General features: G+C 36.0%; 1 protein-coding gene across 1 annotated transcript; it reads left to right on the top strand.

Annotated features, from left to right (window-relative positions):
- Positions 1-41,597: 41,597 nt before the first annotated feature.
- Positions 41,598-46,100, top strand: LOC133830154 (DNA-(apurinic or apyrimidinic site) endonuclease). Its single transcript, XM_062260079.1, has 9 exons — positions 41,598-41,903; positions 42,579-42,671; positions 42,800-42,944; positions 43,162-43,363; positions 43,818-43,896; positions 44,144-44,205; positions 44,754-44,840; positions 44,986-45,089; positions 45,604-46,100. Exons 1-9 carry the CDS (start codon positions 41,673-41,675, stop codon positions 45,678-45,680), a joined length of 1,080 nt encoding a protein of 359 aa, XP_062116063.1. The 5' UTR covers positions 41,598-41,672; the 3' UTR covers positions 45,681-46,100.
- Positions 46,101-72,089: the final 25,989 nt, after the last annotated feature.

The following is a 72,089-nucleotide window of genomic DNA, read 5'->3' as shown; positions in this document are numbered from 1 at the left end:
TTAGTCATATCATCTGCCAACTCCTTTGATATTTACTTCAAACTGATTAACTGCCACGGACCTATCCAACTCAAGGCATGTGCCACCCCATTGGCTTTCCCTGGGTGATAAAGGATTTCACAGTCATAATCCTTTACTAACTCTAGCCAACGAATCTATCTGATGTTCATATATTTTTGGGTAAATAAATACTTTAAGCTCTTGTGGTCGGTGTATATCTCACACTTATCCCCATAAAGGTAGTGCTTCCATACCTTTAATGCAACAACCACAACTGCTAACTCCAAATCATGCGTAGGGTATCGCTGTTCATAATCCTTCAGTTGTCGTGATGCATAGGCAATCACCTTTCTAGCCTGCATAAAAACACATTCTAACCCATGCTTTGACACATTGCAATATACCACAAACTTTTCCTAATCTAATGGAAGACTCAGAACCAGAGCAGTGATAAATCGTCGCTTCAACTCTTGGAAGTTGTTCTCACATCTATCTAACCATACAAACTTCAGGTTCTTGTGTGTCAACTCCATTAGTGGTGTTGCAATCCTTGAGAACCTTTCTTGAAGAACAACCTTCAAACATAAAATCACAATGCTATGATTTTATATGAAACACAAAAATGACAAGGCTTGACACAAATGTAGATTTATTGTCCAAAAATCTCATTTCCTATTCTTCTCCTTGGAATTGCTTGAAGTTAATACAATGGAATGAGATTGAGATTCACAAGCCTTTATCCTTCATACAAGGCAAGCCTTATTGATGAAGATCTTGGAGAAAACTAGTAATCTTGAAAGCTAGAGAGAGAGAGAGAAATGTGACTAATCAAGTCACCAATTAACTCATATGAACCATTTAAATAGTATAGGAACCCCATTAGACTCAACCAATGAGATAATAGCTTTTCAATTTGAATTTTGGAGCCAAAAACACATCACTGTACGGCCTCATACGGACGACCTAGGCGACGCGTCGCTTGGCACCAAGCGATGTGTTGCCTGGAACCAGGCGATGTGTTGCCTGGTCTACCATTTCTTGGTCGTTGGCTCTGTTTTGACGCTCCAAAACTTGTCTCAAAACATCCCCAAATGCTCCAAATTTTTTTGGGTACTCTCATATACTCTAAAGAAACACTTTGGACAGAAAAAGATGATTTATAAATGCCTATACCGAAAGTCACCTCTCACATGTTGACTTTTGTGAAATCGTTATGGTTTTGCACCTCTTTGTGCCTAACCAATTTCACCATGCATTTAACCAATCACAACATTCCCCCACTTGGTTAAATACTTCATAAATTCTCTAGTCAAAAGATATTAGTGCATAAAGTAAAGTACCTTTTGGGTTTGAACTTTACCTTAGTGAAAACACTACAAATCTTAAATTGAAATGCTAAGGTATTCTTAAAAGATTGAACCTAACATTCCTACTGATAAAACCGGTAATGTCTCACACACCTCTATCTGATTACTTATGTATTTTCCACTATTCGTGCTTAGCGCTTTTAATGGCCTTATGCTTGATCCATTCATGAACCATCCGAAGAGAAAAATCCTACTCTCTTGAGAGGCGGCTCCACCTCTAGGTTCACATAGGTGAAATTCTTACAGCATCTTTGCTACCTTTAGATATGCTTGTTGCTCTTCAACTGAATTTCATTAAAAGCCTATGGCTTAACCCTCATGCACTATAGTAACCAACATTAACTCACTCTTGACGGGACTTTTAAGTAGTCAATGTTGAAACTATTCCCTTATCCATGCCTTGTTCTTACCTATTGAACTCTACACTCGATGTATACAAGTTTTGAGTTAGGTCATCATCATTGAGAAATATATTTATCAGAAAGTTTTAGTCCCATTACTCTATTTGTGGAACTAACCAAATCTCTCCCAAGAGGTTTGGTAAATTGATCAGCTAAGTTCTCACAAGATTTCACTTATGAAATTTATATGATACTCTTATCAATCAATTCCCCCACATAGTTATGTCTTAGAATTATATGTCTAGACTTCCCATTGTATATCTTGTTATAAGTGTTGGGGTTTTATGCCCTAATTAAAACCCAAATTCTTTGTAATATCATTTATTATCAATAAAAGAATATAAATCATTTTTTTACTTGGTCAATCACTTTGCTCACATGTTTTATTTTCATGATTATTTGTTTAATATAAACTTCTATTAAATTTCGAGCATATAGCTAATCGTATTTATAGTGACGTAATCATAGTGTAATATAAATATGATTATATGTTCAAAATAAGTTAGTCCTAAGATTAGTCAGTGCACAGGATTTACACTGACTTGCCAATCTACTATATGATCTACTTACACATTGTGGTGTTATGTTCTTTTCAGAACATTAGCAAAGTAGATAAGATCGGATGTATTTGTTACATCGGACAGGACCGATATTGACAATTGATAAGAGAAGTAAACATATTGTTATCATCTATTATAGTCATATCATATAGTTGACCATAGGTCAATTCAATCTCAATTCTGAGTGGTTAGTATTCTAACTGATTGTATTATTTGAGTTCTTTGACTTGTTCGTTACCAGCTTACCCTACAGACTAGCCTATACTTACATCTCGGGAACTCAGTAGTATAATTGAGTGGGAGTGTTAATCATAGATATGAACATCTATAGCTTCTGATGAAGAAATGAAATGATGGTTTCCTTTTAGTTTGGTTCAAGGTGTTAAATGATAGAGATCTCATTTCAATAATTAAATTAGTTTACTGAAATATCATTTACAAGGAACTAAGTGTTTTAAGGATAAAATACAATGAGGGGTAAAACGGTATTTTAGTCCTATCTCATTGTAGACCGTCTATAGAGGATTGAGTGACAATTATGGTTGTAACAATGGATAATTAATCGCGTATCTATATTTGTTATAGAGTGTTCTATGAATTCAAGAGTGCAATTCCGAGTCTATAATGGAGTCACGAGGAATTAATAAGTTAGTAAATTTATTTGTTAGATTTATGATAACTTATTGGAGCTTGATTTCATAAGCCCATGGTCTCCATTGTACCTTGGATAAAATCATCTAGATAGTCTCAATTAATTGATTTAATTATCAAAGTTGACCAGGTAAATTTTGGATAGTTTCACAGAGTTATGTAATTTTGAGAAGAAAAGAGAAATTAAGGCAGATTTATTAATTAAGATAAATTGGTATCTAAATTAATAAATAAGTTTAAATTAAGGTTCAAATTATAAATAATTAATTTGATAAAGGATTTAAATAATTATTTAATTAATTAAATCAATATAAAATAATACAAGCCTTGATTTTAAGTCCAATTGGCTTATAATCAAATGGGAAATTTCAAGGGCCTAAAGCCTATGATAAGTTCGACCTAGGGCTTCAAATTGACTATAATTTTATTGATTTTTTTAATTAAATTAAATGGCTTAATTGAGTCTATAAAAGGAGTGCTTAGAGAGAGTTGAAAACACAATTCTAAACACAAGTTCAAAAGTCAGATTTTTTGATAGTTTATAAATTATCTCTATACACAAGTCCTTTTCTAAGCCTCTTTGTTATTTTCTCTTATTCTCTCTGTATCTATCTCATGTGTTGAGAATTTCCCACTATAGTCTAGGTGATTCTAAAGATACATTGGAAGACTGTAAAGAAATTAGAAGAACGGTTTAGTTTCTTGATAATACTCTGCGACAGAAAGGATACAAGAGTTAGAGAAACTGAAGGGAAGACTCTTTCATTCTGCTGCGTATACTGTAAGTATTCTTATCTTTGTTTCTCTTTGAATTCAATTTTAGAACCATGTTCTAGGTTATCTCATATTAATTTGTTTAATATTAGATCTACATGAAAATAAATAAATATCATGTATAAGTTTTCCCAACAACTAGCCTCAGAGCCTTTGGTAATCTTTATTTTCATGAATGAACATGTTTGAAATTGGATTATTTGATATGTTTGAATAATTGGATGGTTTTCATGTTTTTATGAAGCATATTGATTTTATGTAATTATTAGCAATTTTTAGGTTATTTTGTTGTGTTTTCTATGCCATTAATTTTTATATATCTTTTATTTTGTATAAAACATGTTAAAAATTAATTAGAAAATGGTTTTGGTTTGAAAAATTGCACAAAAAAAAAAATTGGAAAATTTTTTGCCAGCTGCCCATGGGCACGCCCGCGCGTGCCCGCGAGCATCCCCACGCGCACCGTGTGCACAGACACGATGAACAATACCCGTGGTACTGTTCATCCAAAAAAAATTTTAATTTTTTTAAGAAATAAAAATTGTGACAATAAATTATTTATAATCAAAACAAAAAATATCGTATTTTTCTTATCATTTAAATTTTTTTTTAAAAATACGATATTTTTGTTAGTTGAGATTTAAATAATTAGATTTTTTTTTACAAAGATTCAAATTCAAATTTAAAAATAGACTAACAATTTAATTTTGAATATTTTAATATATTAAAATATTAGAATTAAGATATCAAATATTTAAGATATTTTCTTTTAAATTCTTGATATTTTTATTAAATTTTATTTGAAAATATAAATAAATGTTTATTTTATAGTTTTTAATATTTAAATTATTTGAAATTTGTTAGTTAGATATTTTCATAGATATTTGAATTTGTTTAACTGTTTTAAGATATTTTAGGGTTGTTATAACTATTTATATTTTATTTTTTTGAAATGGCTAAAATATTTGTAACAACAAAAGATATTTTTTTTAAAAAAACAGTTAAGATATTGATTTTAAAATTTAAAATTGGTTAAATTTTGAAAAATATTATTTTTTTCAGCCAATTAATAAAATATTTTTTTAATAAATGGGATTTAAATTAACTTTGGTTAATTGTTGATAAATCCTATTTAAATTAAATTAATATATTTTTTTCAAATAAACATAAAACCAAGTTGATTGTTGATAAATGAAATTTAAATTAACTATTGTTAATTGTTGATAAATTTCATATAAATTGACTTATTTTTTGTAAAAAATTAATTAATTTGAATTTTTTGATAAATTCTAGATAATTAATTGTGGTATTTTTGCAAATGAAATAAATTGTGGTATTTTTCATAAATTCATAGAATTGCTCATATAGTAACATGATTAGGCCCATCGAATTATAACATGTCTGTTTGCACTATATGTTGTATTTTTACAATTTGGCTTAGATGCATATAGTGGCATATATGTTTGTTAGATATATGGATTTTGCCAAAAAAAAATATTCATAAAATTATAGTTTTATTTGGGCCCATTAGAAAATGTAAAGTTTAAATTCCTCTCTTGTGGGTGATTCCACTTGTGAATGTCCATTTGTTTTGCATGACTATAGTGGGCCTAATCAATTAATAACAATTAATAAAACGAAGGTTTAAATTCATGTCTTTTGGACCTTATATGGAAGATAGGGAACATTTGTAGTGGGAACGACATACTGGACTCAGCCCTCCTCCATACAAGCCCAATTGTTAAGGCCCAATTTACCTGAGTTGGACTTAATTGTATAGGTTAATTATATTAGTTAAACTTAAATATTGATTAGCAATAAATTAATTCTAAATTAATTTGATTTGTTTCAATGTGACACTTTAGAATTAATAGGAAATTATAGGACTTTGGTTTTAAAAAATTTAAACTGTTTAATTTTTTTTTTTTTTTTGGAAAACCATTGTCATTAATTTTCTAAAAATAAATAATGAAAATACTTTTTTTTTTAAATTTAATAATGAGCTTATTTCAAGAATTTTATTCAATCTCCATCATTGGTTTAACATAGTCAATAGCTTAATGGGGCATCAAGGCGCTTTGATTTGTCCCCTTACGGAAGGTGTTCATTAGTTATATTGACAAGGTTAGATTTCGAAAGATAAATAATTATAGGTCAAATTCTACTAGACTCACCCCTACGGTGACTACTAGGACTAAATCTATAATTATCGAAACTGTGGGCCTAGCTCATAAAATAAAAGATTTTGATTTCTTATTTTGATTGAATAGTAGGTTGTTAATAGTGGTGCCCATTATTAAATGAGTTTACAACTCTATTTAACTAGTGGTATTTTTTACTCTCGCCAACTGGGACAAGGATATCATAGATTAGTTAAAAACCTAAAGAAATAGAGATATGATTGTTTTTTGTATTTTTTCTCATATCTTACATATTTTTTGTATATGTTGTCCCATTTCTTGAAATTTGTGTGAATAGAAGTTTTATTAAGCAAATGTGATTGATTTCTATTTTATTGATAATTTGTAGTTTTAAGTTAAGTAGTGTCTACTCCCATCCTTTCTCAACTTTCGATGGAGAAACTCACTGGAGAAACTTCCTTAATTGGAAGAAGAATATCAACATAGAGTTGATTGGTGAAAACTCTGAGTTCATCATGATTGAGGAATCCCATAAGCATTGTGTCCGCACGTTCATGATGGCACCATCAATGCACTGTAAATGCTTGGATATCACCGTCTCCGCACATACGTGATGACACTGTGAATGCTCGGATGGCACCGTGTCTGCACGTTCGTAGTCAACTCAACTATGGTCTGACGCATCTCATGAACGAGCTTCAGATTTTTGAGTCTATCATGGGTGGACCTAGTAAAGGAGGAGAAAATAACACTACTACTATTGCTGCTAATTCAGCTAAGGCTGAAGCTAACCAAGCTTCGTCTTCAAAAGCTGGAAACAAGAGGAAGAATGGACAAAACAACAACCCCAAGCTTGCAAAGGCTGCAAAGAAGAGTGCACACCATATGCACAAATGCCTAAGGGGAAGAACAAGAAAAACAAGAAAGGTAAAGATAAGTGCTTTCACTGCAAAAAGAAGGGGCATTGGAAGCAGGATTGCCCCAAGTTTCTAGCAGTGAAAAACAAAGGTAATGATTATAGTTCATTTATCTTAGAAGCATGTGTTTTAGAGAATGATAATTCTGTTTTGGATTATTGATTCTGGATCTACCAACCATGTTTGCAACTCTTTACAACTTCTTAAATTGTGGGAGGAAGTGGACGAGTGCACAACCATATGCACAAATGCCTAAGGGGAAGAACAAGAAAGGTAAAGATAAGTGCTTTCACTGCAAAAAGAAGGGGCATTGGAAGCAGGATTGCCCCAAGTTTCTAGCAGTGAAAAACAAAGGTAATGATTATAGTTCATTTATCTTAGAAGCATGTGTTTTAGAGAATGATAATTCTGTTTTGGATTATTGATTCTGGATCTACCAACCATGTTTTCAACTCTTTACAACTTCTTAAATTGTGGGAGGAAGTGGACGAAGGCGGCTTAGAGCTTAGATTTGGGAATAGAGCGTTCGTTGTGGTCCAAGCTAGAGGAGAGCTCGTCTGAAGTTCGGAAATAAATTTTTAATTTTAAAAGATGTATTTTTCATTTCGGATTTTAGTAGAAATTTAATTTCAGTTTCCGTGTTGCAACTAAAACGATTTGTTATGACTTTCACAAGTTTAAATATATCTATTTCTTTCCATGGATCACAATTGTATGATGCATGTTTGGAAAACAGGCTTTATATTCTACGACCTAACGAACCCCTCGCTCTTAACAATGATTTATTCAAAGTAGTTAAACCTAGGACCAATAAATGGCAAAAGACCGATAACGATAATATGACGTATTTATGGCACTTGAGACTAGGTCACATTGGCTATGATAGGATTCAAAGACTTACAAAGGACGAGCCTTTGAGGGAACTCACCTTAGGTGAATCACCTGTCTGTGAATCTTGTCTAAAAGGCAAACTAACCAAGCGTCCATTATTTGCAACGGGTGATAGGGCCAAAGAACCACTTGGACTTGTTCATTCAGATGTTTGTGGACCTTTGAATGTACAAGCCAGAGGTGGTTTTGAGTATTTTGTCACTTTCATTGACGATTACTCTAGATACTCATGTCCTTACCTAATGCATAGGAAATCAGAAACATTTTCAAAGTTTCAGGAATTCCTAGCAATGTCTCAGAATCAATTAGGTAAAACGTTAAAGATCTTGTGATCTGATAGGGGTGGAGAATATTTAGATATGCATTTCCAAGATCATTTAACTGAACTTGGGATTTTATCACAACTTACTACCCCAGGTACTCCACAACAAAATGGTGTAGCGGAATGCAGGAACAGAACTTTATTGGAAATGGTTAGATGCATGCTTAGTTACTTAACTCTACCAACTTCGTTCTGGGGACATGCAATTGAAACCATGAATGACATTCTCAACGTCGTGTCGTCTAAATCAATCCCCAAAACACCTTTAGAACGCTGGAATGGTCGTGAACCTAGTTTATGCCATTATAGAATCTGGGGGTATCCCGCTCACGTCCTGAGGAAAAAGGAGGGAAAGCTAGAACCGCGAACTGAAGTTTTCATGTTTGTTGGCTATCCTAAAGGTACTGAAGTTTAAGCCATTATAGAATCTAGGGGTGTCTCGCCCACGTCCTGAGGAAAAAGGAGGGAAAGCTAGAACTGCGAACTGAAGTTTGCAGGTTTGTTGGCTATCCTAAAGGTACTCGGGGTGGACTTTTCTATAGTCATTCAGAAAAGAAAGTGTTTACTTCTACGAATGCTACTTTTCTGGAAAATGACTATGTCCAAAACTTCAAACCTTGCAGCAAAATTGTCTTAGAGGAGATGGTTACAGAATTGACTCCAACCAATGTTCCATCATCATCAACGCGAGTTGAAGATGAAATTCACACTCTTCATGTCCAACCGACACAAGTCAATTTAAATGAAGAAAGTACCATTGTTCCTGAGCAAACAGTCAGAGAGCCTCGTCGTAGTGGGAGGGTTTCTATGAACCCAGTTCGCTATGGTTTGGATGGTGAAACCAATATGATTGTTGGTGACACTAGTGATGATGATCTGTTATCTTTCAAATAGGCAATGGCTAGCCCTGAAAAGGAACTATGGCTTGAAGCCATGAAATAGGAAATGGAGTCCATGTACTCAAATTCCGCCTGAGATCTTATGGAAGCACCTAGTGACTTAAGGACCATTGGGTGCAAGTGGATCTACAAGAAGATACGAGGTGTTGATGGAAATATCGAGACTTATAAAGCTCGATTAGTGGCAAAGGGTTATACCCAAAGATAAGGCGTGGTGTAGAGTCCAAGAACTTTACTTAGCTAATTGTTTAGTAGTATTATAGTATGTATAGTATTATCTTTGTTACTGTGGATTTTTGGTTCAGACCGGGAATTATTTGGACCCTCATAGTAGTACTTATAGATTTTCTAAGTTTAACCTATAGTTTAAGAATATTAAGTATAACCTAAGGTTTGATTATATGACTGATATTAAGGATAGTATTTGTTATATTATAAGGTTTAGATATCAACCAATAGGATTTTAAGCACATGTTATGAATGGTAATTAAGGATTAAGTATTTTTGAGGATTAAATTAAATAAAGGTAAAGTTTGAATGATATAAGGTCAGTCAGCAGCTTTGAATACGTTGAAGGCTTAGTCAAGGCTGTTTACTCCATTCGAACTTAGCTAAAAATGTGTAATTTCGTGTTTAAATATTCAGCGTGTGCCGATATATCGCAGCTATAGGGGGCGATATATCGCAGCACGTAGATACGGAAAACACGAGACGATGCACGGTCGCCTCGGGCATACTGGCCCAGGCGATATATCGCCTACAGGGGGCGATATATCGCCTCCTTCAGCATAAATTCAGACTCTTTTGAATTCATTTCCTTTCAGCCATTCAAACTCCTTCAAAAGTCCAGCATCTTTTGAACGAGTCTTCAGCCTCTGCTGAACGATTATTCAAATGATTTTCACCTAAAAAGCCATTATTTTTATTCAAGTAAAATCAAGATACTTTCTTTCCCAAACTCTATAAATAGGACCTAGTACCCAGCCATTATTCACCTTTTGCTCTAAGTTCAGAAGCTACTAGTGTTAAGTGAGTGTGAGAGTGTAAACACCTGGTTTGGGAAAATCATAAGCTTAAACATCATAAGCTTATCAAACACTTTGGGAAGTGAGGTTCTATAGTATTTCGGTTGAGGTGTAGATTGGTCTTTCAAGTCTTTGAGGTAACCAAAACTCTAGTTCATTTCTGTATTATGTTATTTTCTTTCTCATAGTCTTCTACTCAATCTCTAACCTTAATCTTCATTTTGGTTAGGGAATCTAAGTTCTTGAGCACATAAGTTTCGGTAAGCATGATTCTCAAATGGTTTAGTCTTCCCATTTTCCTTTTCATCTCTTTTCTTCTTTCAACTCACTCTTGTTCATTATGGTTATTAGGAGTGTTCCAAAAGTCCCAACTCAGTCCACATATCCCGGTAACTTTGGTAAGGAAAATAGGCTAGAATCAATATGTTATATGCTTATGTTACCTTATGTTTATGCATGTATGTTTGTAGGCTTCGGCATATGACCCATATGACTAACAAGACCCCAAATGGGTTATGGGCATATGACCTACTTAGCTAGTAGGACCCCACTAATCCCATGGGCATATGCTTGTTTAGTCTATGGGACCCCAAGTAATAATGGCCATTATAATAAGTGTATGTTATATGTATTATGTTAAGTCTTTATGTTTCTTATAAAGTTATGTTTATGACTATGTGTTAGATTTTCCTTGCTGGGCATTAGGCTCATTCCTTTTTGTTTTATGTGCAGGAAAATAAGCTTTAGAGGCGGTAAGATTCGTGACGCTTAGAGGATGTGTATCGATGGTGAATGGAGCCAAGGGGCCGAGCGTTATTCGATTCGAGGATGTAGTTTCTGTTTTATGTCTTTTTACATGTATTTTCCGCACCATTTATGTAATGTCTTTTATTTTAAATCATGTTTTTTTTTTAAAGACAATGGGATCCCATATCCTTCTTAGTATTCTATTTATTTGTAAGTAACTCTTATTTTACAAGTTACTCAATAAAATTATGGTATTTTCATAAAAGTGTAAGTTTTATGTATAGTTTCGTTAATGGTCCAAATAGTCTAGATTAGTGGGTCATTACACGTGGACTATGAGGAAAATTTTAGTCCGGTAGCCATGCTCAAGTCCATTCGCATCCTCCTATCCATAGCAGCCACTCTCGACTATGAGATCTGGAAAATGGACGTCAAGACAGCTTTTCTTAATGGAAAGCTTGACGAAGTCATTTATATGGATCAGACAAAATGATTTAAAATAGCTGGACAATGAGGAAAAGTTTGCAAGTTGAATAGGTCCATCTATGGACTTAAGCAAGCTTCTTGTTCCTGGAATCTTAGGTTTCATCTAGGTTTTGGATGAAATAATAAAATCCTATGGCTTTGAACAAAATATTGATGAGCCATGTGTTTACCAACTGAAGGCAAATCAAATAGTGGTATTCCTGGTTCTTTATGTAGATGATATCTTACTCATTGGAATTAATGTTAAGAAATTATCAGATGTGAATAATTGGCTGAGCACTCAATTCTAGATGAAGGATTTGGGTGAAGAAAGTTATGTTCTAGGCATCCATATCATCAGGGATAGAAACAACAGACTCTTAGCTCTATCTCAAGCAGATTACATAGATAAAGTGCTTGAACCTTTCTCAATGACAAATTCCAAGAAAGGGCGTCTACCATCCCGCCATGGAATTCACTTGATTCCTTGATTCGCTAGCTTTGTTCACTTGATTCCTTGAGCACGATCCCTCTCGAGCCTTAGCGCTCACCTAATCACAACCATAGATCAAAGTCATCACCAAACCTCAAATCCAAAACCTAGCCTCGGGACCAATCCCGAGCCCCCGGGAAGTCCTAGTTCCACCAAACAAGGTGGTGGAATCGAACCCCGAACCCTTGGTCAAAAACCCTTGAAAATAACCCTAAAACCCCTTTCTGGAAACAGGGCAGCGCTACAGTGCTCTAAGGAGGGAACTATAGCGCTACAAGCAGAACCAAAATCCCCCAGAAAGTATGGCCTAGCGCTACAGCGCCCAAAGGCTAGCGCTGTAGCGCTAGTCACAGACAGGCAACACCTCATTTTCCCTTCCTGCGATTTCCTCGAGCCAAACTTAACCAAAACTTCTCCAAATCTTCACCAAACTCAAAAACAAGCTTATTAACACACTCCACTCATCCCAAGCATCCCAAATACTCAAAAACCAAGCACATGCATCCCCAATCTCAAAATTCACCATAGTTGACCCTAAACTCAGAAACTCAGCAGAAACTAGTCAAGACATCAAAGTTTAAAGCTCAGAATTTATACCTTTGATGGAAATTCGATTTCAAGTTAGCCTCTAGACCTCCTTAGCTTGTTCTTCTTCAATTTCTTGGCTTGATTTTCCCTAAATTTCCCATCAACTTAGCTTAGATACCATAATTCAGACTAGCCAAACCAGAAACTGAAAACTCCAAAGGCTTACCTCAAGTATTGGTGTGTTCCTGCTAACCCCTTGCCAACCCTTCAAGCTTAGCTTTGTATTCTTGTTACTCAGCTTAACCTAGCTCCCTTCTGAGTTTTTTTCCAAGAAGAATGAAGAGAAATGGTGAGAGAACCACAAACCGACCCTAAGAAAACTACTTTGTTTTCCTTCTTTTTCTTTTTCTTTCTTTTCCTTATTTTCTTTCTTTCCTTAGCCTTCTACCTTTTTCTACAATTCCCATTAAGTATAAAGCCTCAGCATACCTATCCCTTGCAAGCCAAATGACCATAATGCCCTCCCTTTTAATTTTAAACCTTTAAGTGCATCTATGGCATTTTGGTCATTTCACCCCAATTCCCGCTAATTCCTCGAGTGCCTCTAATATTTCCCACTTACCTCCTGACACCTAATTAATCACCAATTATATTCCTCATTATCAAGATTAACCTCAATATATTCTCTAAATTCCCATTTATACCCCCAGGCTCGCCCCGAGCCGGGTATAAATCCCCGCCGTGTCTTTTTCGCTAATCTGCTCGCTAGGATCGTCTTGAATCACAGATATATCCACATAATAATGTGGTCTTAACAATTATCACATATATATACAGTTATGCCCGCAACGGGCCAAAATTACGATTATATCCTTCTAACCTAATCAGGGCCTACATGCATACTAATACACATAGTCATGCATCTCAAATATTCAAATAGTCATATAACATGTTTTAAATCATTAAATCACATATATTCCAATTATGCCCTCCCGGCACACTAATCTAGGCCCTAAAGCCTTATTAGCGAATTTGGGTCGTTACAAATAAGCTCTAATCAAAGTGACTTGATTATCACAATGTATCAAAATCGTCAATACATCAACCGCGGTTTTTGGTATCTCCAACAGGAGATCTCTTAGCCACTCAGCCTCTTTGACAGTTCCCGCTAGTGCTACAAACCCTGACTCCATGGTTGAGTGACATATACATGTTTGTTTCTTGAATCCCCAAGAAACCGCACCCCCACTAAGGGTGAACACCCAACCGATTGTGGAGAGATTATCTCCGACACCGGATATCCAACTTGCGTTGGAATATCCCTCAAGTATCTTAGGACACTTAGAATATTGGAGGCATAACTCTTTGGTCCATTTAAGGTATCCAAATACTCTTTGCATGGCCTTCTAATAAGATACTTGGGTTGTTAGTAAACCTACTTAGTTTACTAACCACAAATGTAATGTCCGCTCTAGTACAATGAGCGACATACATCAAACTTCCAATTGCACTTGCATACTCTAGTTGAGTCAACACTCTCCCTTCATATTTTTCAAGTTTTAAACTTGAATCAAAGGGGTATGTTTGCACTTGGAATAGTATGCTAAGTTATATATGAAGAGAGATGGTGTATCTCCATAGGGCATCGAAGTCTATAGTGTTGGATCGAGATCCCATATTTATTTCCAAGTTTTGGAAAGACTCTCAGAGGGCGATGGGTACAAGACTGAGATTTGGTATTAATTATCATCCTCAAACAGATAGACAATCTTAGAGGACAATTCAGACTTTAAAGGATATGCTTTGGGCTTGTGAATTAGATTTTTATAGACCCTGAAGTAAATACGGTCCCTTGGTTGAGTTTCCTACAACAATGAGTTAAGAATTTGTCTGCAAAGCATGTGGTTATTTCTTATGAATAATTTTATTATTATTATTATTATTATTATTATTATGCCTTGTGGGGGTTTTCATGCTGGGTCTTGGCTCACAGGTGTTCTATGGTGCATGTAAGGGCAAGCTAAAAGTAACCATCCATGAGTTGGAGAGCTTTGGAGCAACGTGTACATATTCGACCAGCTCGGCCGCTACAGTCGAGTTATTTTGGGCTTAGGTTATAAATCTGATTTTGCCGCTTAGGCTGGCTACGTTTGTAACTTTTATTGTAACTATTTTTCGTTTAAAACTCATTTTGGGATCCCATGTAAATATTAAGTTTCAATAAAAGTTTACATGTTTAACCAAAAAATTTAGTACCTAAACCTTTGATTAGCTTTAAGTACTATTTTAAGTCCAAATGACTCGCTTAACGAGTTAAGCATTGTTTTAAACACATGGTGTAACAATCCTGGATTAGTAGGGCGTTACAACTTAGTATCAAAGCTGCCAAGGCTTATGGTTCCTAAAGATTGACTGAATATGTACGCGCTGCTAAAGACAAGCTCGACTCACGCATCGATGGGTAATGGGCTGAATACCTGTTTAGTTGCTTAATTGAACTATATGCCTTATCTGCATGCTAGAATAGAGACCATGATATATACTGTTAGAGCAAGGGCTATTGATTGATACATGAATGCTATAGACATGTTTATTAGTATTATTGCTGCATGTAGATGCTGTGTTGTTTAGTTTTGATTGTGGGACGGTTTATGGATATGATTATCATGCCTGATAAGTCGAGTTGATTACAAACGTAGTTGGAAGTTATGCATCCAAGGCAGTCAATTAGACTAGGCAATGTTAATATCGAGGCCAAAAATGATAATCAGGGGCAGAACCCTCTGCTTGCCTCTTGGAATTGGCATCAGATGTTTACAGAAATGCAAGCAAGACTGTAGAGGCAAGAGGAAGAGATTAGGTGGTTGAGACAACTGGTTCTGCCAGGGAACATTGTTCCGTTTGTTCCTTCGGTAGTGGCACTTGTTTTGGCTTAGCCTGCAGTTTAGAACAGATGAGAATCACCGAGAGGTTCCAAAAACACTACCTTCCAGCCTTTGAGGGGGGCCTAGATCCACTCAGAGTTGAGCAGTGGATGGGCATGATTAGCTCCTTCCTCGACTTTATAAGGGTGGCGAGCAATGATAGAGTTCTATGTGCCACGTATATGTTGCGAGAAGACGCGCGGACTTGGTGGGAAGTGGTATCCTAGACTTGGAATGTCGTTACGACAGATTGAGAGGAATTTAGACAATTGTTCAACGAGAGGTATTACAACAATGCAGTTTGAACTGCAAAGATGAACAAATTTATGAATTTGGTTCAGGGAAACATGACAGTGACAGAGTATGCCATTAAATTTGATGGTTTAGCCAAGTTCGCTTTTGACTTGGTGCCGACGGATGTGGCTCGGAAGGAACGATTTGTTCAAGAACTGAATTTCAGGGTAGCCCAAGGCATCAGAATCGCTCCAGTACCTAGATTTCTACCTATGCTCAGGCAATAGAGAATTCCCTTACTATTGGCGGTGCATAGGATGAGATATGGAGGGAGAGCATCGTACAGAGTGACGCTTGGAGAGTAGTACCTTCGTTTATTGGGTTTGGTAGGGGCGAAGGCCCCAGTGATCAAAAAAGGAAGGTTGTAGACACATTTAGCACCCCTGGACAGAGAGGGGGTTCTGGGGCGCTCAAAGTAGCTGTCGGGGCAGGGGTGAGAACGGGAAGACTTACCTAGAGTACGCTCGGTGCATGAGATGCCACATGGGAGAATGTTGTGCTAAGGCATGTTTTAAGTGCAATGTGGTGGGTCATCTTAAGAAAGATTGCCCACAATTGGAAAAGGAGGAACAGAGGAAAGGCGACAATTCAGTTCCAATCTGAGCAGTTGCTTTGATACCAACAAATTCTAAGGCTAGTCCCTCCGTGGTGACAAGTTAGATTTCTAACATTGACTCTTCTTATACAGTATGAATTTATTTTTGCACAAGACATCTAATTGTTTATTTTGTAAGGCTATAGATGAATTGAGTTGATTCCAGGATATGTATAATGTGGAAGTTGGGACATTGTCGTATACGGGTAGCCTTTAGAAGATGGAATTAGATTATTACCAGTATAGGTAGATAGTAAAGAGTGGTCTGCAGACTTAATATAATTAGTAATAAAATAGTTTAAGATGATATTGGGTATGGATTGATTGGCCAAGTGGGAACGACCATAGACTGTAAGAGGAAAATGGTGACTTTTGAGTTTGAAGGAGATGACCTATTTGTGTTCATGGCTACTATGAACAGGCCTCACAATCCAATGACTTTGATATTGAAGGTTAGAGACCTATCCTAAGGGGGTGCATGTGATTCCTAGCTAGTGTGGTGGATACCACAAGGGTTGTACTAGTTGGATCAGAGGGTCTACAGGGATTTCCATTGCATCGGGAGATTGAGTCTATTACTGAACTAACACCAGGGGTAGAATCGGTATCCAAGGCATCGTATAGAATGGCACCAACAAAGTGGAAATAATTTAAGGATCAGTTGAAGGAGCTACTCGACTTGGGGTGGATTTGACCTAACTTCTCACCATAGGGTGCGCTAGTATTATTTGTTAAGAAGAAGGATGAATCAACGAGGACGTGTACCGAATACCGAGAGCTAAAGAAGGTGATTATCGAGAATAAATATCCATTGCCAAGGATTGATGACTTGTTTAATCTATTGCAAGGCAAGACAGTGTTCCTAAGGATTGATCTCCGTTCTGGTTATTACCAGCTGAGGATCATGGAAGAAGATATTTCAAGAACTACCTTCTGCACTAAGTATGGACCTTGGGGATTTTCAGTGATGTCTTTTGAACTAACCAATGCTCCAACGACCAGCATGGATTTGACAAATAGAGAGTTCGATGATTATTTGGACAATTCGTGTTTGATTTTATCGGTAATGTATTGACCTACTTCCAATCAGAGACAGCACAAGAGCAACATCTCTGTTTGGTATTACAGAGGCTAAGGGAACAAGGCAAGGTTCAAGAAGTATGAGTTCTGACTTTTTTGAGTGATGTTTCTGAGTCACATTTTGGGAAAGAATGGGATCATTGTTGATCTAGTTAAGATAGAAGCAGTAAAATATTGGCCAAGGAATGCTTTAGAGGTTAGAAGTTTCTCGTGAATGACGAGATACCATCGACATTTTGTTGAAGAATCTTTGAGGATTCATGGTATGAGACTGATAGCCAGAGAGTTAGCAGATGATATGACCAGAGCTGGTATAGAGTTGTTGGTGGGCCAGTTGGCCAACATTACGCTACAGTCTACATTGTTGGAGATGATCAAAGAGGTTCAGTTGAGTGATTCACAGCTGGTTAAGATCAGGGAGGATGTTCTGGCTAGAGCATCCAGAGATTATACAGTGTCTAAGGTAGGCTTGTTGAGATACAAGGGGCGGATATGTGTTCCGTTAGACGCTGCATTGAGGTGAGAGATTCTGGATGAATCTCATACTACACCTTACTCTTTGCATCCAGGCACCACGAAGATGTATCAGGATGTGAGATCGTTGTATTGGTGGCCGGGGATGAAGAGAGATGTAGTAGAGTATGCGGCTAAGTGCTTGACATGTCAACAGGTCAAGGCTGAGCATCAGAGGCCGGCAGGGTCATTGCAGCCTCTGGATATCCCAGAGTGGAAGTGGGAAGACATCACAATGGATTTTGTGGTGGGTTTACCCAGGACTACTGGTCAGTATGATTCCGTTTAGGTGATAGTGGATCGCTACACCAAGTCAGCTCACTTTCTGCCAGTGAGGACTACATATACAGTTGATCAGTATGAAGATCTCTATGTGAGAGAGATCGTGCGGCTCCATGGTGCACCTAGATCGATCGTGTCAGATTGGGACCCCACTTTTACTTCCAAGTTCTGGGGGAGTTTGCAGAAAGCCATGGGGACAAAGTTGAAGTTCAGTACAGCTTATCATCCTCAGACAGATGGGCAATCTGAGAGGACGATCCAGATATTGGAAGACATGCTGAGAGCATGTGTGCTGGATTTCGGTGGGTCTTGGAGTAAGTATCTGCCTTTGATAGAATTCTCCTACAATAACAGTTACCAATCTACCATTGGAGTAGCACCTTATGAAATGTTGTATGGTAGGAAGTGCAGATCTCCCATTCATTGGGATGAGACAGGAGAAAGGAGATACTTAGGTCCTGATGCAGTCCAGAGGACCAGTGAGGCTATTGAGAAGATTAGAGCTAGAATGCTTGTTTCTCAGAGTAGACAGAAGAGCTATGCAGATCCCAAGCGCAGGAACGTGGAGTTCCAGGTAGGAGACTATGTTTTCCTCAGAGTCTCACCATGGAAAGGGGTGAGAAGGTTTGGGAAGAAAGGCAAGCTGAGTCCTAGATTTGTAGGTCCATTTGAGATCCTGGAGAGGATTGGTCAGGTGGCTTACAGATTGGCTTTGCCTCCGGCGTTGTCTGCCGTGCATAATGTATTCCATGTATCAGCTCTACGGAGGTATGTATCTGATGTGGGCCATATTCTGAGTTATGAAGATCTGGAGCTTGAGCCAGATCTCTCCTTTGAGGAGCAGCCAGTTCAGATACTTGATAGAAAGGACAAGGTCCTCAGGAATAAAACAATACCTTTGGTTAAGGTATTGTGGAGGAACAGTAAGGTCGAGGAGGCGACCTGGGAGCTGGAGTCAGATATGCAGAATCAGTATCCTGAGCTGTTCAAGTAAATTTTGAGGAAGAAATTTCAGTAAGGAGGGAATAGTTGTAATGCCCCGAATTCTCTGATGTGTTTAACGGCGTGAATAGTAGGCCGAGAGGGTCGTACTTGCATAATTATGTTATTAATTGATATAATGCATGTATATGTTGATTATATTATAATATGATGTGGAATGCATGCATGTGAGTCCATATTTTTAATTACAGGGGTGTGATGGTAATTTGGCCTGTTGAGGGTAAATTGTTTATTTGGATGCATGTTGGTGATATATTTTGAGACCACATTATGATGTGGGTTTGTTCGAGCCATTTGGCATGAGACGATCATGGTGTGTTAAATATCGGTTTGGTCATAACGGGCTTAAGCTCGAGGCTCGGGGTGAGTCTCGAGGTGTGTTAATGATTAGAGTGTTATCGGGCATTAAAGGGTAATGGGATGTGAATTATTGGAGTTTGAGAACATTGAGATTAGCGAGAATTGGGAAGCGTTAATTATGATTAACGGGATTAGTGGAAAGTGCCAACTTTACCCTTGAAGTTGTTTTAGAAGCTTTAAAAGACCTAGGGGTATTTTAGTCATTTGAGTTTGGATATATGTGAAGTTAGGATGGCTATAGAAACCGTACAGAACAGAGCAAAAACAGAGTTGTCTTCTTCCTTCCCGTATGTTCATTTCCTCCACTTTCTTCTTTGGTGTTCTTGAGCTCAAAGTGTGGAATTAAGCTAGGAGATCAAAGGGCTGGGTTAGTGGACCTGGTTTAGCTATTGAGGAAGGTTCAAAGGAGGTTTAAGGTGAGTTTTATCCATTGAGTTTCTGGTTATACTCTGTTTTCGTTTTAAGTTTTCAGCTTTTGGTTTCTTGATGGAAGTGTGGATTTGAGGAGGTTTTAGTTGATGTTAGATTGGGTTTAGATGAGGGGAAGTTATGGGGGATGTTTATGGGTTTAATTGTGTGTTTGGAGGAGGTTTTGAGTTGGTTTGAGGGGCTGGTTCCAAGGGGAAAACGCAGGGGAGTTTGCTGGTGCGTGCTGATTTCTGGGCTATTTTGGGTAATGAGCCGCGGCCTGGCATAGGTGAGCCGCGGCCCATGGTGCTTGTCAGGATGGTGGCCGCCTCTGTTTGGAGGCGCGGCGCGGCGCGGCTAGGGAGGGTCGCGGCCCAATAGGGCAATTTTGGCTAGAATAGTGTTTTTAGCATGGGGATTCAAACCTAAGGCCTCGGGGTTGAACCTACTACCCAGTAGAGTAGTGTTTGAGGTCTCGAAGGTTAGGTTTTGGTTTGGGAACACTTTATTGTTCATTTTATTGATGGAATCCCATAATTGGTTATGACCAGGTAACCGCTAAAGGACCAAAAGGTTGATCGTTCTCAGGGTTGTTCTTTTATTCATTCTAGCTCGAACCAGAGGTAAGAAAACTGCACCCCAAGTGTGACATGCATGGATATTTGTGAAGCATGCTGGTTGTGTAAATATGGACTTGGATTGAATATGGAATGTTTAGCATATGTTGCTCACTTGTGCATGGTACTGACTCATTAGTAAGATTTGGCAAAGGTGCTAGTATCAACTGTGAAGCTGTGACTTATTAGTCAGGTTCGACAGTGGTACTGGGCACTGGTCACATTGAGCTGACTCATTAGTCAGGACGGCCTTAGCGTGTTAACGCAAGCCAACAAGATTAGATCTAATCGACTATTAACATTGAATGACTCAAAGAGCATTAATGTCAGGCCGACCCCGAGGGTCGATGAATGAAATAAGCGCTTGGAGGCTAGTGGCTTACCTAGCAGCCACTCTCCCACTTGAATTAGTGACATGCTTGATAGTCACTCAGTATGGTTTACCAAAACCTGTTGAAGGCTAGTGGCTTACCTAGCAGCCACTCTTCCATTTGAATTGGTGACTTGCTTGTCAGTCACTCAGTATGGTTTATCAGGACCTCATGTGATGTTCACTAATTTGTTTGAAAGCTTTATGCTCAGTGTGATTATAATGATAATCATTTGATAATGTTATTGAAAAGTGTTATGTTTTCTTGCTGGGCTTTGGCTCATGGGTGCTATGTGGTGCAGGTAAAGGGAAAGAAAAGCTCACCTAGCCTTGAGTGGAGAGCTGATGTGGTGATGTGTACTCATGCGGCCGCTTGACCACCACGGCCAAGGAGTTCTCAGAGGAACTAGGGGGTTTACCCTATTTTTGCCGCTTAGGTCGGCGGGATTGTAAATTTGAAACAGTAGTGACCATTTTGTACTGAGAACAACTTATAAACGTTTTGTTTAGCTCTGCAGAGCAGTTTGTAATGAAAATATCCATTTCCTTTTTATTGGTTTTATACCTTAACCTGTTAATTACACTTAGAGCACATTTTTGACCAAAGGACTCGGGTAGCGAGTCAAATTTCCGGTCCACCGTTCACCGTAACTGTTCTGGGGTAACCAGGGTGTTACAAACAAGAACAGAGATATCTAACACGTGATTTTGTGTTGACAACAATGATGTTTGCAATAAGGTATGGTGATAGTATTTATGTGGGGAGAAGTGTGAGATATAAATTGACATAATAGTTTAAAGTGTTCCGTACCCATAGGGAAGAAAATATGAGATAGAGACGTTGGTGAGAACTGGTGAATGATTGATAGTGAAATACTTTATTACCCTGGGAAAACTAACGTGGTGGCTGATGCCTTAAGTAGGAAAAGTTCAGGCCAAGTGTATGATTTGAAATAGATCACAGTAAAGTCATTTGAGGAAACAACTAGAATTGGTATAGAGTTTGTGATTGATAAATTGGCAGATATGAACCCTACAAACGATGAAACATAGAAAGAGAATCTTAATATGAGTGGCTAAGGACTCTACTTTTTTGACATGGATATGTTGAAATATGAGGATCGGATATGTGTTCCGATGAATGGAGATTCTGGATGAATCTTATACCACGCCATGCTCGCTATACCTAGGAACCACGAATGTGTATCAAGATTTGAAATTTGTATACTTGTGGCTAAGCGTTTAATCTTTCAGCAAATGAGGATTGAATACCATAGGCCCGTGAGGTTATTATGACCTTTGGGAATTTTAGAATAACATGGGTGGATATAATTATAAACCTTATGGATGGATTGCCTAGGGTTGTGGGTAAGATGATTTTGGTATGAGAGGTTGTGACTCTGTAGAGTCCCAGAATTTTACTTAGCTAGTTAGATAGTAGTAGTAGTAGTAGTAGTAATAGCTAGTAGTAGTTATAGTATGTTTATTACTGTGGATTTTGGTTCAAGCCGGGACTTAGTTGAACACTCATAGCAACACTTATAGATTTTAGAAGTTTAACCTACAGTTTAAGAATATTAATTATAACATAAGGTTTGATTAATATAGCTGATTATAAAGATGTCATTTATTATACTATAAGGTTTAGATAGAACTGATAAGATCATGACACTTGTCGTGTGCATGTTTATTAAGAAATTAAGTATTTTTGATGAATATTTGTATAAAAGAAATATTTAAAAACTCTAGAACTTGCCAGCAGCTTTAAAATCGTATTATGACTCAGTCAAACCTGATTAACCAATTCAAATTAAGCTGAAAAAGTGCAAATACGTGTCTAATATTTCAACGTATGCTAATATATCGCAGCTATAGGGGCGATATATCGCCACACGGGGAATACGAAAAACACGTCAACTTCGCGACGAGCACTCAGGACATAAGCCCAGGCGATATATCACCTATGGTGGGCGATATATCGGCCCTAGGGCCATATTTTCAAACATTTTTTAAATCAAGTTTATTTCATTCCTATTCTCTTGACTAGCCTCTGAATGTTTTGACCGAGTCTTAAGCCTCTGTTGAACGAATATTCAAATATTTTTCCAATTAATACTCATTATTTTTATTCAAGCTAAAAGGAGGTAGTTCACTCCTTGAACTCTATAAATAGGACCTAGTACCCAGCCATTCTCTCATTCTTCAAGCTGAGTTCAGAGCCTTCAAGCTGCTAGGATTACTATAGAGTGATAAACACTTGGGTTGGGATATAAGCTTTATCATTTTAAGCTTTATAACACTTGGGAAGTAAGGTAAATAGTGTGTTTTTCAATATCGAGATGTAGTTCAGTTCTAGTACATACAAAGGTATTCCTAATCTTAAGTTCATTTCTGTATGTTTCTTTAGTTTTCATTCAGATCCTAACTCATTGTTTTCAATTCTTGGTTAGGTATTTAAGTTCTTTGAACTTAAGGTTTCTTTTTGGTAAGCTTCATCTTGGTGGTTTAGTTCATTTCTTTATCATCTCTTTCTTTAGAAATACTCACATTCTTATTGTTGGTTTTAGGAGTGTTCCAAATCCCGTCCTTGTTCTCATATCCCGGTTTTGGTAAGGAAAATAGGATAGATTCTATATGTTTATATGTTATGTTATCTTATGATATGTTATGCTATGTTTACCTTATGTATAGTATGTTTATAGTCCTTGGGCATATGACTTGTCTAGCTATCAAGCCCCAATAATTTATGGGCATATGACTTGCTTAGCTAGCAAGCCCCACAAATCTATTGGGCATATGACTTGTTTAGTTAACAAGCCCCAAGAAGTATGATGACCATTGTAGTATATGACATATGTTTATGATATAGTTTATGTATATGTTTTATGATATTAGTAGATTTTTCCTTGCTGGGCATTAGGCTCATTCCTTTATTGTTATGTATGCAGGAAAATAGTTATGGTGGCGGAAGGATTCTTGGCAGCTTGGCTTGTGTATTGAGGAAGAAGGGATTCGATGGACTGCATGAACGATACGAGGACGACGTTGTTTTTAGTCTTTTTATTTATTTTCCGCATTTATCTTTGTAAACAATTTCATTAAATTTTAAAGTTATGTTTTATTTTCAAACAATGGGATCCCATACTGTTCATTTATGTATTTCAACATTTACCTTAGAGTTTTTAATAAAGTTGTGAATGTATCTTATGTATGTTTTCTCAAAAATAGTATCTATGTATAGTAGTTTTAATGGTCCAAAGTCTTAGAATTAATTGGGTCATTACAGACTCGATATACTAGGTCAGCGCAATTTTTGCTTGTGCGAACGAATTATAATGTGGAATAGTGTGCTTAGTTTTATGTGAAGGGAGATGGTGTATCTCTATGGGGCACCGAAGTCTATAGTGGCGGATCGAGATCCCATATTTATTTGCAAGTTTTGGAAAGGCTTGTAGAGGGCGATGGGTACAAGACTAGGATTTGGTATTACTTATCATCCTTAGAAAAATAGACAATCCCAGAGGATGATTCAGACTTTAAAGGATATGCTTTAGGCGTGTGAATTATATTTTTATGGACCTTGAATTAAATACGGTCCCTTGGTTGATTTTCCTATAGATGCGGTTATCAATTGACGATCACAGTGGCTCCGTATGAGATGTTGTAGGATAGAAAGTGTAGATCACCCATTTATGGGGATGAAATGGGAAAAATGAAGTATTTTAGTCCTAAAACAGTTCAGAGGACCAATGAAATTATTGAGAAGTGTTAGAGTGGGAATATTCGCTTTATTGGAAGGACAAAAAAGCTACGCAAATCCAAATATAGGAACGTGGAGTTCCAGGATTGAAGATATTGTGTTTCTCCGAGTATCGCATATTAAAGAGATAAAATAATTTGGAAAGAAAGGGAAATTAGACCCTAGGTTTGTTAGACCTTTGATATTCTGGAAGGGAATTAGGCAAGTGGCCTACATATTAGCTTTGCTAGGGAAAGATGTGTTGAGTACAACACCTATTTCGGTTAAGAGACCTTTGAATTGTTATATTATTTTATAATATAATATTATATTATATTATAATGTTTTAGATTAAATAAATGTGACAATGAGTGTCACATATTGTAACATATAATAGAGAGTTACAATATTTCGATATATGAGATATATCCAAATATGTAACATATTTAATATTACAAATTTGTAACTTCCAAATATTACTCATTATTGTGTAGATTTGTTGTTACACAATATTGAGATGAATTTCTTAAAGCCATATGAGAAATGGCTGATAGAGATGTGATTTTAACTCCCATATTGTGAATGGAAGTTACAAAATCAAGTGGGAATAAATTTGGAACGTTTTGAAAAAATGGTTGTTGGAAAAGGTCTAGGGCCGTGGCCCGCGGCCCAAGTGGCAGAAACACTCTGAGGGCCGCGGACCAAGTGGTTGACAACATATTCCAATTTTTAGTTTTATCCAATTTTGAACGTTTCCAACAACCAAATAACTCCCAAATTCTCTATTTTAATTTCATAAACATCCAATTAATCATTGGTAACAACCATGGGGGTTGGTGGAATTTTAAATTCAAAGGGTGTCTCAAAACTCTATAAATAGGAGCCTAATGCTCACTTGTAAGATACAACATTTCTATCCATTAGAGCACTTGGCTAGAAACACCTTGAGGCTTGATTATTCCATAAAGCATTTCCAAAAATCTGTGAGAGATCCCTTAGTGCTTGAGTTAGGGGGAAATAAGCTTTTGGACAAAGGTTTCAAACCTTGTTCAAGTTGGTGATCCCCAACACTCTTCACTTTGGTAGTGTGAGTGAGAGTTGTTTCTATTTTGTTTTCTTGTTCTTTCTTTTTATTCTATTTCTCTTCATCTTCATATTCTTCTCTTTTGTTTATTGGTATTTCTTGTTTTGAGTTGTAATCTTATTTTCTTTTTGTTTCAAACACTTTACTTTATTTGTATTATTTTGCATAGAGTTGTATTTCTCTATTTCTCTTCTTGTATTTCTTCTTTTATTTATTTGTATTTTCAGTCATAGAGTTGTAACTTTATTTAACCAATAATTATTTATTTGTAATATGTTTAGAGTTGTAATATTCTTACCTATTTCCATTGAGGCAAAACTATTTTTCCTAACATTCAAAAGCTTACCCTTGTTTGTTTTAATGGAAGGTGAGACCATCAAGATTATGAATCAAGACCTAGTGAGATTGGATAGGTTTGATGGGTCCAATTTCACTAGATGGCAAGACAAGGTGACGTTTCTTTTAACCACTCTCAAAATCGCCTACATTCTAGAATCCACTCTAGAACCTCTCCCAACACCATCTGACAAAGACACTCCCGAGGTGGTGGAGAAAAGAAGGAAGAGGGAGGACGACAATCTCCTTTGTAGGGGTCATATCCTCAACGCCCTTTCCGATAGGCTCTATGACCTCTACACCGAGACCAAATCGGCAAAGGAGATATGGGATGCACTTGAAACAAAATTCAAGGTGGAAGAGGAAGGTACCAAAAAGTTTTTGATATCACAATATTTTGATTTCAATTTTTTTGGTAATAAACCCATGTGATAAGGTCATTTTTGTATTAATATTTGTTAAGTTTTTCTATGCTTGGATGGTGATATGATAGCATTTTTAATAGTTTTCACTAAGTTTCGTGATTCTACAACATATTTTCTATGTTGCGTTTTATGATGATAAATCTGACATTTTTATGGCAAGTGTAGTTAAAATAAAGTTTTAGGAGGATTCAAAGCTTTCGGGATTGAAATGTGGAAGTGGTGGCAACGTGGAAGCTATCTAAGATCAAGAATTGAAGAAATTAGAGGTAGGCCGCGGCTCATAAAACTCAGGCCGCGACACTTTAAATGGAATTGCAGTTTCAGAATTTTTTCTTCCAGACAGGCCGCTGCCTAGGGTGCCAGGCCGCTGCACATAATTTCCAGGCCGCTGCCTGAGGGAAAGATTTAGGCACATATTTTGTTCTAGGCCGTAGCTCGCATTTTTCAGGCCGCCGCTTGCGACGTCGTTTTCAAATTTTTTATTACTTTTTAATTAGAATTTAATTGAGACTATAAAGGATGAATAGGGTTAATTGGAGGGGGATCTTTATGACGGTTTTAAGAGAGAAAAAGACTGAGAAAGGGCTGGAGAGAAGACTACAAGACCACATTACTTTTGTTGATCAATCTAGTTTCTTTTCTTCCCTTAATCTCTTTAATTTTAATTATAATTATGTTTGTGATTATAATTACTATTATGGAGTAGGTTCTTTTTAGGTTAAGGGTTAATTCAAAACCCAAGACATGAATTCTTGATTATTGATAATGAATATTGTTCTTTAATTTCTCTCAATATTAGATTGTTTCTATTTTTCCAATTGAATGTTATGAATCTTGTAATTTCTTGTTAGGTGGCCAACTAATTAAGGTTTTACATTATTCAATTGTCATCTTAGAATTACTACTCACCTAATAGTTTAGGATTCTAAGTGTATGTGATAAATTACAATTGATAGTTATGTCAAAAGAATTGTTGATTGTGATGAAAAATAGAACCTAGGTTAAATGAACTATATGCTTCATTAATTTATTGCCTAGATTAACTTGTTTCCATAGGACTTAATGCTTTATCTAAGTTAAATAGATTGTATGCTTCATAGATTTATTGCTTAGATAAAAGAGTTAATTATTGAGTGATTCACCTTGATTACTTATAATAGGGAGACTGGGATAATTGACTGCTTCAGTGTTATCTGCGAGATTAATAGTTTAATTGAGAAATTGGAATAATATTTATTATTAGTGATTAGGAATGATTGTTGAGGGTGGAGATTAACCTTTAACTGCTTCTTAATATCGTAATATCAATCTTTAATTGCTTTCTAGTTTATGCTATTTAATTTTGAGTTAAAAATCAAAATCCCCTTTTAAGTTTTAGTGTTAATTCTTGAATAATAAAGTGAACGATAGTCCTCGTTGGTTTGACCTGTGCTTGCTATTATACTGAAATAATTGGAAGTATTGAAAGAAAAATCATTGTTAAATTTGTGTGGTATACGACAGCCATCACCATGCTTCCTCAAATACATGAATTGCAAATTATTGTTAACAAACTGAAAGTGTTAAAGATTGAGCTTCCCAAGGCCTTTCAAGTTGGTGCTATAGTGGCTAAATTACCACCAACTTAGAAGAGCTATAGGAAAAGAATCCTTCATAAAAATGAGAATTATTCTTTGGAGGAAATCCAAAAATATATTCGAATTGAAGAGGAATTGATATGTAGAGAAAAACTTGTGGAGGGGTCTAATGAAGAGACTTCCAAAGCAAATGCGGTGTCACAACCAAAACATCCCAAAACAAAAAGAGAAAAAGGGTAATGAGAAACCTTTGGGTCCAAAAACCAACCCAAACAAGTTTAAGGGCGAGAAAGGTCCTTGCTTTGTGTGTGGGAAAAATGGTCACTATGCTAGAGAGTGTAGGCATAAAAAAGACCAACAAGGACCCAAGGTAAACCTAACTCAAGTGGAAAACATAGTTGTTACCCTTAGTGAGGTGAATGCGGTCCAAGGTAAGGTGAAAGGATGGTGGTATGACACATGTGCCACCGTCCATGTCACCTATGAAAAATCATTATTCAAGACTTTTGAAGAGTCAAAGGGCAACCATGAGATTCAAAGGGCAATGAGGGAAAATCCAAGGTACTTGGCAAAGGTACCATTGAAGTCGTTTTCACCTCCGGCAAGAAAGTTACATTAATGAATGTACTTTATGTTCCCGAAATGAGTATAAACTTGGTAAGTGGTGATTTGCTTGGCAAGCCTGGCATTAAAACCGTTTTTGAGTCCGGTAAACTTATACTTACCAAATCAAATGTATTTTTGGGAAAGGGGTACTCTTGTGAGGGTATGGTTAAATTGTACACCAATGGTGTGTTGGAAATTGTGCCTTGAAAGCATTTGTAGTAGACATTGTTTTATGAAATAAATAAATGAACTTGAATAGTTCGCAGTAAAATAAAGTTATGAAATCTTTAGATTAATTACTGCAAGTACGGTCCAATAGTATTATGAATACATGTGATCTAGATCTGGATCACTAGTGTGGTAGGACACTTTAGTGGAGGTGCTTTATATATTAGAGAATATATAGAACTGGACCAGATATGTTTATTAATACTTAGTTAAATACCGTTTTGAAGTATTAATTAAATATATCAACTGATGATCATATACAAATAGATCTTAATCATGAAGTTATTATAAACTCCTGTTTATGTTATATGAGTTCTTTGATTTACTCGTTAGGGTCTGTCAAAATGATCAGGCTAGAAACTTTTGTTTTGGGAACTCATTAATGTAGATGGCCGGGGACATAGTATACAGATATGAAATCTATGCCTTCTCACAAGAGATTGAATGATGGTTCTCTTAAGGGTTGACTTTTGGGACTAAAAGGTTATTGAGCTCAAATTCATAATTTAGTTATGAATTAACCTTCACTAGTAAAGTCAATGGTACTTAAGGAAACAAGAGATAATTAAATGGGTAAAACGGTAATTTTATTCCCGATTAATTATGAACCATTATTAGAGGGTCAAGTTGTATGCAATGATTATATCAATGAACGCTTTATAATTATAAAGTACTCAGTAAATGAAATGTCTATAATTACAAGAGTACAGTCTCATATTTATAGTGGAATAATCATGAGATTAATAAATTAAGATTAATTAATTAAAGAGTTTAATTAATAATTTCAAATTTATTGGAGCTTGGAATTATAGGTCCATAGGTCCCCATAGCGGCTCTATCAACACTATTCAAGGTAAGAGTTGATATGAATGGAAAAATAGTTTAAAAGACATATTTAAGAAGAAATTTGTTCTTCAGGCCAAATATGCATTTATGTGATAATAGTAATTAATTACAAATTAGTTGTAGTTAACAAAATTAATTAATATTTAATTATTGTATAATTTTTGAAATTATATTAAATAATTAAATTAATTTCAAATTTTAATTAAATAATTTATTAATTATAATTTTTGAAATTATAATAAATTAAATATCTATTTTTGAAAATATTGGATTTAATTCATTGGTAGAATTAATTAAATATCTTTATTTGAGTGGAAGATAATAATCTAATAAGTTCAAATTGGATTTGAATTTGAAAGATTAATATTTATTCAAATAATTAATTATATTTGATAATTAGTTAAAAAGATAATTAATTTAAATTTGAATTAGTTATCAGGTTGTTAAATCTTATCTGACAAAGTAATTGAATAAATAATTAAATAAAAATTGAAAAAAACCAACATCCCTAAAAATAGGGATGCTACACGTGCACACACAGTGGACTGTGTGTGGCGTGTAGGGCTATTTTTCAGGGATAGGATTTTCATTTTATTTAATTAATTAATTAATTAATGGATAATTCAAAAAATTAGTTTTTGGATTTTTTCATTAATAAAATAATTAAAAAGTAAATTGCAAGTTGGTTATAGATTTATTTTTTAAATTTGAATATTTTCTTTTAAGTATGACTAATTAGAAAATATTTAGATATCCGTGACAACTCAATCTATTCGCTCTGTAAAAAATAGAACGATAGTTTTCTCACCCTGAAAAATAAAGAACCAATTCTCAGGCCTATTCTCTTGATCCCATATGTTGAGTACATCAAGTAGAATCACAAATAAACTATCCTTCATTCTCTAAGTGCCCACACACTTCTTGAGGTGTAGAAAATGCTTTGGAAGATCTTGGTGTGAGTACCTGGGAGCGGCTTGGATAGGAAGATCGTTCTAAATACGAAAAGATAGCAAGGACACTTGATAGGCTTCAAGAGGTATGAATTCTATCCTTAACTTGCTTATGATTAATGTATGTATATTAATGGATCCGCATATTTAAAGGTAGTTTAAATATGTTACAAAAAACATTTGTACACTGGGCCAACCCCACCACCATTCCGCTGCGTTTTAGGAAATTTGTTCCTAACATGATATAACTTTCAATGTTATCAATAAAAATGTTAATTCCGCCTATATTGTTGAGTATGATTCTTTATATTTGTGGCATCTTAGACTATCGCATATAGGTTTTTCAACCATGAAAATAATAGTAAAATGTGGTATGATTGCACGCAATATTAAAAACTATGGTAAATGCGAAACATGTGTTAAGGCAAAAATGATTAAGAAACAATTTCCTAGTGTAGAAAGATCATCTAATTTACTAGATTTAAATCATAATGACCTTTGTGAATTAAATTGTGTTTTAACTAGAGGTGGTAAAATGTATTTTCTTACTTTTATAGATGATTTTAGTAGATATACCTATGTGTTTCTTTTAAAGCATAAAGATGAAACTTTTGATACTTTTAAATTATATAAATTAGAAGTTGAAAATCAACTAAATAAAAAGATTAAGGTGCTGAGAAGTGATAGAGGAGGAGAGTACTTCTCTAATGAATTCAATACTTTTTGTGAAGAAAATGGTATAATTCATGAGTGCACCGCACGTTATACACCACAACACAATGGTGTTGCCGAAAGGAAAAATAGGACCTATCTAGAGATGATAAATTCTATGTTGATGTTTTCTAAGTTGAACTTCAAATTATGGGGTGAAGCGCTTTTAACTGCTTGTCACATTCTTAATCGAATACCGATGAAAAAAAAACGAGATATCTTTGTTGGTTTTTATTGATCAAATCAGGGATTATGCGCAGCGGAACAACAATCAAATTGTTAGATTAATCTCATAAGATTTCTAGATCTATTTCTTCACACTCATATATATATATTGAATCAAGGACAAGAATAGAGAAATTACCTCAGGTCCTTCCTTGCTGCTATCTTTTCGTATGGCTAAATTCATTGAGATCTCACACCAAGATCTTCCAAAATGTTCTCGGGCACACAAAGAACGAGTATGGGATCGCTATACAAATAATAGGCAATAACTATTTATCAGATGTTCTCAACACATGAGATCTGATAAAGTTTTGGACCTAGGTTTTGTGAAGAACAATGACCTTTGTTTTTGTCACTGTTCTCTTTTCTCTGAGAGAATCCTAGATATTTTTCTATCCCTGAAAAATTACGTTCTGTGAAAACTGATATCCAATATTTAATAATATCCAATATATTAAAATATTTGTTATTTTAAACAAATTCAAAATAACTGATCAGTTATCAGATTTTTGTTTAAATAATAATATTTTAATCATATTAAAATATCTCATTATTTATTTAATATTTAAATAACTAAAATTGTGGAATCAAGACACTAAGTCCATCTCTTATGCGTGTAGCACAATGCCTGTGCACTGTGCCACACGTGTACCACATGCCTGTGCAGGCATGTGATTTTTCCCAATTTTTATTATTATTTAAATACCAAAAATCCCAAAAATAAATTAATTCAAAATTAATTATATTTTTGTTAAATCAAATAATTAATTAATTACACATAATAAAACAATAACTATGTTTGATACATAGAAAAATATTTTACTTATCACATAAGTCCTTTTTGCCCATTTTTTGTATTTGCCTTTGACAGTGATTGTTTGAGTCATTTCAGGGACCATGGACCTATAACATTAAGCTTCAATAAATTGAAACTAAATAATTAAACTCTTTAATTATAATAGTTAATTTATTAATTCTGATATTACTCCACTATAAATTCAGAATTGCACTCTTTATGTTATAGATATACTTTTACAGAAATCTTTTTCTTAAGTCGTCCATTGATATAACCATCTTACAATAGTTCAACCCTCTAATTAATTAGTTCATAAATTAGAATGGGAGAATTACCATTTAACCTTTCTAATTTACTTCTTATTCCTTAAGTACCATTAATTCACTAGTGAATAATTAATCTATAATCTAATTATAGATTTGAACTCAAAATCATTCAGTTCTAGAATTAACCCTTAAGGGAACTAATATACGATCCGTTAGGAAATATTAGATTCCGTATTGTTGATACATGTTCCCAGCCATCCATGATAATAAATCTCCAAAACAAAAGTCATTAGCCTCATTCTTTGAAGAGACCTTAACGAATGAATCAAAACATTTAATAAACATGAACATGAGTTCATGAACACTCAGGATTTAGGTTGATCTATAAATGATCATTAGTTATGATATGAATTATAAGTCTTTATTGTTAAATGGTTTTTTTTTATAAAGAATTTAATTAATATCGGTCCATGTCATATATAATCATATTATATAAAGCACATTTACCGAATCTAGATTATTTGTATCATTATGATACTCAGTAAACCGTACTTACAACTCCAATTAAAGAATTCCATAACTTTAATTTGTCGTTGTTGACTATTTTTATTCATTCATGTGATCTTAATTCTCTCGTACTAATACAAGATCACATCCTCAATAATGAATATGTAATTTTTCTGATATTTACAAAATTATTCAAACAATAATTTAACAATCTAAATATGACAATAATAATAAACCATTGTATTTATTTATTCACAGAAAAAACAAATGTCTTTACATGCTTTTAGGATACACTCCTAACAATCTCCATATGAGTTATGGAAAGGAAGAAAACCCAACATAGGGTACTTCAAAGTGTGGGGGTGTCTTGCATATTGCAAGAAAAATGAATCTAATAGAACAAAGTTAGGTTCACGAGCCATAAATTGTGCTTTTGTTGGTTATGCCAACCATAGTAAAGCTTAGGGGTGAACATTTGACCCGAAAAACCCACAAACCCGCCCGACCCGCAACCCGAAAATCTGTTTTTTGGGAAAACCTGTCGGATTCGGGTTAAATCCGAACCAAACCCGACAAAAGTCGGGTCGGGTTCGGGTTTGAATTTTGTTAAAACTCGGGTTCTGGTTCAAACCCGAAATTCGAAAAAATGGTATTTTTGAAAAAAAAGTGTAAAAAAATGGTATTTTTGCAAAATTTTACTTTTCGGCCCAAAACCCAATCGGCCTAGTCCAACCCAAAATCTGAAAAAAAAAATGGTATTTTTGAAGAAAAAAATGGTATTCTTGAAAAAAAGTGTAAAAAAAATGGTATTTTTACAAAATTTGGATTTTCAGCCCAAAAGACAAATGGCCCAGCCCAACCCGAATCAAACCCGAACCCGAACTTGACTAAAATCTGAAACCTGAAACCCGAAACCCGAACCCGAAAATTTTGAATCGGTTTCGGTACCATTTTTCTTAACCCAAAACCCGAAAACCATTTTTCTCATTATTTTTTAGCCTTTGACTTAGAGTCTAATATTGTGATTGAATCTAGAGAAGTTGAACTCTTTGAGAACATGTTATGTGACAACAATTCTCAAGCTTCAACATCTCTAAAAGAGAATTTGTTATATGAGAACAATTCTCAAGCTTCTACATTCAAAATTGATTCTCAAGAGGAGAATTCTCAAAAGAATGTAAGGCAACCCTTTGAACTTAGAAGAAGTCAAAGGCTAAAAAATAATGAGAAAAGTCTAGTAGTGGATGAGATAGATTATCAACGAATTTCATTCTACATGGTAGAAGGAAATAAAGAGGAAGTCATTAGGAAAATTCCTATTGTACTTCTTATTGAGGATGATCCTAAGACTTATAGAGAAGCTATGCAATCAAGAGATAGTGCATTTTGGAAAGAAGCCATCAATGATGAGATTGATTCAATTCTTTCCAACAACACTTTGGAATTGGTAGACCTCCCACCGGGGTCTAAGCCAATTGGGTGTAAGTAAGTATTTAGGAGAAAATACCACATTGATGGCACTATCCAAACCTTTAAAGCTAGATTAGTAGCTAAAGGGTTTAGGCAAAAAGAGGGTATCGATTATTTCGATACCTATGCGCCTGTTGCAAGAACAACTTCTATAAGAATTTTGTTCGCTTTATCTTCTATACACAACTTGTATGTTCATCAAATGGATGTCAAAACGACATTCCTTAATGGTGACCTTAATGAGGAGGTCTAAATGGAACAGCCCGAAGGGTTTGTCCTACCAAAATATGAACATAAAGTGTGTAGACTTGTAAAATCCTTATATGGATTGAAACAAGCTCCTAAGCAATGGCATGAGAAATTTGATCAAGCCATCATGCCTAATGGGTTTAAACATAACAATGGAAACAAGTGTTTGTATTCCAAAACTTGTAAGGGATATGTGATCATTGTTTGCTTATATGTGGATGACATGCTTATTCTAAGTGATAGCATGAAAGGGATAGAAGAAACGAAAAGGTTTCTATCATCAACCTTCAAGATAAAAGATCTTGGAGAAGTTGACACTATACTTGGTATCAAAGTAAAGAAACATAGTGGGGGTTTTGTGTTAGGGCAAGCCCACTATGTTGAGAAAGTATTGAACAAATTTAACCATCTCAAGGTTAAAGATGTCAATACTCCATTCGATCATAGTGTAAAACTAGAGAAGAATGAAGGAAGAGTGGTGGCTCAATTGGAGTACGCTAGTGCTATAGGGAGTCTAATGTACGCTGCTCAATGTACTGGACCTGATATAGCATTTGCGGTGAGTAAACTTAGTAGGTTTACAAGTAATCCAAGTGTGGATCATTGGAAGGCGATTGGAAGAGTCCTAGGTTATCTCAAGAAAACCAAAGGACTAAGCCTTCATTACTCCAAATTTCCTTCAATCTTAGAAGGATATACAGATGCAAGCTGGATATCCAATCTTGGGGACAACTTGTCCACAACTGGTTGGGTATTTACACTTGGTGGGGGTGCAATTTCTTGGGGTTCCAAGAAACAAACTTGTATATCTCATTCCACTATGGAAGCAGAGTTTATAGCTCTAGCTGCTACCGACAAAGAGGCTGAATGGTTAAGGGATCTGTTGATAGAGATACCCCTAATCAAAGAGAATGTATCCACTATATCGATACATTGTGATATCCAAGCGACATTGGCTAGAGCATACAGCGGAGTGTATAATGGGAAGTCTAGATATATTAGTCTAAGACATGGATATGTAAGAAAATTGATTCAGAGATGAGTCATCTCAATATCCTATGTGAGAACAAGTGAAAATCTGGCGGATCATTTCACTAAGCCACTAACGAGGGATTTAGTGGCTATATCATCTCGAGGGATGGGACTTAAACTCCCTAAAGAAATTCACGATTGATGGTAACCTATCTTAACACTAGTTATTTAACTAGTGTTAGGTTCAATAGGTAACAACAAGTCAATCAAGTGAATATTAGTTGTACTCAAAATAAGTCCCATCTGAGATATTGAGTACTTGTGAGTTGCCAAGTTGAGGGTTAAAACCGAAAGGTTTTTTAATAGAATTCAGTCTTGTGAAGACAAGTATTTTTGGTAGCAAAATACTATAAGAATTCTACCTATATGGACCTAAGGATGGTGTCGCCTCTAATGAGAATTAGGGGTATTCTCAAGAATGTCCATGAATGGAAAGTGCACATAGCCATTAACGGTGCAAAACCAGACATAGAGGTATCAAGTGAATATCGCAAAGGTGTGTGTGTTATCATCGATTTGTTATAATGAAAATATGGTTCAATGCCTAGTGCAACTAAATTTTCGACAAATTTTGTGATAATTACACTATAGTAAAGTTCAAGTTGAAAAACACTTTGTTTTATGTACTAATGTAATGACTCCTATAAGAGAGAGTTCTTATTTAATCAAGTGGGGGATATGTTAAATTTTAAAATATAATGATTGATTATATAAGTTTTACAATAGATAACTATTTAATCTAGTGGGGGAATGTTATATTATTTTATAATATAATATAATGTAATATTATAATATAATGTTTTAGATTAAATAAATGTGACAAAGAGTGTCACATATTGTAACATATAGTAGAGTTACAATATTTAGATATATGAGATATATCCAAATATGTAACATATTTGGTATTACAAATTTGTAACTTCCAAATATTACCCATTATTGTGTAGATTTGTTGTTACACAATATTGAGATGAATTTCTTAAAGCCATATGAGAAATGGCTGATAGAGATGTGATTTTAACTCCCATATTGTGTATGGAAGTTACAAAATCAAGTGGGAATAAATTTGGAACGTTTTTAAAAAATTGAAAAATTGGTTGCTGGAAAAGGTCTAGGGCCGCGGCGCCTGTTTGTCAGGCTGCGGCCCAAGTGGCAGAAACACTCTAAGGGTCGCGGCCCAAGTGGCTGACAACATATTCTAATTTTCGGTTTTATCCAATTTTGAACGTTTCCAATAGCCAAATAACTCCTAAATTCTCTATTTTAATTCCATAAACATCCAATTAATCATTGGTAATAGCCATGTGGGTTGGTGGAATTTGAAATTCAAAGGGTGTCTCAAAACTCTATAAATAGGAGCCTAATGCTCACTTGTAAGATACAATATTTCTATCCATTAGAGCAATTGGCTAGAAATACCTTGAGGCTTGATTATTCCATAAAGCATTTCCAAAAATCTGTGAGAGATCCCTTAGTGCTTGAGTTAGGGGGAAATAAGCTTTTGGACAAAGGTTTCAAACCTTGTTCAAGTTGGTGATCCCCAACACTCTTCACTTTGGTAGTGTGAGTGAGAGTTGTTTCTGTTGACTGTATTTTTAGCCAACGACGTGAGAACGTCAAAAACGATAAACCTTCAAGAGAATTTAAACGACACAGACAGTTTTATCAAGAAAAGTAAATAACACACGAGATTTTTATAGTGGTTCAGCCCCGATCAGTCGGTAATAGCCTAATCCACTTAGAGTTGTGATTATATATCTGTACTCAAGATCAGATGGACAGAGCCAACTGAGTTTCTTCAGTACAGATTGCAAAAATACAAGAATCTTTTCAAATACCAGCACTTTCTCTCTCTAGAATACTCAGACCCAAATTTTCTCTCTCTAGAATACTCAGACCCAAATTTTCCCAAAAGTTTAGAAAGAAGAAGCAGAAGCCCCCTCTCTAATCCCATAAGCTCTCTATTTATAGGCTTAGGGTCATACATCTGATATCCCCTAGAATCTGGATATTTTATTATATTTATTACATTTAAATTACAAAAAACATTCAAAATGTAACAAACCCCCCCCCCCCCCCCCCCAACTTGTGGGAAGAATGAGAGATTCCCGCATATCTTGTTGAAGCTGTTTCTGGGAATCTTGACTTAGTCCTCCTCTAGCTAGTTGATCCACCTCACCTCCACTCTGGTCGATCATACACATGCTGGTCGGACATACACTTGCTGGTAGGACATGCAAGTGCTGGACATGCACTTCTCTCCTCTAACATGACACTCTCCTCTAGCATGCCATTTCTTTATTTGGACAACCATGCACTGGTTGGACATATGCATAAAGACCAAATTCTTGGGCTCTCCTAGGACCACTCTCTTGGGGTCTCCTAGGACCACTCTCTTGGGGTCTCTTAGGACCAAAGTCCCTTGGGCTCTCCTCGGACCACATCCTTGGGGTCTCCTAGGACCACTCTCTTGGGGTCTCTTAGGACCAAAGTCCCTTGGGCTCTCCTCGGACTACATCCTTGGGATCTCCTAGGATGCACTCTCCTTAGCTCTCCTAGGACCACCCCCTTGGCGTCTCCTCGGACCACACCCTTGGGATCTCCTAGGATGCACTCTCCTTAGCTCTCCTAGGACCACCCCCTTGGGGTCTCCTCGGACCACACCCTTGGGATCTCCTAGGATGCACTTGGCTTGGTTATGACATCTTTCAAGCAGTCCAAACTCTTCACCAGTCTACCGGGTCACTTTATCACAACTCTGAGGAGTCAATGTATTTATTGACTATTAATCTGTCTTTTACTGACCATGCACTGTCACTTGTCACCTTTATTGACACGTCATTGATCTCCAATTTTTGGGATAACAGTTTCTATTTTGTTTTCTTGTTCTTTCTTTTTATTCTATTTCTCTTCATCTTCATATTCTTCTCTTTTGTTTATTTGTATTTCTTGTTTTGAGTTGTAATCTTATTTTCTTTTTGTTTCAAACACTTTACTTTATTTGTATTATTTTGCATAGAGTTGTATTTCTCTATTTCTCTTCTTCTATTTCTTCTTTTATTTATTTGTATTTTCAGTCATAGAGTTGTAACTTTATTTAATCAATAATTATTTATTTGTAATATTTTGTTTAGAGTTGTAATATTCTTACCTATTTCCATTGAGGCAAAACTATTTTTTCTAACAGGAATTACATAAGACTTATCATGGGAAGAGAAGCCAACGAAGATTCTGGATAGAAATGATGAAGTCTTAAGGAATAAGACTGTCACCTTAGTGAAAGTATCATAAAGAAATAACAAGGTAGAGAACACGACTCCAAAGTTAGAGTCAGATATGCGGGACTGGTATCCCGATATGTTCAAGTAAATTTCGAGGATGGAATTTCTATAAGGAGGGGATAGTTGTAATGTCCCAAAACTTCTAATAAGATTAAAAACTTGAATTAGCGTGCTGGGAGGGCACGTGGGACAAATATGTGGATTATATTAATATATAATTGAGTATGCATGATTATGCGTATTAAATAAGTTTAAATGACTGCTTTTGTTAAAAAAAATTACATTTTCTTAATTTTGACCCGTTGAAGGTATATTTGTATTTTATGTCCTATATGATTGAGACCACATGGTTATGTGGATATATTTGTGATATTTAGCAAGAGTGGATCCTTTCAAGCAATTTAGCAGAAAAGTCACAACGAGGATAAATACTCGGCTCGAGGGAGTGAAGGGGTATTTTGGTAATTTTACATATTTTGGAATAAATAGACAATCGAAGTAGTTTATGGGAAATAATTGTATTTGATGGATTGGTTGACTAATTTTGGGATCTGAGGTAGGGGTAATATGGCATTTTGACCAAAAGTTTAGATAAACCAAAGTTGGATGTTTCTTTGTACGTTCTAGGCTAATCCAATACCATCCATTAGTCATCTTCAAGCTCTCAAGGCACTAAAAAGATCAAGCTCTTGGTTGCTGATTTTTGAGGAATCAACAAGGTAATTTAAGTTTTAAGGAGAGGGTTGAAGCTATGAAGATCATTGGCAACACTTATGAATTTTGAAGTTAGAGGTAAGGATTCTTTTCTCTTAATTTTCTTTAAGTTTTATTGGTTTTTGGAGAATTCTTTTTAGAATTGTGACTTTGAAGTGTCTTGATATGTGTTGGTGTTGTTTTAATGTGTTTGTGGGCTTATGATTGAATTATGGTTGCGGTTAGGCTTGGAAGTAGTTAGAACCTTGTGTTTGGGATTGTGAAAATCACATTTTCTCAGTTTTTCGCGGTGGCACTTGGAATGAGAGCTGCGACGCAGATGAGTTTCCTTGAGGGCAGGGTTTTCCCTCTGACCCTGTGGCGTTGCGGCCCTTTGAGAGGGTGCCATGACACTAATGTGGGATTTTGCATAAGGTTGCTCTCATACTGTTGTGGCGCCGCAGCGCTAATGTGTTCTTTTTTAGGAGGGCTTCTTGGACTTCTTTGGAGCTGTGACTCTTAGTTGGGGCGACGCGGCGCTAATGCTTTTTTAAGGCACAAATTTCAGGTTTTAGGAATAAGGCTCGGGGCTTAGGGGAATTGATTTAAGAACCCACCTGGGGGCTTAAACAAATTTCCATGCACTTGTCTCTAGAACGTGACTCCTCTTCAATCCTTAGGTGCTTCAAGATCTCTTCCAAAGATATCTCTTCATTCTTATGGATGATCTTCTTTCTATAACTTCTCCAAGATGGAGGTAGTTTAACTATAATCCCCCCCACCATGAAGGGTTCCGACAATATTATCTTAAGAGTAGACAACTTATTCACAATAATTTGAAGTTCATGTACTTGTGGAGTAAGCGTTTATCATCAAAGAATTTAAATTTCATGTATTGAGTGATGAGGAATTTCTTGGTATCTTCTTCTTCTATTTTGTATTTCTTCTCAAGAGCTTCCCATATCTCTTTATTCGATGTAGTATTTGTGTAGAGATCACAGAGACGATCTGACAAAGCATTGAGTATGTGACCTCTACAAATGAGTTCATTCTCTTCCCTTTCCTTTCTTTGATCACATCTCGATAATCATCATCCTTTGGGGACTCCAAAGTCTTCAAATCTTTGTCAATGATGTAGTACACTTTCAAAGTTGTAAGGAGGAACTTGATCTTATATTTCCATCTTACAAAATTTGAGCCATCAAACCTATCTAATCTCACTAGATCTTGAGACATGAACGTGAGAGCTGAGATTGATGAGCTTTCTTCCATAAATTTGGTTAGTAGAAAAGCCTAAGAGATAGACAAACTTTGATACAAAACAAACTTTAGAGATAGAGATTTCTGATTGTTGGAGATTAGACTTAATCAACTTTGGTTTTGTATTACAACTCAAAGCATAAACAATATTTAATCTAACTCTTTAGGTAGATAATCACAAATTACATAAATACAAAGGAAACAAAGTGGATAATGTACATTTCATGAAGAACATCCTTCAAGAAATAAAAGAATAGAAAATAATTAGAAAAATATATTAAAAAAGAATAAAGAAGAAAGGAATATGTCTTTTTTTTATTTGTAATAATTTAGTTTTTTTTTAAAAATATTTTCAAACTTAAATGTATTTAAAATAAATTTTAAATAATTTTAGTTTTTATTGACCTTTTTTAATAATTTTTAAAAAATTTTTAAGAACTAATAGAAAAATAGATTTTAAAATTTTTATAATTAAATAGTATAATTTGTTAGTTGTAAAAATTCGGAGATGAAAAATATTATTATTTTATACAAATACTAAAATGGATGAATTCTAGGAGTGTCAAAATTTCAAATAAAAAAAATGTTATTTATTCAAATCATAAATTTGTCAAGAAAAAAACATTAAATTTATTTGAAAAGAAATGACAATAGCGAATGGGAACAGTAACACGTCAGAAAAGGAAAAAATGTCACTGATCTTTACTCTTTACATAACCAAAAAAAAAGGCAATAATATCGGAGTTGAGAGCGTAGGAAGAGACGATGAAACGATACTTTCAACCAGTGGAGAAAAATGGCTCAGCCAAGAAGCCCACTCCTTCACCTTCGAAGAAAGACGATGAAAATGGAGAGACATTGGTTGAAGATACGAAGAAAGAGCCCCTCAAGCTCTTGACTTGGAATGCCAATAGCTTTCTTCTTCGGATCAAGAACGACTTCCCCGAGTTTACCAAGTTCGTCTCTGATTTTGACCCTGATGTCATTTCCATACAGGTGAGTTGTTCACTCTTCTCTGAAGCACCCTTTTTGGGTTTAACTCTCTTTTTCTTTTCTTTCCCATTTTTTTGGGTGTTGGGATTTTGTGGAAATTGATGAATATGCATGTGTTGGCAAATGGGTTTTCAAGCCTTGATCACCTTGTGTTTTGAAACGTAGGTTTTTCTTATTTTAGTCAGTGATCATTGATGAAAGTGTGAACCGGGACGTGGTTATTTTTGTCCTTTTGAGGTTAAGGTTGAGTTTTAGAGGCTGGGGTTTAAGGATTCTAAGAATATTGAAGCACTATTGATGGAATTTGGTCACATTAACTACAAAGAGTTACAGTTTTGGCTGTTGAGCTTTTGGTACCATTGGGTCCATTGGTAGCTAAGGTTTGTTAATTTGGTATTGTCTGTTTTGATTTTCTTCTTTCATAGGAGGAACTTTTCATAAGGTAGAATGCAATGTGTTCTGATACTTGTTGGTCAAATCATATAAATAGAGCCTAAATTTATAATAAAAAAATCGTGGGAGCTCATGTTTTGGTCACATGTATAAATTAATCCAAGTGAGCTTGAATACTTTAGCTCATGCTGGTGTTATCTCTCTTTGCTCAATAACTCACAATGATTGGTACTAAGGCTGGTGGTAAATTTGGAGTGGAACCTTCTAACCATAACTAAATGTTAGGAAGTGAGGATGCCTGCCGCTGGCTCAAAAGGGGCACCTAAAAACCCAGCAGATTTGAAAGACGATACTAGCTCATCACGTGAAGAAAAACAGGTAACACTTTTCCCAGTTACCATTTTTCATTAATGGATCACCTCCATGAAATGTAAAATATTGTTTAGAGCAACTGTTATATGTACTACTAAGTTACTAACATAAGTTTATTTTTCATAATCCTGCAGATAATTTTGCGTGCCTTGTCCTCCCCACCCTTTAATAATTATCGTGTTTGGTGGTCTCTTTCAGATTCAAAATATGCAGGCACTGCCCTATTTGTAAAGAAATGTTTCCAACCAAAATCAGTTTTTTTCAATCTTGACAAAAAGGGTATGATGATGGACAAAATCTTATTCTTCATGTTATGAAAATTTTCATATTTTACTAGATATTATCCTGTTGAAAGTCAGTTTTTGAAACAATTTTCCTTATTTTTCACGTTACAAAATGCAAAGTACTATGCATTTCCTTCACACTAGCCCCTTGATATTCCTCTTTATGATGAACAACATTGAATTCATTCAGTTGTCATTGTTGTTATTATTAGCTTCAAAGCATGAAACAGATGGTCGGGTTATTTTAGCTGAATTTGAGACATTCCGCGTCTTAAATACATATGCACCAAATAATGGTTGGAAGGAGGAGGAGAACTCATTTATAAGGAGAAGAAAATGGGATAAAAGGATACTGGATTTTGTTTTGCAGTCTTCAGATAAGGCTCTTATATGGTGTGGTGATCTAAATGTTAGGTCAGTGTTTTTTTTCTTTGTTCATGCCTGGATAGAAGCAAATATATATACAAATATGCGTGCAGATACTTGTATATTATTTAAGCACTAGTAGATGGCAAGATGAATCTCTCGTACAGATTGGTTTCTATAGTACTCACATTCTGCACAAAGGAAACTAGTCAATATGTAAACTATAGAAAAAGGAAGAAATACAACGTGACTGATTCCAGAAAGGTCTAACAAGAAAAAACCCACTTGACTTGAAGTAACAGTATCATTCGTATTTTAGCTGACATGAAATTTGGTGTCTCTTTCTTATTCCAATGAGCCAATGGCCATGACCAACATTGATTTGCTCTTCTTTTTTTTTTTTTGTTTGTAAAATAGCTCTTGTAATTTGATCTATAAAACACTTTAAATGTATACGTTTGTTGACTGTCTTGTCATTTTGAATATTTGAAATTGTATGCAGCCATGAAGAGATTGATGTTAGCCATCCAGAATTTTTCAGTGCAGCTAAGCAAAATAATTATGTACCTCCAAATAAAGAGGTAACTTATCTGATGTTGAAGTCATATGGCTTTTGTATTGCCATAAGCATATTCTTAGCAGATAACCTTGATTTATTTTCAATTAACAAAAAAAAGTCTCTTATTTATTTTCATGTCAGAACAAAAAAGGTTACATTGGAATTTTTGAGAATGAGCAACTGAATCAAATAAAACCACTTATTTTAAGATCCTTTTGTTAGGGGCATAGTTTGGTTTACTAAATGATTGTTATCTTTTTTTGATTCAGGATTGTGGACAGCCTGGTTTTACCTTGTCTGAGAGAAAGCGTTTTGCTAACATATTGAAAGAGTACGTTAAATTTTTTTTTCTTCTTTTCTTATTATTTTATTGACACTTCATATGTTGAACTATAAACTGTAAAATAATGGGATTTTCCATTTAATTGAGGTAAGGCAGAAAATTCGGTACTAGCACACAACTTTCTTCAGCTTTCTGAACACCCAGCTCTATTTCTCCAATTATTATTTTTTTCTTGCTTTTCCTTCCGTGGGAGAGAGAAGCTGGTTTCCCAGTTTCCTCCTTTAAACTATTTTCTCCTTGGTCTCAACTTCTCATATCTAATGGAAAATGGGACTGCTTTTTCATAGTATTCCTTCTATTTATCTTCTATTTATTTATATATATATAGATATATATTCCTTTAATTCTTTTTACTTTAAACTTTAATGATGTTAATTGTTTACACTTTATTTCTATGTTCATACGTATGTGAGTAGAACTTGGGAGATAGAGATAGTCAGGAGTTAATTAGCATAGATTATTTATACACAATTACAATGTCATTGTGCATTCCACTTTTAACAGCATCACGATTTTCTTTGTGGATTATGCTTCAGGGGAAAGTTAATAGACGCATATAGATATCTACACAAAGAGAAAGACATGGAACAAGGATTTTCATGGTCTGGAAACCCCATTGGAAAGTAAGAATCTCATATACAGAACAGTGTTCGAACTGATCAAAGTTTGATTTTTTATCATTAGACTGAAATATGGGAAGAACATAATGATCAAATAATCTTACATTATATTATACCACTAGACAATCATGTACTGAATTTCTTGTAGGTATCGTGGCAAAAGGATGAGAATAGACTACTTTATTGTCTCGGAGAAACTGAAAGACAGGATTCTTGCATGTGAGATGCATGGAAAAGGCATTGAGTTACAAGGTATTGTGCTTTGTCCATGACCGAGCTTCTCACATAACTTTACAATACTCGGGGAATAGAAAATTATAGTAATTGCTATGTAGGTACCAGAAGGGATCCATTCCAAATCTCAAATTTTGTAAGAGCAAACCACAGGCCTGGGTGTATTTTGTCCATGCTTTTTAGTTTCTTGAGTAACTAACAACTTGAAACTAAGATCTCAAGTAGATAATCCAGTCCCATAGTTTGTGTAGACCATTTACAATGCTGAACAACAATCTTATGGATGACCCAATTTCTGAGAAAAGTGTCTTAAAGAAAAGAGGGTCTCTTTTTAAGTTACTTTGGCTAGTGTAATTACTAATTACAGGAGATTGAATGAAAACTTCATATCCTAACAAGCTTCACTCAAAAGCTAATAAACCCATCAAAAGGTAACAAAATATATTGTGTCTTCATTACATGTCAGAAGAATTATTTGTTCTGTTTCTCCTACTAATATAAATTGACTGAATTTGATGTTCTCTTTTTGTAGGTTTCTATGGAAGTGATCATTGTCCAGTCTCCCTCGTGCTTTCAGAAGCGAGCTCCATAAATTCTGGAGAAAGTTGATGTCGATATTTACTTATATTGCCTATTAGAACGCTTAGTATTATTAACCAGTAATTTTAACAGAAAACATTCAAGGTAGTTGTTGTTGGGTACATTGGTTTAATTTAGTTGACAATTCACATGGTCTAGCTGGCCAAACCTGGTCCACCACTTTCCCCTATTACAAGGGAAAATAAACAAGATTTGGAAAGGAAAAAGTAAAGGAGACCCAACAAAGCATATTTCTTTTGTACATGGTACCATTACCAATCCCCTGTTCTTACCGGTATTAAAATCTTAGAGAAACACATTTGTAGCTAGTTGGGTTTGGTCTAACCTGTTTTAATGGGCATCTTTATTAGTTATTAGTGTACTCATTCTTATGAAATGCAAATGAGAACACTGCCAAAAGGGTATCTGTCCCTTTCTGGAGCTGATCAATCTGAGGCACCTGAAGTGAGCCATTCAAAGGCCATTCTTTACTGAAAAATCCCATTAGTATGTATAAGAGCTGCTAAAGCCTGCTTTGCATTTATATCTTTTTCTGACATTTAAAGTTGCATTCAATATTCATATTGCTTTGGTTGTACCATACAAAGATGATCTTGAAAAGACCACAAAACGGGCAAGTTGCTCTTAATTGCCACTGCCCTTTTAGGCCAACTCTATTATAACAATAATATGTTTAAGAAATTTGGATGAAAAATAAAAAATAAAAATTGTACCCCAAAATGGAATTAGATCATTTTATAATAATTATTAATATATCCCAAAAATTGTATTTTTAAATTAAAAAAGTAAAAATAAATTAGTAATTTATTTTGATCATCAAGCCTTAAAAAAACTCACTCATTTTTCCTTCTAATTTGGAGAGAAAGAGATATAGTGGGACATAATTCATTTTTTACCACCCCTTTTTCTTTCCGCTCTCTTTTTTAACATACATTTTTTTTTCCTTTCTCTTCACTTTTATCTCCAAAATTTTCTTTCCTCCCACTTTTCCCTTTTGCCAAACATAGACTATGATTATTTTTGCACTAAAGTAGAGCAATGTTTATCATATTATTTGTTTTAAATTCAATTTATTAAACTAAATATTATATTCTCTTGTTAAAATAAAATATATAATTTGTTATTATTATCATCATTATTTCATTTTATTATATAGAACGAAATTTATGTTTTTTTTGATACTGTATTAGTAGTAGTAATATAAAAACAATTCACAATACTAGTACTACACTAGATATAACACATAACAATCTATTTTAAAATCGATATATGCACTATTATAAAGATGAGTAATGATATATGCACTTTAATATTATTATACCAAAAAAAATATATTTAAGTACATGACATACATTTTCAACTTCTCATATAAAGTGAGATTCACTATACTAAAAAGACAATTTAGGTGTAATATTTAAATGCATATATCATTATTCTTATAAAGATATAATGCTTTTTTGGTGTTACTCAGCACTTATTAGCTCTATTGTTATTATTATGACACAACAAAAATAATAAACAAATGTAATTTCAATAATAATAATAATAATAAATGTAATAACAATAAAGTTCCTCATCTATTTATTTATAAAATTATGAAATAGGTAATGTTATGAAAACATTCTCCTATTCTTTTGACCATTTTTTCCCCTTTACTCACCTCTATTTATCCCTTTTCAAAGTTTAAAATTTAAGTATTTTCTTAACACATCTTGTTCATTAATAATAGTATAACACAATTTCATTTTCTCACTTAATAATTTTTGAAGATCTCTCACTCGTTTACCTCTTGCCATTAAAAATTAATACTCATTTTATACGTTATACTATTAAACAAAAAATAAAGATAACAAATTAAATCTTGAGAGAGAGAGTAGCTTTGCACTTAATTTATATTGATTTTAAAGATTTTTGTTATTGGAAATGATTGGATTATCAAATAAATGAGTGTGTTAACAAAAAAAAAATATTTTAATTAAGGAAGAATATTATAATATATATTTTTGTTCGAAAAAAAGAATAGTATAAAGTATTTAATATTAAATATCTATCTTCACTATACATGAACATTTTCAGTGTACATGAACATTTTCAAATTCTATATTCACATTCCTCATCTATATACAGTACATTAATAGTGTCATTTACGTAACTACCTATAAAGATATCAAAAGCCACTATTAACGAAAAAGGGTGAATTCTATATTTTTTCTAAAGAAAAATTATTCGTTTTTAAAGTTTAAAAAAGACACCTCAGGCTCAGTTCTCCTTCCACCAAAAAAACATCACTAAACAATAAAAAAAAAATTAAAAAATAAGAAAGGGATATCTCACTTTGTATAGTCTTAGTTGACAATATAAATTCTTAAATTAAAATAGCATCTCCATTTTGCAACTTTTTCTTTTCTTTAATTAGTATATTTCATATGAGTAATCAATCACTGATCTATTATATAACATAAAAAAAATGCTTAAAGCTAACACATATGACATATTAATATATATTTCGCGTCAATAATTTATAATTTATGTGAATTCCACATTAATTTGTATTATTTTATATGTTAACTCTTAACATCAAACTTCCGAAAAAAATAAAACTATTGTAAATTTTGCATCAAATCTAATTATTTAATTAGCCTCTAATTTATAATTGTTGCACTTTAATAAATGATCTCATTAAATATATCCAATATAATTAAGACATAATTCATAACATTTTTAAGATTAAGTTATTATTTAGTTGGGAGAGATGAAAACATAAGAATGAGAATGTAAATAAAAATATGTATGGAATGAAATAAAATTTATGAGTAAAAAAATATTGTACTTTAGAATAATTTGTTTTTTCTCTTCATTTTAGATAAAAAAATCATTCTACTTAAATGATTGAAAAAAATATTCCGTTGACAGGTTTTTAAGTCAACTGACGCAGAGTCAAATAATTAATTAGAGAACTTTCAATTAGACAATCAATGAACCATAAATGAGTCAAGAACTTGATAATAATGAGCAATAAATAATAAAGAACACTAGGATTTATAGAGGTTCAACCCCAATAATTGCTAATGATCTACTTTCTTTTAGATTTGTATTGATCTTAAGGGTTTACACAAGATAATCGGTGAACAAAGGTAGATTTCTAAGTGTAAATCACAATACTAAATGGCAGAATCGCTGTTAAGTACCAAGCCAGACTGCTCGGTACCTTTCTAGTACTAGTCGATAAGAAATTTTTGTGAACCCCTCCCACGATGGTGGAGGGTTTGTATTTATACTGATCCTCTCGCCCAGGGGTTGCGCTCGAGCGTAGTTGATGGGAAAAAAATCCCTATATTCTCGTAGGTGGTTTCTTCCTTATCCTTTAGAAGCTTTGACCGAGGTTTCTGGGCTATTAGACGCTCTTTGCAGGTGGTTGGGAAATTCTTGCGGAGAGCTAATCAGAGAGTGTAACTACTTTCATCCGAGCAAGTATGTTTGTCCGTCATATCGACCAACTGCTCTTCTAGCAATTGTACCGAGCAGTGACCATTATATTGACCAGCAAGCTTTTTGGAGGTCCTGTCGACCAGCTGAGTCTCTGGAGACAGTATGTCGAGCACTAACTTGTCATATACCCTGCAAGTGTACACCAACCAACCTGCCAAGGGGTCTGCCCAGTTTGTTCCACGTGTCCAAGTTTAGTGCCACGTCAGACTTGTCCATTTTTTGGGATAATATTTTCCCCCCAAGTTTCCAATGGTGTAAAGGCACCATGGAAACTTTTCTTCTTGGGACCATACCGTCCAGCTTGGTCAGGGGTACATGCGCCTTGCTACGTGGCATAACACCTAATGTAGTTAATGTCCTTAGTATTTCAAAGAAATGACCTTTTAGTTTTTCCCGCCTCTTTTTGGAACCATAAAGCGTCATAATGTTCCTCCACTACTTGTGTTGTGCACTTAACGAAAAGTGGCTGACGTACCCGACGGTTGAGGTGATGTGATTGGAAGGACGTGCTAACGTGTCTAGGGAGGAGTGCATGCAGCAGTTGAAGAGACGGCTCATCAATGTCGTGAGAGGAGAGAAGATGTTGCATCTGGCTTATAAATAGCCTCCTCCTTCCCTAATATCATTTTACACTCTCCCTCTTCTAGACATTACCAGTACCTGGAGCTCTTCAAACCTTAAACTCCCACACCAACCATCGCTCAATCATGCTCTACCGAGGCTCTTCGCGCCGCACTCTATCCAGCCGCTTGCTACCAGTAAGTCTTCCATTTTCCCTTTTGTTATTCCTGTAACTCATGCAAAATGCTTTCTTTTTTCTTTACGTTTTTTTCGTTGTGACCATGGGTAACTTTCTTGATAAATTCCTAGATTTCTTGAATGCATGTTGCTTGAATCTATAAATAGATGAATATTTTGAGTGGCCTTTGGCCCAGGTAACCTATTTGAACCTCTTATTTTGTAAAAACAGGGTTTTAACATCACTTCTTTGTTGATTTACGTTCGTTGTTCTTGTTCTTGAAGAACACCATAAACAACACTTGAAAAACTTTTTTGGGGAAAACCCTCCACTTTCTCGGGTTTACTTGCTTTTGATCTGATCTGCCTGCTGTTTCGTATGCCGTCCTGTGTTTGTTCTGGGCTGGTTGGTATATCCTATGACATCCCTACCGACTAGTACTGTTCGGTGCTCTCGCTTCACCTTTCCCCTTTTTCTTATGTGCGCAGAGAGAAGGTGACCACCGAAACAGCTTGTAATCCATCACTTGGAACAATCAATGGCCCGCATCAAACAAACTAACCATTGTGCGAAGGAGGAAGATCCCCATGTGGCACGCCATGCCACCGCCATGGATGTGCAAGAGGTCCCACCCTCTGAGGAAAATTCGAGCACCTCAGGGCTGGAAGGGGAAGCTGAAACGGACTACGCTACGGAGATCTATACCGAGGCCATTCTCAACCTTGCATCAGAGACAGAGGATGCCCCTCTGTATGTAGCTCCCACCACCACCATTTCTAACAAATAGTTGCAGAACATTAAAGAGCATTTCAAGCTCGAAGATGTTTCAATTCTCAAACCTACTGCTTCACAAACTGCTGAGCACCACGGAGCTCAATTCTGTGCCTGGAGCATATTTCACATTAACGTTGGCGCCACCCTTCCACTTCTGCCATACTTCCGCTATGTGGCAGATTATTTTGGGCTCTGCCCCACCCAGATCAGTCCTAAGGGCATCCGGTTCCTCTTGGCACTCTAGGTTTTGTACAAATCCTTAAACTGACCAGTGCCGACTGCACATGAAATAAATTATCTTTTTGACCTAAAGTCTAGCCCTCGACAAGGCAGGTCAGGGTATTCTTACTTTAGCCACCAAGACTCCAACATTTACTTAGCGAATACTGACAGTATCTCCAAGGTTGGCGAGTATGCCAGCCAATACTTTGTCACATCAAACATTATTCTTAATTACTTGTCTGTTCGTTGTAATCGCCCCTTCAGCTGGCCAGCCCTCACCAGAGAAATGGAAAGACGGGCCAGAGAACTAACTGCCTGGACCTTAGCCGTAAAGATTTGGTGGCCTTGACCACTGCAGAAAGTCTTGCGTCTATCGGGCTCTACCCTGACCCCAAGACCCCTACCAGGCAGTCACTTAGGAAACTCCCATTCAGCACTAGGTCGCCTAGTCCACCACCCAGTAAGAAGCAAACCAAACCATCAATTCCTCTGTCCAGACCCTGTGTGGCCCACCGAACAAGGACTTCAGCCATAGTTGTTATCAGGGAGCCTGCCGAGCATGCGCTCCAAAAACTGTCATTACCCCTAGCCTGGAAAGGGCAAGCAGGCTGCAATAGAGCATATAATTCAGACTCATCAAGCAGTGATGGGGATCTTCCGCTCGGGGCAACCGACTGTTCGAGGGGATCCGAAGAGGGTGATATGGCTTTCTTTTCACAACTTGCTCTTACTTTTGCTTAATTATGACGATTTTTTTTACTTGCTCTGACCCTGCTCAACATCTTTACTAATATTTTGCTTTCATTTTGCAGATATGCCGTCTGTCTTTTTCAAGAAGTTTGCCCAGAAGCATACAAGCGGTCCTAGTAGTGAGGCTCTCTCAGCCAAGCGTCAGAAAGCTGACTCACCTATCGAAGCTACCGAGCGGGTCGAGAAGACCCCTGATAAGACTCCCTCTTGAAAAAAGGTGCATACACCATCGCGCAAATCTAGCAAAAGCAAAGGACTTTCTGCCAAGGAGGTTACACGTACGACCACTGCACCAGAGCTGGCCACCCCGACCAGAGCCCAAGAGGGCATTATTGAAAACCCTACAGAGGAAGCCCACGGGCCTTTAAAGAAATCCATAGCCATCCAACAGGGACATATAAAAAGGGTGTCCTCCTCCCAAGCTTAATTCATGGATAGCCTTGATACCAAATCCATGGATTACATCACTAGTAAGAGTCTTCAGGATGTTGCTAGGGTAAATAATTGATCTGCTCGGTGTTTAACTAATCTTTCTCCTTTGTTACTTGTTTAAAATTTCTTCAATTCATATTGTAGGGTATGCTGGCTCTCACCTACACTCATCATCGAGCCAAGGGGGTGAGCAAACATGTGGTTGGCTTAGTGAAAGAGTCCGAGGACAAAGCCTCTCAAGTTGCCCAGCTGACTGAGCAAGTCTGAAATCTTCAGCAGACCACCGACCAGATTTCCAAAGAAAACGAGGGGCTCAAGACTGCGAACAAGCAGAGGAATCTTGATGTCTCTCAATTGGAGAGGAGGGTGGAGGAGCTGAAGGGCATTGCCATGAGGAATGCTGCCGAGGAGAGAGCCATTCAGGAAGAGAGGGATGAACTAGCAAAGGCCCTTAATGAAGAGAAAGCTGGCAAGACTGCTGATGTCGCAGCCTACGAGGCTTTTGGCATGAGCACTTTCTATGACTTCTGAGTGCGCAATAAGGGGGTGGATTGTAGCTATCTGGGGGAGAATTTTGATGAGCTTATGCAATATTGTACTAAGAGAGAATAAGCCGAGGCCCAGATTGTGTCCACTGAACAGGTTCCAGTTGTCCAGGATCTTGCTTTCTCTGTTGTCGAACGAAGACAACCCTTCTGCTCCCAAGAATTTTACTCTGCCTTCCAGTCTGAATGCTTCAGCTAACACTTCTGCTCCTGCCGACCAACCTCAAGACTTGCTTGCTGCCTAATCTCAAGAACAACCAATCGATCAGCTTCAAGACCAACTAACTCCCAAGCCTCAAGACCCTTGAAGCACTTTTTTTTAGCTTTTATTTTATTTTTGCAAAGACAAAAAATGGCTTAGCCGAGCAGCCTTTAATCTCGAGAAATCTTTTACTTTGGTCAAAACAACATAGTTGAGTCGAGCAGTCTTTAATCTCAAGCAATCTTTACACTTTTCTATGAAATTCTTCTCGTTTTAACAATATATCTGCTCGTGCCTTATTTTTTCTTACTACTCGGCGTATACAGTTTTTGGAGCTGTACGACTCTATAAATCAGAGTTGTTCAATTTTTTCGAATTGGTTGTAAAAAAAACACTGTTCAACCCTATCTACTGCAATTGTTTTATGGCTCTTTTTTGTTGTCTGGTATGTACCGAACAATGCGCAAGCACTTTAACATTAATAAAAATTAACGTTTCTAAATCCTTTTAACTACACGCTTTTTCCTTTGCTTGTCCATGTATGACTATGCCCCCCCCCCCCCCCCCCCCCCCCCCCAACAAGTGACCAAGAAGGTTCATAACTCTTAGGTTATCCTCTTGGTCACTTGCTAATTGACCAGATTTGTTCGTAATAACCTGTTCGGGGGTACTTGGGTTTAACAAAACCTAAAAAGGTTTCATACACTATCAACAATCCGTGAAATAAATCATTATTGAACAAGGCAATCATTGTAAAGTAGTGCTTGTAAAAATGGAAAAAAATCGTGTCTTATTGATTAAAAATTAACCATACAAGCTGCGTCACCACACTGTAGCTTACATTCATAAATATTAATTATTACAATAAATGGGAAAATCGTGCCTGTGCATAATTAATAAAGCTAACTTTGGTTGGTCGGTGGTGGGGGCAATACGTGCCTGTACCGACCAGTCAACGATCACTTAAAAGTAATCTTTATTAGTAGTACTTCCTTAGGTGTTCCCCATTCCAGTAACGAGGGACATGTACTAATTGGAGATCTTGGCCATACCGTGCTAACTTGTACGTGCCAGGCGGTACTATCTCCGTGACCTGGTAAGGACCTTCCCAGCTTGGACCTAGTACTCCCGCTGAAGCATCTTGAGTTTCTGGGAGTATTCTTCGCATGATTAAATCACCCACGTCGAACTTTCATTATTAGGTAATTTGGGACGTTACAGTAGACTTTGTGGTTGTCGACTCCTACTCAGGATACAACACAATCATGGGCAGTCCTTGGGTGCACATAATGCAAGGGCTAGCTTTGACTTTGCACCAATTGTTGTGGTGTTAGTCGCCATGTGGAACCTACACTATAGATATTAAGGGATGTCAAAAAGCAAGCAAAAAAATGATGTGTGTTATTAAAAGAAGTGAATCAAGTGGAGATAAGGGAGGAGAGATAGGAAGAGGAGGCATAACAATCAAAGGGCAAGCTACCAGCTTACTTAAAGGTGCTTGAAGATGAGGAAGAGTGTACAAAACCGCAGTCAACTGTTGATGAGCTAGAAGAAGTACGGCTGGATGAAGAGAACATATGGAAAACTGTGTTGGTAAATGCCCGAATGAATGATGAGCAGAAGCGTTCGCTAGTAGACTTCATTAAATAGAACATCTCCACATTCTCATGGACGGAAAAAGATATGTCAGGCATAGACCTTGTGGTCATGACACATCCGTTGAACATAGACAAGCGCTTTCCAACTGTAAAGCAAAAGCATAGGCGATTTACACAAGAAATAAACCAGGTGATTAACGAAGAAGTGGAGCGCTTGCTACAAATTGGGGTGATCGAGGAGTGCCTATATCCATCTTGGATTTCAAACCCAGTGGTTGTACCAAAGAAGAATGGGAAGAAGCGAATTTGTATTGATTTCACCAATCTGAATAAAGCTTGCCCAATGGACAGTTTTCCATTGCCCAGAATAAACCAGATGGTGGATGTGACTAAGGGATATGAGCAGATGAGCTTTTTAGACACTTATTCTAGTTATAATCAAATCCCATTGGCAGACGAGGATAGAAATCATACAGTGTTTAAGACTGAGCGAGGATTGCGCAATGTTGGGGCGACATACTAGCAGCTCATGAACAAATCTTTGCTAAACAACTGGAAGGATATAGGATGAAGTTGAATCCAGGAAAATGCATGTTTGGGGTTACCTGAGGACATTTTTTGGGTCATATTGTGAGCAAGAAGGGTATTGAAGAAAACCCAACTCAAATAGTGACTTTATCTAAAATTATTGAATTTAGTACTTTATGAGATGTGCTGAAAATTACGAGCAAGATTGCTGCATTAGGACGCTTTATCTCGCGAATGTCGGACTGCTGTGAACTTTTCTTCCAGTGCATTAAAATAATTCTCAATTATTGTGGGGTGATGTACAGTGCATGGCGTTTGAAGAATTAAAGGAATATCTAAGCTCTCCGCCAGTATTGAGCGCCCTAGAGCAAGATGAGGAGTTGTACATGTATCTAGCAGTATCAGTGGTGGTTGTAAGCGCGGTACTGTTCAAAGAAGTTGAGGGAAAACATAAACAAATCTAGTACGTGAGCAAAATGTTGCTATATGCTAAAACGCGCTTACAGTCTGCTGGAAAAGTTGGTGCTAGCTCTTATGACAGCAAAAAAGTGGCTGAGGCAGTACTTTGAAACTCATGTAGTGGTCGTGCTGATTGAATTCCCACTCAAGCAGATATTGGCAAAACCTGATTTTTTCGAACGAATGTCCAAGTGGGCAATTGATCTCTTCGCATATGATGTTCGATTCGCCCCGTAGAAATCAAAGAAGGGACACGGGTTGGAAGATTTTCTGGTAGAAATGAACTCATTTCAGAATGAAGCCGAACATGAAGCGCAGCTCATAGAAGAAGACTGAGTATGAGTGATGAGCAAGGATGGCTCGTAAACTCCAATTTGGCTTGCATAGGCCTGGTGTTAGAAGCTCCGTTCAGATTGAGAACCGAAGAAGCCATACAATTACGAGATAGAGTTACCAATAACGATGCTGAATATGAGGCATTGATATACGGGTTAGAGATGGCATCTTGCCTGGGCATAAAATAGTTATGTATTAGAGCTGATTTCAAATTGGTAACTGAGTAGGTCAGTGGTAATTTTGACGCCAAAGAACCCATAATGATAACATATATGGGTACTGTAAAGAACTTACGAGCTAAATTATCACAATTTGAACTCACCCAGGTGCCACGGGAAATGAATCGCTAAGCAGACGAGTTAGCTAAGAAGGCTTCATCAGGCAGGTGCACGTGGAAATCATCGATTATCCTTAGTACAACGAGACCCGATGGTTGTCAGACATGTTTTGAAGTAGCGCAACATAGCGAATGTTGGATGGATCCAATTATACGATATTTAAAGGAATAAGTAGAACCTACCAACAGAGATGAGGCCAAGAGTTTGAGGGCTAAGGTTGAACGGTACGCACTGATCAGTGAACAACTCTATCGAAAGCCCTTCAATGGCCCATATCTTTGATTCCAAATGAATCTAAGAAGTTGATTGAGGAAATCCATGAGGGAATGTGTGGCAATCATTCAGAAGGATAGAATTTAGCTCATAAAGCTCTAAATGCGGGATACTATTATTTGGAATGAGTTTCCTAATACGCAGTGGAATGGTGGTGGGGTTGGCCCAGTGTACAATTTTTTTTTGTAACATATTTAAACTACCTTTAAATATGCAGATCCATTAATATACATACATTAATCATAAGCAAGTTAAGAATAGAAATCATACCTCTTAAAGGCTATCAAGTGTCATTGCTATCTTTTCGTAATAAGAATGATCTTCCTATCCAAGCTGCTCCCAGGTACTCACACCAAGATCTTCCACATCGTTCTCTACACCTCAAGAAGTGTGTGGGCACTTATAGAATGAAGGATAGTTTATTTGTGATTCTACTTGATGTACTCAACACATGAGATCAAGAGAATTGGTTCTTTATTTTTTAGGGAGAGAAAAGTATCGTTCTATTTTTCACAGAGCGAATAGACTTAATTGTCTGAGTTATATGTATATTTTCTGATTAGTCATACTTAAAAGAAAATATTCAAATTTAAAAAATAAATCTGTAACCAACTTACAATTTAATTTTTTAATTAATTAATTATTTTATTAATGAAAATATCGAAAACTAATTTTTTGAATTATCCATTAATTAAATAATTAAATAAATAAAAATGAAAATCCTATCTGTGAAAAAATAGCAGTACACGCCACACACATTCCACTGTGTGTGCACGTGTACCACCCCTATTTTTAGGGATATTTGATTTTTATATTTTTATTTAATTATTTATTCAAACTACTTTGTCAGATAAAAATCTAACAACCTGATAACTAATTCAAATTTAAATTAAATATTTTTTTTAACTAATTATCAAATATAATTAATTATTTGAATAAATATTAATCTTCTAAATTCAAATTCAATTTGAACTTATTAGATTATTAACTCACACTCAAATAAAGATATTTAATTAATTCTCCCAATTAATTAAATCCAATATTTTCAAAAATAAATATTTAATTTATTATAATTTCGAAAATTATAATTAATTATTTAATTAAATTTCGAAATTAATTTAATTATTTAATATAATTTTGAAAATTATACAATAATTAAATATTAATTAATTTTGTTAATTACAACTAATTTGTAATTAATTAATTAATCACTATTATCATATAATTGCATATTTGGCCCGAAGAACAAATTTCTTCTTAAGTATGTCTTTCAACTATTTTCCCCTTCATATCAACTCTTACCTTGAATAATGTTGATAGAGTCGATGTAGGGACCTATGGACCTATAATTCAAAGCTTCAATAAATTTGAGATTATTAATTAAACTTTTTAATTAAATAATCTTAATTTATTAATCTCATGATTATTCCACTATAAATATGAGACTGCACTCTTGTAATTATAGAAATTTCATTTACTGAGTACTTTATAATTGTAAAGCGTCCATTGATATAATCATTGCATACAAATTGACCCTCTAATAATGGTTCATAATTAATCGAGAATAAAATTACCGTTTTACCTTTTTAATTATCTCTTGTTTCCTTAAGTACCATTGACTTTACTAGTGAAGGTTAATTCATAACTAAATTCTGAATTTGAACTCAATAACCTTTCAGTCCCAAAAGTCAACCCTTAAGAGAACCATTATTCAATCTCTTATGAGAAGGCATAGATTCCATATCTGTATACTATGTCCCCAGCCATCTACATTAATGAGTTTCCAAAACAAAAGTTTCTAGCCTGATCATTCTGACAACCCCTGACGAGTGAATCAAAGAACTCATATAACATAAACAGGACTTCATAGTAACTTCAGGATTAAGATCTATTTGTAAACCAATGATTGAATCGTCAACAAGTTAGGTCAATAACAATCATGGTCGAACTGTGGAAGATGGGTCGGCGATGGAGAAAATGATGGCGACCACGACAGTGCTCATCCAAGAAGAGAAATTAGATATGAGCAAACATGGGGCAGCGTTAGCCCTGTACATGTGAAGACCAATCAGGTCTGAGCATGTACAGTATGAACGCACCCATCTTGGTAGCTCACACTATCCCCTCTTTCAACATGGGACACGCTTCTTGAGTGCGCCCTCCTGCTCAAACAATGCTACCAACAAAGGGAGCCATAATCGAGCAAGAGGAGATCTACACATATGGAGAGTTTGAGTGACTGCCAACAAGGCATGGCGAGAATGGAAAGTTGAGGATGCAAAGAGTGATCTCTCCGTTGACTTTGTCATCTGAAAAAAAACTTTCGTGGGGTGTAAGATTGAAAATGAGAAATCTTTAGCAACTCGGCTCAACCTCATGGTTGTTCCATTTGGTAACAACCGCAAACAGTATACCCCGAGTGACTACTTTTGGGATGTTGTAGCAAAAAATATTGAAATCTCAAATGGCTCAGCTTTGCCCAGTGATGACTCCATTCGGCGGTAGCTAAAAGTCAGTATACCCTAAATGCCAGCCAGCCATGCCCCAAGTGTATCATCCTCTTTTTCCAAGTAGAGAGAACAAGAGGATAAGCCCATACTACCCAAACAAAGAAAATCTTGGGTAGAAGAAACAAGTTAAGCAAGAAAAGTTTGGGTAACAGAAATTGTCACCATTGAGCAGAACTAATAAGTTGAGTACATTTGTGTATTATAATACTAATTGCGCAAAATTGTTCGATGAGATGTAATAATTTGATAGTCTTTAATTCAATGAATAGTGACATTTCAAAAATTGTCTTTTATAGTTTAAGCATGCATAAATGAGCAAAAATGAATAGAAAAGACTTATCAAAACGATTGAACACTAATATATATATTTAGTAAATTTTTTGATAGTTGGTTACTTTAATAATCACACGCTCAACTACATAAATAAATTTCGTCGCGCGGCCATCAACGCACAACAAATGCATATGTGCAACTCTTGTTGTGCTAGTACTGATAACAAGAACAACAACAAAGTGTGTGTAATCTATAACTCTAAACAGCGAAGCTCATGATTGAGCAAGCGTATAAATTCGCAAAAAATATATATATATATATTTATTGGATGAAATAGCCAACTACATTTATTGTACTGAAAGAGCCAGTAAAGTAGCACAACGCAAAAATGAATTATTGAATTTGCACAGATGGCTTCGACACTTTGCGATTTTTAAAACAATCTATTCTTGAATTCTTGACAGGGAAAGAAATTTCGGTTGATTGAAAACATAAAAGGTTGTAAAAAAAATGCAACAATATTACAAGCACAAGTTGTCAAAGACAGTTTCATTTAATTAGCTAATGACGTCTATGGTGATGCGCAGGCCGACTAAGTCGAGGAGCAATTCTGCGCGTATATTCAAAAAGCGCGCGTTGCAGGGCTTCAGAACCCTGCTGGTAACCTAGACTAGCTATACAATATGGAAGGCAATTGCTCAGCATGTGTTGCAAGGTTTGCGAGGACGCGAGCCAATGACCTCTGTAGAAGATTCTACTCAATCTACGAGAAGAATACCAGGGTCAGTGTGCCTCACCTGATAGCGTGTTATCACAGTTTAGTTCATTAAAATTATTATGAAGGGAAGGAATGCACAGAGAGTGGGAAAGTAGTTACATGGCAAAGATTCCCACCAATGGTAATTCTCATGAGTGTTACCCAGGGCAAACGACCTGAATGGCCTGTGCAGATTCCTATCATAGCAAGAATTGGTGTTAAATGCAACTAACAAAAAAAAACAACACTAAGTCAGGATTTCACAGAGAAGGGTAGTTAAAATGATGTACAGATTGTAACTCCCTACTAATCCAAGACTATTACAATGTGTGTTAAAATAGTGCTTAACTCGTTAAGCGAGTCATTTGGACTCAAAAGTGTAATTAAGATTAGACAATAGGTAGGTACTAAATTTTTTGGCCATAACAATTAGACTTTTCATTAAAAGTTTAATCATATACAAGGGATCCCAAAAAGTTTTGTAATGTCTCAAATTACCTAATAAGGCTTAGGGTCTTGATTAGGGGGTCATGATGGCATACTATGGAAAATTATGTGTTTATGTGATATATATATATATATATGTGTGTATCATTATATGATTAGGTGAGTTATATTATAATATGACTAAATATGTATGTTTAGGTGTATTAAATATGCATGTGGGCCTGTTTCTTATCAGAAGGGAAACTTTCATAATTTGGCCCATTATCGGTATATTTGGCATATATGTGATATATGTGTGGGACCACATTATTATGTGGATATATTTGGGTTACTCGGCACGAGGTGATCCTAGGGAGCAAGTTAGCGGGAAAGTCACGACGGGACCAATACTTGACTCGGGATGAGTCAATGGCGTATTTTGGGCATTTAGTACATTACCAGATATTGGGTAATGGGAACGAATAATTGAGGATATATTTGGAATTAGTGAGATCAGAAGGGAATTCTGGGAATTTTGACCATTTTACCCCCGGAGACGTTTTTGGTACCCCGAGTCTTGGGATTTGATTAAGGTTATTTGAGCCCTAAGTAACCTGTCATAAACAGAAAACACGTTCAACACTATTGTTCTCTCTCCATTTCTCTCACTTGACGCTCGTTAGCGTTTTCGAAGGAAACTCAAGTTTTAGAGCTCAAATTCAAGTGAGGTTAGAGTCATAACGATTCTAGGAAAAATTAGAAGCTTGATAGCCAGAGGATTTAGCTCGAAAATAACTTAATCAGAGGTAATTTAAGCTTTGAATTTCTTAGTTTCTGTTTCCTTAAGTTTCTTAAGTTTTGATTTGGATTTTATGGTTCGGTGAGTTTTTGATCCATTTGAAAAGTGAGTTTTGTTGCCTGGAACATTCTAGGGATGTTTTGAGATTGAATGGTGAGTTTGGTATGGTTTTGGGGTGAGTTTCAGGAGGATTTGGATTAGAGAAAGCTGGGTTCATGGGATCGCGCTGCGACCTTGTTCTTAGGCGTCGCGACCTTTATGAACTCAAGAGTTTGGGCGGTTTCGTGAAGCAGGGTTGCGCCGCAGTGCCTGCTGGGCTGCGCTGTAACCCATGTCCAGAAAATTTAGGGGCTGGGCTCACTGTTTGTGAGAGTCGCGACTCTAATTGTGTGTTGGAAAAAGAATCAGAGTGCGCTGCGAAAATGGGCGTGGTGGGCCTAGTGTTTATAACACAAATTTTTTTCATCTCTCATATAAACAATTTATATGTTCAAGAAAAAATCCAGACAGAAACATTAATATACAATATTATTAATCATGCAACATATATATAAATATGCACATATTTATATATATATATCATATAAACATATACACAAATATTCAAGAACAAAAGTATTTACCTCTTGAAGCCTATCAAGTGTCCTTGAGTCTTTTCATATATATATATATCGATCTTCCTATCCAATGCTTTGAGTACTCAAACCACGATCTTTCAAAGTGTTCTCTACACCTCAAGATGTGTGTGGGCACATAAAGAACATGAGTTTATAATTTAGGAATCATAAGTATATGTCAACACATGAGAACTTGGATTATGGTTTGAGAAATGTTAGAATAAAAGAAGAAGAAGATGACAATTTCTTGTCTGACAAAAATTCTGAAACTTTTTTGAATTCTCACTAACTTCTCTATTCTCCTCTTTTATTCTATAACATATATATAGAGATTATGTATTATATTATTATTCCTAATAATAATAGTAATATAATAATAATATCATAATGATGATGATAGAAATTGATTTAAGTAAATATCTAACTTACCAAATTTGAAAATATCTATTTACAAATTATTAATTAATTAAATAAAATAAAATAAAAACAACACATATACATTATCTGTGCACTGCTACATGCATGGCACAATCCCTGGACTATGTCATGCGTGAACTGCAGTATTCCCTTTTCAGGGATATTGCATTTTTCTTTTATTTATTTATTTATCTAAAATCAATCATTCCCCAAAATATAGTATTATCTTTTTAAAGAAAAGATTACAACCATCTTTTAAAATTTAAATTTTAAATTCAAAATTCAAATTGATGATCATCATTATTATCATCTTTTAAAATTCAATAAATCAAAAACTATTTTTGACTTACCAGTTTTATTTTCTCCCACTCAAATAAAATTATTAATTTAAAATTTTTATTTATTTATATATATATATATGAATTTTGAAATTATATATTTAAATTAATAAACATATTTTTGAAAATTTAATAATTAATTATTCAATCTCAATTATCATATAATTGTATACTTGACCTGAAGAATAAAATTCTTCTCAAATTTCCAAATTACAGATTTACCCTTGTATCAACTCTTACCTTGATATAGTGTTGATAGAATCACCTTGGGGACCTATGAACCTATAATATCAAGCTCCAATAAATATTAGATTATTAATCAAAGCTCTTTGATTAAATAATCATATTTATTAATCTCATGATTACTCCACTATAAATATGAGATTTAACTCTTGATGATTATAAACATATATTTACAGAGTGCTTTATTAAAGAATAAAATGTCCATTGATATAATCATTACATACAACGTTAATCCTCTATTAATGGTTCATAATTAAAAGAGAATAAAATTACCATTTTACCCTTTTAACTATATCTTGTTCCTAGAGTACCATTGACTTTACTAGTGAAGGTTGTGTCACAACAAGTTTGCGACGTGAGCGTTCATAACCTTTTCAGTTACAAAAGTCAACCCAATAGGGAACCATTATTAAATCTATAAGAAGGTATAGATTCCATATCTGTTAAACTATGTCCCCACCCATATATATCACTGAGTCTCCAAAACAATTATTCTTAGCCTGATCATTCTGACAAACCTTAATGCATGAATCAAATGATCATATGACATATATAGAAGTTCATAGTAACCTCAGGATTAAGATCTTCGTGTATATGATCATCGTTTGATGTGATTGATTAACACTATGAAACCATGTTTAAACAGGTATTAACAAATCACATCTGGTCCAGTTCTATATATCACTATGTATAAAGTATCTTCACTAAAGTGTCCTACTACACTAGTGACCCGGATCTAGGTCACTTGTATTCATAATACTAGCGAACCGTACTAGCAGTAATTAATCTAAAGATTCCATAACTTTATTTTACTGCGAACTGTTTCAAGTTTATTATCTTAATCTCGATCCTCTCATACCAATATGAGATTAAGACCACATAGATAAACTTTGGAATTTTCTGATATTTACTTAATATTATCAACATAATATCTGACATATTCTATATATACATAATAATTCAATTCAATTATTTATTTCATTTAAAACATTTGTCAACTACAATTGCTTTAAGGAAACTATTCCCAACATTGTGGGGCGTCATGGCGCAAATACAGGATTTTGTCCAAGGAAGGTTTTGAGTGCAGGAACTCAAAACTAAGGGCTCGGGATCGATTCTACTACCCAGTTTAGTAGAATTCGACGTTCTGAAGGCTAGGACTCGGTCCGGGAGCCTTTATGTGCTCGTTATTGACAAGATTCTATACTTGGTTGTGATTAGGTTATTGCTAGGGGCATGTGATCAAGATCGTGCTCGAGGGTTGTTCTTATTTTACATTACACTCGGAACTGAGGTAAGAAAATTGCACCCAATACGTGATGTACATGATTAGGGCTTGGCCTGAATATTGAATATAAATTTGACTAGGGCTTGGGCCCCTATATTGTGCATGATTATGATTATGCATGTGTTTGATTGATTAAGCATGTTGAATGCTCTGTAATTGCCTAGATATTTGTTATATAATGAATGCATGTTAGCATTATCAAATTGAGAAAGGCTTGACTTATGAGTCAAGGACAGCAATAGCGCTAAGCGCTGGTAAAAAAGCATTGACTTATATGTAAAGGGCGGCAATAGCGCATTGAGGGCTGGTCATTTTGGTTAGGCCTAATCAGGAGCGCATCATTCGGTTGTCCGACCCAATGGTCGTGGAAAATTTAGTGCCAGGTACGCTGGGCCAGCTCCAAGGCTGGTTATACAGAAGATAAGGCAATGGGCCTGGGGGTGACTTATTATTCCCATATCCTAGGGTTGGGCCCCAATATGATTCATTAACCATTTAATTAGGGCAGCTAGCCCCATATGACACTGTAATCTTTTATATGAACGATACGCATGCATGAGTAGGGTTATTACTGCTAGGCATGCTTATTATGATTTGGTAACGTGTTATTAACTGCTTATGAGCATGTTTAAGTTTTCTTGCTGGGCCTTGGCTCACGAGTGCTATGTGGTACAGGTAAGGGGAAAGAGAAGCTGGACCAGGCATCAGTTGGAGAGCTTCGGTGGCGACGTGTACATATGCGGTTGCTCGACCACTATGGCCAGGGTTTCTCAGAGGGAGTAGGGCTAAACCTTATTTTTGCCGCTTAGGTCGGCTGGTTGCAACTTTTGAGTTGTAATTACCCTTTCGGAACTGTAAACAACTTTGTAAACGTTTATTATGGGAACCCATGTACAATTTAACGTTTTAATGAAATATCTATTCCTTTTGACAGAAATTTTTAACCCTAAATTGTTTATCACATTTAGTTGCACGTTTATGGACAATTGACTCGATTAGTGAGCCTATCACTATTTAAAAATATATAGTCCAACGGTCTTGGCTATCCAGGGCATTATAGTTTTAAACAAAATACAATTATATCAAAGGTTACAAAAATAGCTGACCTAAGCGGAAAAATTGGACTTAAACCCTATGTCCCTTCCCTCAAAATGCATCTTGACCATGGGAGCCGAGCAGGCTGAGTATGTACACATCGCCCCTAGAGCTCTCCAACTCATGGCTGGTCCAATTTCCATTTTTCCCTTACCTACACGAAAAAGCACCCGCGAGCCAAGGCCCAGCAAGAAAACTCAACTAGGCAAAACAAGTATTTAATTAAGCATTAACATAAAACATATGCTTCACAAATCATAAATAAACTCATATTAACTATTCAAAAAGTATACGACCTATGTCGAATAGGTGCATATCGTACCCTCGTAGTGGCCCTGCCATAACGGCCTACATTTCGCATGATTATTGTCGATTACAACCCTCTTGCCGATCACGCACAAATAAATACAAACAAAAGATGCAACATATGAAAATATATAAAGATGTTTAACTCTAATCAGTTTCAGGGGACGGTTGTGACCGCGTTCAATAATTAGGGCCAATGCCACAATACCGGTGCATGTGCTAGTTTTCTTACCTCGAGTCATGCGCGGAAGATGAAACAACCTTGAGTACGATCCTTTTCCTGAACCTTGAAGAAATCCTAGTCACAACATGAATGATACGTTAATTAAGAACTAAGTCCAAAGACGTTCCCCGAATCAGAATCTAAAAAACTCGAACCTAACTCCCAAATTTAAACAAACTTATCTTTTGGGGCACCTGGCGCAGTCGCACCTACATAAATATTTGGGTTTCTGGGGCACTAGTGCGGTCGCGCCTAACCCTGGCGCAGTCGCGCTGGTGGCCTGGAAACCCAAAATTGAACTCAAAATCCCCTGGTTTCTTGGACACTAGTGCGGTCGCGCTAGGTCACTAGAAACCCAAAACAAGCCCAAAATTTTGATGTTCTTCCCCAAACCAATCTTATGAATTTCCTCTGCAAACTCAGACCCAAATCTTGACCTAAACATATTTTCCAGCAATTTTTTTACCACAAATCACCTTAAACTCAATAGTAAAACCGACCCCAAACTTCAAAGTACCCATCACTTAAACAAAAACACACTAAAATAAATTACAACTATGAGCTTTGAGCTTAGAAACTTAGCCCATATATGAGAATCCAAGCCAAATTTGTGAGTTACAAACTCAATCTCAAGATTAGAACAGCCACCAATCACATTTCCACCAACAACACAACACAAAAAGACTCCATAGAAACATCAAACCTTCAGAATTTACCTTAACCTCAAATTGACCAAGAACACCTAAAAGAAGAAATGAAAAACAGAGCAAATGATCCATACCTCCTCTGAATTTCGAATTCCTAGCAGGTTATGGCTTCAACACCTCCTAATCTTTTCACTTGTTGCTTAATTCCTCAAAGATTTGCTTCAAAATTTCAAAAATTCTCTTCCAATTCAAGTGTTATCCTTTGGGCAAGATAAGAGGAATCAAGAGAGAGAATAAGCATATGGGGGAAAACGTGATTCCTTAGCTGCCCACACACTTGGTTAATTTTGTCTAATATCATGGCCAAAAGACCATTTTGCCTTCAACTTAACCTCATAACTAACTCCAAGGGCACTTTGGTCATTTGCCTAAAAATCCAATTATACCACTAATGTCCAAATTTATCATCTAATCCACTAAACACAATAATTTTCCTCAATTATTTCATTTACCAATAATTCCCAAAATAATGCAAAATACCCCTTGGCTCACCCCCGAGTCGAGTATTTATCTCGTTATGATTTTTCTACTAAATTTGCTCGAAAGGATTCACTCCAGCCGAATATCAGAAATATCTACATAATAATGTGGTCCCAAGCACATAGAACATAAAAATTACGAATATACCTTCAATTGGTAAAAATTACGAAAATGCCCATTTTAAACAAAATCAGGTCTTTAAACACATTTAGTACACATAATCAGGCATTTTCAATCATATAATCAAATAAATCACATAAATCAATTAATTGACACATAATGATCCCACGTTCCCTCCCTACATGCTAATCAAATCACTTAATTCTACCAGAAGTTTGGGTACGCTACACAGATAATCTAGTAATCATAATAGTTCGTTTGAGATAAATTTCAGAATAGCCAAAGTTATTGTTGTTTTGATAAGAAGGAAATACAACCAAAGTCAAAATTATAAATCAACAAAATTAATTCTATCTACCATCATCTTTTTGAGTTGTTGTTGTGTCTGGAGGGAGAAATTCGATATAGTCTGCTTGTGTTGTGCTCGGTAATGGGAGTTGATTCGACTCAGTTTCCGTTGTAAGACCCCCGATGCTTGTACCAACATCCTTGAATGTGTCTACCAGCGTCAAAGCATCACTATCCTTTTGCACAGAGGATTGTGGTTCTCCCACAATGCCACCTTGATAAGGTGCATTGTTTATGTCGTAAATTAACCCAAGGGGGTCTCCAGTTTCTCTCAGCATTTGAATGTGCTCACTTAGGTAATTAAGCTCTAGATCACCCAATTTTTCTATATAAGTGTCGGCATTGTACTGTCCAACAATCAAGCCATGGTCATCGCAGTATGTGTGTAGCAAGTCTTGCTTATCTTTTAAACTCTGGTTGTCGAATTGAATCAGGAAATCTAGATAGTAGGCTACGTCGGTTCTGCCTAGAATGCTCATTTTCTGTTCCGCACGATACTTGTTGGAAATGCGGACTTTTGTGTAATCCAGGCAGCTCTTTTCCAATTCCTGCACAATTAGCCAGGTGATATTATTAGTATAGAAAGTGAAACTATGGAGCCTACAGATAACACACAACTGTTAACATAATCTCTATTGTTACCTTTTCTAAACTTTGAATTTTTACATTAAACTGCGTGACCTCGTTATTTAAGCGTGAGGTTTCAACTGTATAATTAGTACGAAGTTGGTTAGCATCTTCAAGAGCTTTTTCCGAATCGGTCGAAGTTGAATTGTAAAGTTTCTCTTTGTTCTTGATAGTTTGTTCGGCTAACTTGGCGACTAACTGAAACACTTTGACCTCCTTTTCAAGCACCGCCTTCGATGATTGGAGACTTTCCAACAAATAATTCTTGTCATTGCATGCATCAAGTAGGTTCTTCACAATGACCTTGTGAGCTTCCTTGGGCTGTTGTGTTTGAGTTCTCAGCTTTTCGTGTTCTATGGAAAGCTCCGGATGCTTTTTCTGCCAATCCCTATTGGATGCTAGCTTCGTCTCCAACTCTTGGCACTTGGCTCCAAGTTCTGTACAGAGAGATTACACTGCACTAAAGCTCTGCATTTCCTTCTTAACTTGCTTACTGCTGCCTACACAGTCTAACAGGGTTTTGATGACTGACCTATGCAGCGCAATATCCATCTCATAATGCTAGTGCAGGGCAGCAACGTCAACATCACTCTGCGACTTGCGCAATTCTTGGTAGTATTTAGCCTAATAAGTTCATCAGTTGCCAAATGATTTTAGTTCACATGATCAATGATCATCGTCTTAAATAATTAATGATTAATAAAAGATAATGTAGATTATTTCCATGGCCAAGTGAGCGTCAAACTGTTCTTGAATAAAGGATGGCAACAATGAACTCCCCATTCCGAGCGCAGTAGTTGTGAACTACACCCAAGGGAGCTCCAGGATTTTTCCTTCATCAAATGGATAGCTTGATAGTATTCCTATTGTTTTCCATTGTCGTATATTGTGTAAAGATGATGAGATTTTGGTCTGCTCAGTGCTCCCACTTTCTATATTCATAATTGCATCAATTTTGCTCGATGCAAATGATGCACTTGGGGGAGGAGCATGACAAAATATACTTTAACATTAGCAATCATGGCTGCACTAGTAGCACTTTCAACAAAGCTAACAAGAAGAACATTACCAAAAGAGCCGACAGTGATAACACCACTTGGGATTGGGGTAAGAACAACGTTTACAAGGGGTTGTGAATTAGAAATTATAGGAAGCAATGACTCGCATATAGTCATGGTGGTGCTAGAGGAATTGTAGAGATCAGGGAAATCTTGGAAGAGTTCCAAATATTGGAAGTCTTCCACGATTAAAACTCTAGGGCTTTCACTAGATTTAAGAGGAAGAAAACTAGGAGTATTGAGGAGGATATAATGCAAATGTTGTTCAAAAGCACTCAGAGGTGTATAGCACTCTATGGAAATTGAAGGGGCAGGTTGACAAGAACGAATAGGCTCGACATGTGAAGGAAGTGTCGAAGCAACATTGGAGACTACAGATGGGTTGAATGGTAAAGAAGCTTGTGATAAATCAGAGGTAGAGGGGATTGAGACAAAAGAAGCAGGAACGTTGCTGAGTGGAAGGGTAGTTAACTCAATGTCTGCATGATTAATTTTGACAGAAGACGAACCAAGATGTGGAGCGATCGTAGTGGAAATGATAATAGAGTGTGATGCAAAAACATAGCCTGAACCTGGTAATGGAAGCGGAATAGAGCTCGTAGATGGAGGATGAAGAGAACTTAATCCAGTATGAGAAATAATAATGTTCTTGGCCCTAACTAGCATGTCGTAAAGTTTGGGGTTGACTCGCCTATCTTCATCAGAGGGCAAAAAGAGAGAAGTTAAGGGAGGTAGTTGTAACGCCCTAATCTCCAGGCACCGTTACGGTGCGCATTATAAACAGTTATAAACTCGCTAATCGAGTCATTTGGCCATAAACGTGTAACTAAGTATGATTAGCGGTTTAGGGATTAAATTTTTTGGTTAAGATGTAACATTTCATTATAACGTTTACTGTATACATTGGGATCCCAAAAAAATATAATTTAAAGGTCTATTACAAGAAAATATTTACAACCAGCCGATCTAAGCGGCAAAACAGGGTTTAACCCTAGTTCCTCTTTCAACCCTCGGCCGTGGCGGTCGAGCAGCCGCATATGTACACATCGTCACCTAAGCTCTCCAACTCAAGGATGGTCTAGCTTTCTTTTGCCTTTACCTGCACCACATAGCACCCGTGAGCTGAAGCCCAGCAAGAAAACTCAATATGCTCATGAACAATAATAACATGTCATCAAATCATAAGGCTCATGCCTAGCAATAATAGCCTTAATCACGCATGCAAATAAGTTTTGATAATGATGGGTATATAACATCAATCGATGATCATAATAATCATCCAAGACTTTTAGTCCAAAATAGAGGAGTGACAGTTAAGTCACTAAGGTGGGTTCCGTTCCCACTAACCCTGTGATGATACAGTCACTTGGGCTTTACAAATAAGTGATCATTTCACTAGCTTACACGAGATAGGTATCTGATGAATAGTCACCAACATAAACCTACCGAGTGACCATAGAGTCATAATCGTGGGTACCGCTCCCTTAGCCATGTGACAAAATAGTCACCCAGGCCTTTGGCCCTGGCCCTGGGTAACTAGTCATAGACTAGCCAAGCGCTTATAATTTTCATCGAACTTAGGGTCGGTCCAGCATTAATACCCCATATAAGTCATTCAATGTCGATGTCTATTAGATCTAATCTTTTATCGGCTTTGCGTTCATGACGCTTATGCCGCTTCTGACTCTTAGGTCAGTAACACACACAAGTAAGCAATGCTACCAGGCATATATCATATGTCAAATATCCAAATATAGGGCATTCAGCATGCTTACTTAACAATTGCTAGTATAATTAGGATCATGCCCAAACACAGAGACTTAAGCTCTGATTAATCTCACATTTAACATTCGTGGCATGCCCTAATCACATGTTTCTCGTGCATCACAAATAAGCAAGATTTTCTAAGCATTTAATATGCATTCAATGTCCACATTTATACACTCAGCATGCCTCAATAATAACCACGCATGTCATATATATAGGGTGCAGTCTTCTTTCCTCGGGTTCGAGCAATAATTAGTAAAAGAACGACCCTTGAGAACGATCAATCCTTTGATCCTTTAGCGGTCACCTAGTCATAACCAAATATGGAATCCCATCAATAAAATAAATCATAAAAAGGTTTATAATCTAATACCTCACTCTTGGGACCAATTCTGCACTTTCGGGACTCCCAATCTACCCAACCAGGGTAAATGAACCCATCCCCGAGCCTTAAAAGTCATCCTGAGCCCTGAAATAGGCTTGCTGGAAAATGGACTAGCGCTGGGGCGCTGCTAGGTGGTGCTGGGGTGCTGCCCCAAAACAGAGAGAGTCCCACTCTGTGCTCTGCCTAGCACTGGGGCGCCAGGAATGGCGCTGGGGTGCCATCTGCAGACCAGAATTTTTCTAGTTTCCTTCCTTACGACTTCCCCTGAAAACTAAGCTTCCAAACCAATCCCAAACATCAAATTCAACCCCTGATTCATTCATATCACAACCTTATCAAAACTCAAGCAAACTTACTCACAAACTTCCATGGATTCCCAACTAACCACTTCAAATTCTCTTGACTGAAAACTTATTAGAAAAACAGGGTATAAACCAAAGATTTTCATGGCTGAATTCCTTACCTCTAGCTTGATTTAGATCCTCTTCAATGGTTGAACCAAGGTCCTAAGCCCTCAAGCCTTGCTCTCCTAGTTTGGATCCTCAAAGGGAGTTTAAAAAAACGAAGGAAGAAGAAGAAGGATGATGATCGAGAAGAGAGAGAGAGGATGATAATGATGCTCTGTTTTGCTTTCAGTTTTTCTATAGCCTTCTAAATAAATAAAACCCTTAGGTAAAAAAACAATATTGCCCCTAGGTCAATTAAATCCCTCTAAAAACTTCAAAGGGTAAAATCATCCTTCCCCGCCTATCTCGTTAATTATAATTAACACCCTCCAAATCCTGTTATTCTAAATATTCTCAAATGCTAATAATTCATATCCCGTTACCCTTTAATTCCCGGTAACGTTCTAATCACCAAATTACCTCGAGACTCACCCCGAGCCCCGAAACTAGCCACGTTATGATTAGACCGATAACTTGCATTCCATGATCATCTCATGTTGAAT

The sequence above is a fragment of the Humulus lupulus genome, chromosome 4 (genome assembly GCF_963169125.1).
Source record: "Humulus lupulus chromosome 4, drHumLupu1.1, whole genome shotgun sequence".
Taxonomy (NCBI): Eukaryota; Viridiplantae; Streptophyta; class Magnoliopsida; order Rosales; family Cannabaceae; genus Humulus; species Humulus lupulus.
Note: the sequence above shows the minus strand (reverse complement) of the source record. Positions and strands in the feature narration are given on the sequence as shown.

What these genes read in the sequence shown, in the direction of transcription:
- LOC133830154 (XM_062260079.1), top strand. Translation starts at nt 41,673, where the DNA reads ATGAAACGATACTTTCAACCAGTGGAGAAAAATGGCTCAGCCAAGAAG. An exon ending in CATCACGTGAAGAAAAACAG is followed by an intron (nt 42,672 to 42,799) that starts GTAACACTTTTC and finishes ATAATCCTGCAG; the next exon opens with ATAATTTTGCGTGCCTTGTC. An exon ending in TGTGGTGATCTAAATGTTAG is followed by an intron (nt 43,364 to 43,817) that starts GTCAGTGTTTTT and finishes AATTGTATGCAG; the next exon opens with CCATGAAGAGATTGATGTTA.